Raw genomic sequence first — 72089 nt, 5'->3', positions numbered from 1 at the left:
TTCCTTACAGATGTGTGTACTGGGTTGCCCCCTTTTTCCCTTTTCGACCAACAAAGCGGCTGGATAGCTAGTCTATACTACTTTCCCTCCCTCCTTTCCTCATTGAACCACGTCCTAGATTCATTCTCCACCCCACCACACCCTTCTTTCCTCTTTGAACCAAGACCTAGATTCGACTACAGAATCGAAAAAGATCCACATGCAGCTAGACCAATGACGATTTCAAAGAAACTTATACCTTAGGGTCGTCAGGATGTGGCAAGGCATGCGGCGGGAGGTCGGATCTTCCCACACTACATACGGTTGCAAGGAAAAAGGGGTCGGTGGCCCTCCCGCACAGGCGCTGGGTGAAAGAGAAAAGCGCAGCCGGCAGTGGATTGCCTCCCCGCCGAAGGCGATAGAGTGAACGTTGCACCTCCTCCCCTTCCCGGTGCGACGGGATCCGGACGCCTCCTTCGCCGGCTGTGAGAGGGTGAGAGAGACAGAGGCCACAACGCAATCTTGTTTAGATCTGGTGAAGAGGGTGAGAGACTATGAATATAGCAAACCCTAGCAAAGGAACACTGAGCCTCCAGTGTGTGTGTGTGTGTGTGTGTATGTATATATATATATATGTGTGTAGTGCAGCGAGAGTGTGGAGAGTGCAAACCCTAGCGAACAAGCATTGAGGCTCCAGCTTATATATATATATATATATATATATACTATAGTACGGACTGAGCTCCGGTGCCTTAACTGCACCTGCTTTTGGCTGTATGACAGGTGGGCCAGCCACATTTTGGGCCCACCTGTCATAAACCCAAAGGCAGGTGCACTAAAGTCAATGAAGCTACGTCCATATAGTACTCGTGTATACGACTAATATATAGTGGGGTGGTTTTCTTATTCTCTCCATAAAAAAACATTTTAAATTGTGTAAGTATGAAACGAAACTCTTTATTTAACGTACCAGTGAAGAAAACTACTACTCCCTCTGTTCCTAAATATTTGTCTTTCTAGAGATTTCAACAAATGACTACATACGAATCAAATGAGTGAATCTACACTGTAAAAAAATGTCTATATACATCGATGTGGTAGTCCATTTTAAACCACTTGAAAGACAAATATTTAGGAACAGAGGAAGTACTTCTGATGAACTAACGATCCACGCGTCTTGGTCGCACTTCCTGTCCTTCACGTGCGGTACACTACCCTACCTTAAGTGAACAACCGCACATGCGCCAAATTATCGGAAATGTGTGAGAGTGTGTAGAAATAAAGAATTTTAATTTCAATTATCAGAAAGGTTTGAGAGTATGTAAAGTTTGCCCTCTCTAATAATTATGGTTTGTTGTGTTCGGCCTAAACTTGGTCAAACTTTAAAAAGTTTGACTTCAGTCAAATCTAATATGCGGAGTAAATAAAAATGGAGGGCTACTACGTCCATCCGGGTTTTTAGTCCACGCCATTTTTTAATCAAAGTTAATAACTGGACAAATAAAATTACAGGGGAGCTGGAGACAAAGTTGTGAGAAGGCTTAGAAATCAATACAAAACTTATGCTCTTAGTACCAACGTCGATCCTTCTTCGAGGAAACATTTAGTTCATAGACAATTGTGTGATAAAATTGCACCAACGTGAAAGACGATTGCGTCTCCAACGCAACCAAGGTGAACTGATGAAGGATATCATCTTTGTGGGTAATAAGAAAAGAGCACTGATGGAAGACAGCTTGTTTTTCATTGAAAATCGTTCAGCTTCACCAGCCGATGCAACCATGAGGCGCAACCATGAGCATCGATAGGTCATCATGGTGATGCATCATCCATTTGGCATCAAGTTTGGGTGAGGCACCTATGAAGTTCGACAAATCCTCACTATGGTCTGTTTCTTCTCAGTAATCAAGCTCGAGGAAGGAAGAACCACGTGGAAGAGAACAGTGAGGCGGAACAACAATGGCCATCCAATTTTGTGCAGTTCCACTAAAATTGAGGAAGACATGCCTGGGTATGGAGATACACATCGCTGTTTCCAAAAATATAAAAAATGGTATAGTGTTGTTACTTTGTTTTACAAGATTAACAACGACATCTGAATTGTCAATAAGAATTATGAAAAGTACACCAACAAACAAAGGCATCATGATTATCTTGATGGGAACTAAACCAGGATACCCGAGAAAAAAAAGCATTTCTTCATTTAACCAGTGATAGTATTAGATTAGCAGCAGCAATAGGAGCATATGGACAATGACCGCACAACCACCATGTACTTTTTGTCGAAACAACATGTATACCTCCACCAAGGCATAAATCAAGACAACTTTTCGAGTGGCATTTCCTCTATAATAGTAGGTGATGTTGGACCAGCCGACGAACCCTAGCTACTATACATGGGGAGCTGGGGAGTAGTCACATAGAAGAAAACCCGCATGCAACAACCTGGGGAGCTGGACCAGTACAAGAAGTTATACCTCAGGTGGGCGAGATGTCGCTTAGGCGGGCGGGCACGATCTGCCCACACGACGGCAGCGAACAAGGGCGCGGAGGACCTTCGTCCACGCCAGCGCCAGCTTCGAGAGGACGATGCGCATCGGCTTCCTCCATCGCTGATGGCGACAACGTCAATGTTGCACCTCCTCACCTCCCACGGCGGACGGGATTCGGCCAGATCTGTGACCACCGATGAGGAGAGAGATAGTGTGGACACTGTCATCTTGTTTTGATATGGAGAGGGTGAGAGAGCGAGACTCGAGAGACTCTATCGAACAAGAGGCTATAATGGAGTACAAAAATCTCTCCATAGCAGTGGTTTTAAATATAATACACGCGTTCCCGGAAAAAAGAAACGAAAACTGGCAGACAATTGTTAACGTACCAAGAAAGAAAACTCGATCAAAAACACGCCCCCGCTTCCAGGTCACGAGAGTCATCGCGCACACACACATAGACATAGACATGCATATCCGTGTTTACATAAAATTCCATTTCCATCTCCATATCCAATCATATTTGTCCAACTGGCACATTATTTACGTTGTTAATTATATCGCGGCAATATTAACGTACATCATCTCTCGTTTGCGGGCGTCCGGACCGCTGCCACGGCCGCTCCTGACCAACCCGAACCCTCTTCATCACCCGCGCGTGCTTCTCGCCCGAAACGGTCAATGCCGCATTCATGCCCGGCTAGAGCGGACACGACCTCTCACTGGCGTCGGCATTGAAGCGGCGCACCGGCCGAGAGAGCATCGCCCGCGCTGCTTCCTGGTGCACGTGACTGCTCCGTGTTCAAAGGTCGCAATAGCCGGCCACAACATGCATGTAAAAAGTTCTTGGGAGTCCATGCTACAGCTAGCTGTCCTACCCCAACTCGTCAATCTCTTCTAGTAGTACTAGTACTCCATGGTGCGATCCATCAACAAGCAGGCGGGAAAGTTATCGTATACTCAGTTTGCGGTGAGTGGCATGCCGAGCGACCGTGCGGGGTCGAGCCATGGAGGAGGGTGAGACATGAACGCGACAGACGTGATTTAAACGTTGGTTTTGCTCGATGGCGCGATCCAACGAAACGAAACATTGGTTTCTCTCTGTTTCCATTTTTTCTCCGGAAAAACGGAAACTTTCCACTTCATTTTCATTCCTACTCCAAGGTTGCCCCGTTACAACATTCCATCAAATACAAAGGAAAACTAACACGCATGCTGATGCATCTCAATGATTCACAGATCATAGACAATATTTACTTCACAACTAAAAGTTGTGAGAGCGTGTACGAAAGAAAAACTACTAGTGGGGTCACTACGACTTAAACCCTAAACCCTAAACATGATTTAATTTCCTGACCAGGTAGAACCTGACGAAGGAAAGACGGTTGGCACCCTCGGATCATACGATACTTTTGTGCAGTTCCACTAAAATCGAGCTGAGCATCCCTGATGGCAAAGATATTGAAGAAGTGTGATTAGAATAATAGTACTGGCACTAGTTCATGAGACATAAACTCATCACAAGTAGAAGCCCGTAGAAGTAGAGAAAGATTGACATGGAGATGAGGCTACGTGGGGAGCTGCGGCAGTGGAGCAAGCCGGCTCCAAAAGGAAGATGGAGTACCTGGGACGTTGGGCTGTAGCTAGAAGGGCGGTTGGGACGCGGCATCGGCCCATACCGCGGTGACCCCCGATTGGGATGCACCGACTGTGGATTTTCTCCCTCGCCGATGTCGACCGCGTCTACGCAGAACATTGTTCCCTTCCCCAGCTGCGGGATCAGGCCGGATATGTGACCAGCGGTGTGGCCACCGTCGTTCTATGGTTGTGAAGAGAGCAACCCAAGCAAGCAGGCTTGTAGCTTAGGCTCCTGCTAGTGTATATATAGTCGTTTTCTTTTTCTCTCCATATCAACCATTTTATATTACGTACATGTCATTGAAGAGTGAAATGATGGTTGCTTCTTCCAACTAACTTACCGTGTGATATGACTGCTCCTTTAGTGGCCCCTACACGTACTCCCCCTACGTGTATGGAATAGTCACAAGTACACATTGACGCAAAAATGCGTGCGACGCACTAATGCATGCATGTTCGAGCACACGATGGAACACACACGGTCATGCTTAAGTGCTCAACCTACATGTGTATGCACACACATACTCAGCCAGGGTGAGCTAGTGATCGGATAAACACCGGAAAATGTATATATTGGGCGCAATGAGCGTATTATGAAGTCCACTGACCGTATTTTTACAAATATACAGTGGCAGACAGTGTATTTATCTCATTTGAAATTAAGCCGTATTAACCGGAGAGGAGGCAATATGGACTAGCATTACTTTGCTGTGTCCCGTCAACTTGCCGAACGAGGAGAAGCTTGCAGGACGGGAGAAGCTTGCGCGTGGTGGCTCGTAGGACAAGGAGAAACTTTTGACTAATGCAAGCTCTCCCTCGCTCAGGCGGTGGACGTGCAACAGTTAATTCGGTGTTAGATTGCCATAAGCATACACTATACTAGTACTATTATTGTTCGACTTCCCGAAGAGGCGAACAGCCAAGCGCAAAGTTTACTAGTACTAGTACTACTACTATAGTCTATAGAGGTATGTACTATACTAGTACTAGGAACCGGATGGAGGAGCGTCTGCACTCTTATTATATTTTTAAAATGCGATAAAGCAATCTTCAACACATTTGGTTCTCTTCGAGGGTTCTCGCATGTGATAATGGAAGTTGATTGCATGGAACACTCGCCACAATTCTCGCTTAAGTCTGGCTTATATCCTGTTACAAATAGGAGTGCTCGGTAATATTTCCTCTTTTTTGTTATTCAGCATGTAAACAGGTCAGCAAACCTTGCAGCGCATCTTTGTGCGAACCGTGCTTGCTGAACTTTGAATGTGGCCGAAAGCCGGCTTGATGAAACACCTCGCTTCCTACTTCTTTTTTTGCGGGGTGCCTCACTTCCTAGTGACCAGTGTCTTGGCTGATCGTCCTAAGAAGGCTTATATATGAATAAAGCTCTCTCATTTACCCACAAAAAAGATTAAGCCATATTAACCAAAAAGGAGGGAGTATGGACTAGCACTACTTTTTGGTGTGTCCCATCAACTCGTAGAACAAGGAGAAGCTTGCAGGACAAGGTGAAGCTCACTTACACCTTTTGACTAATGCAACCTACCCTCGCCCAGGCGGTGGACATGCATCAGTTCATTCGGTGTCAGATTGCCAGAGGCATACACTTTAGTACCAAACATGCGGAGTACCATCATTGTTTGACTTCACGAAGAGGCGAAGAGCCAAGCGCAAGGTTTAGTAGTACGAGTAGTACTACTACTAGAACCGCATGGTGGAGCGTCTGTACTCTTATTTTTTATCTCTGATAAAGTTCACATTTATTCCGGAGAAGGGCGGAAAACGGCAGCCCAACATGTAATGATGATATCGATCAACCATGCTCGAATATATCTTGGCCTCCGTGCGAGCCCGTCTGTGTGTTCTCGCTCCTCGTCTCTCTCAAGGAACGGCGGGTTGGCCATTTTGCCGTCAAATGAGATTGGTTTTCTCACACTCCGGTCCCACATGTCAGTGATATGCCAAGAGGAGGTGCGTTGACCGACTGGCCATACGTGTACTTGGTTTTGCACCTTCATACTAATCCTCCCTCTGTCACAGTTTACAGGGTGCGCTTCATTATGATGCATTTCTCTCAATGCATTTCCACCACCAGAGAGACTTTAGACGCATTTGGTTTAATGCTCAATTAATTAGGGAGTGGTAACCGCAATCAAGTCCACAATTTTCTCTCGATGTACTATGGAGTGGAGTAAGTGCATGCATCTGTGTACCCGGGGTGGAAGCACTGCATGCGTGTGTGTACGCATTATTTCCTCTAGTAATAGACGTCGTGCTATAACTACTAATGCTATTTTTAGGGCCGATCACTAGTCACCTTGGTCCCAGAGATTTTTTCTTTTACTGAAGCACGCTTTATAAAAAGTGACAGATGGAGTAGTATGAGCGGATTCAAAGAAGAGTGTATTGATGGTTGCTTCTTCCGAGCAACTTACAGTGGGAAAGGTGGGGCTTATGATTTGACTGCTCATTACTCACTATTAATGCAGCGCAACGACCAGGCTGAGTCTCCCATGCGGCCGTGCACTACCCCCTCGGTTCTTAAATATACTCCGGAGTATTTGTCTTCCTAGAGATTTCAACGAGTGACTACTCAAATATTTGTCTTTTTAGAGATTCAAATGGACTACTACATACGGATGTATATAGACATATTTTAGAGTGTAGATTCACTCATTTTGCTCTGTATGTAGTCACTTGTTGAAATCTCTAGAAAGGCAAATATTTAGGAACAGAGGGAGTACACATACGAAGCAAAATGAGTGAATCTACACTCTAAAATATGCCCATTTTAAATTTGTAAAAAGACAAATATTTAGGAACATAGGAGTATAATTTTGTGCATGGCACATGGACCCAGATGCCGAAGAGGCTTCTGGCAATGCTATGAAGCTTCCAACATTTGTTTACATAATTGACCTACTATACAAATAATTTTCCAGCGGCATGAAATTGTACAATGGTGTGAGCTTTCAGCTTTTGTTTCGTGTGTCTTGCCAACGATCCTCTTTCGGAAACAATAAAAAACTAACTTCCTTGCTAATGCATCTCAATTATTAGCAGATCAAAGCTAATATTTACATCATAACTGAAGACAAAGTTGTGAGAAGGTGTTAAATTAAAATTGATCCATGCTTTCATTGGCAGCAACGTCCCCCCAGCTCCGTCTAAATCAACAAGGCATGTTGGGGAAAAAAGTAGCTGTCTAGAGCATGCAACATTCCGATCATTTTGTGTAGTTCTACTAAAATAGAGCTGAGCGTCCCTGTTCCAAAGATATTAAGTGTGATTACAATAATAGAGGACTGCTGATGAAACAATAAACACACAAATAGAAGCCGATCACCATTGTAGTCTCTCTTAAGACTAACTAGTTGGAGAAGATTAGGCTCGGAGTTGGATGAGGAGGATAGAGAAAAACGAATCTCCCTTTGTGCAGTCGCACTGAAATGTAGAGACGTTGCCCGTGTGACATTTTAGTACAACTGCACAAAACACTCTTAAGAAAAGTGATTTGTGCAGTTCACCAAAAGGTCGCAATAGCAACAAGGTGAAATGGATAGCCCTGTTTGCAAAAAAGAGGTAGAAAGGAAACAATTACTGGCCAATAACAGTTGATGACACATGCGACGACAAAAAAGAAGCATATTCCTTGTCCTAAGGGAAGATAACAACACAGTTGTGTTTGTCTAAAACGGTTTGAGGACGATATTGCAATATGGAAAGTACGCCGGACGAGCTACATTTTGGGCAAAGAACTATGGAAGATCCACATGCAGCGACGTGGGAAGACGGGCAGTGGAGCAAGGCCAGAGGGGATACCTGGAGGTCGTCAGGATGTAACTAGGTGAGCGGCGGCGGGCGGAATCTACCCATACTGCGGCAGCGAGCAGGTGGCGTAGGCCCTAGCGCGCTGGAGCTTGGTCAGAGAGAACGGCGTGTACCGCAGATCGGGACGTGCTGTCGCGGCGCCGTCTAACGGACAAACGATGCACGTCCTCCCTTTCCGCCGGCGGACGGGATGCGGCTGGATCAGTGACCAACAGTGAAAGAGAGAGAGAGAGGCCACCGCAGCCTTGTGTGAGATACTCTGAAGAGAGACAAACCAGGCAGGTAGGCTCCATTGTATATAGTGGAGCGGACTACCTTTTTCTCCATAAAAATCGTTTTATATTATGTGTACGTGCCATTGAGCGATAAAGCTTTATTTAAAAATAACGCGCCAAAGCATCAAGTCGAACTTTGTTTCATGCATGCATGATACACGACTTCCGTAGGTAAACAACTACTACACGCGTTCAAATTAGCACGTGGGCTACCATTTCATACAGAAATGAGCTCCACCATGTACCCGCGCGGGTGTGGCTGGGCACGAAGCCTGAGTACGTGCACGGTGCACCTATTCTCTTCTTGTATATGTACACCACCTACGTGGAGTTGTGTGAGAGAGATACAAACGTAGTGAGATATAGTGTGTGGGTTCGTCAGAGTTTTGGGGGGGGGGTCAATCAAAAAATGTAACATATGCAATGTGTGTGAAATAGAGTCCTAGATATATCATATATATAGAGGGGGCGATCCACGAGAAGAGAGTAGAGGTATCATCGGCTTAAGGTGCCCACAGAATCGAAGGGAGGGATGATGTGTGTGTGTGTGCGCGTGCGCGATCGATAAAGAGTGCCATCGAATTTGTGTGTGCCTACGTCAAAGATATAGAGTGGCTGGCCTATTGGAACGTGAGAGGGGACATGTGCAGTTTGTCTCTGTGGCATGGATACCTACCTACAGTGCTCGACTATCGGTGTGTGGTGGGGGGAGGCCTAATTAACTATAGAGGTACAATGGTTGTTATATGTGTGGAGGAGGAGAGAGGCCTACCTCATGTATTAAGGGAGATCAATCTACCTCATGTATTAAGGGAGATCGATCGGCATCCATGCACATGTGTAGGAGAGGAATAAGGTTGGGAGAGAGACAGAGCTAGAGTGTTGGAGGGGGTGGTATTGGAGTTGCTTCTAACAAATGGTGGGATAGGCTTGCTAGACAACCGGAGGGCACACCTGCAATATCAATAAGAGAGGGGATGGCTGCCTGTCTGTGCACGTGCGTGTGAGAGATGGGTCAGGAGGCATGCATGAATGATGAGGGGGGCGATATGGCTGTGGTAAGTAGACGTAACTACATACGAAGATCAATCGTCCTTTGTCGGAGAAAGGAGAGACATAACTTGTGACGTACGTCGATCGATGGGGGGGATAGTTAAAGTCGACCTAGGTATATGTTGGGAGATCGATAAGTATACATGCATGTGTGTGTTAGAAGCAAACGAGGCACATGGAGAAGGATAGAGAGAGAGGGATGCATCTAGGAGGTGGTGCGAGAGTCATACTATATCGAGGGGGAAGGAGTGTGTGAGTACGAGATCGATGAAAAGAGTGGTGGGAGTGAGGCATGGACGGTGATAAGAGAAGAGGGGAAGCTTGTGCTTGTTCTAGGCACACCTGGCTAGAGAGGCATATCGATCGATGTGTTCCATAAAGAAGGAGCTGGGCCTACACACACCGTGGGTGAACGACCTAAAGTGAAAAGACGAATTTGCGCGATTGAGCTAGAGAATGCTGAGGGAGGGTGAGAGGGATGCGCGCATGTGCATGCACGAGAGAAAGTTAGCGCTAGCTACAAAGATAAGAGGATTGTGTGGGTATAAAAGATGAATAGAGATCATACTTCATTATAAAAAAGCGAATTCGGATATTTGAAGAATTTATCATAGTGTTTTAAACCGACGCATGTGTGAATATATATAACAGTGATACACATGGTGTGGTTATGAACATGTTATACTACATATAATATGTTTTTATCTCTACTCTTATAAAAACGGAGTTGTTGATGATGGTGTGCCTGCCATCCTGCAATATAGGCCGTCCGATTTATATCCGACGGATAGGAAGGAAACTATGGCAATTTTGAGAGAAGATACCCACACCCCTCTCCATATTTGCAAATTAGGCCTCCCCTTGATCATGTCGATATTCTGTGGAACGCATGGGCACCTTGCTAGTACTACGTATAATATATAGAACATTGATCATAATTTGGGCTAATGTGTGGCTTTTGCAGCTGAGGTCTAAATACTTGTCATAATGTAAGGGGCGGGGCACTATACTATGTGTGATAAACACGGTGTATGTATCGAACGTGGTTTAGATTATGAATATATAGTTGGTACATCAAATGTACTATTATTTGGAATCAACATCAAGTGTATTCAAAAAATACAATTCGAGTTCATGTAGTACACATACTTCATATCTATCTCTATAGTAATCATGTGGTGTGTTATTAAGGTAATACACGAATAATGGTTGAAGTTGGCAACAATCATGATTGTAGATTCCTATTGAAATAGAGAAATGAATTGAAATTCAGTTCGAATTGCAGCGGTAGTATAGACATTTGGAATGCACTAAAATGTTGGTATGACTAGGTTACATGCATCATACAACAAGCGAAAAAAATTAATTGGACATAACATGGATTCATACTCCCTCCTCCTTCCATCTATATAGGGCGTAATGTGTTTTTTAAGACCGCCTTTGACTATTGACAAGATTAATAGTACATGACATGCACAATGTGAAAATTATATCACTGAAAGAATCTTTCACAGACGAATTTAACGGTGTGCTTTGTGTAAGTTGCATGTCATATATTATTGCTCTAATATTTGGTCAAAATTAGCATCAAAAAATGCATTAGGCCCTATATAGATGGAAGGAGGGAGTAGCTTTGAATAGCATTTTTATAGTAAAATGGGGCAAGACTCTCTCTTTGTGTGGTGCAAATAGTTTTATTTTTTTCGTTTTCTGTTTGGTTGAGGGAAGTGCGAATTGATTTGGTACGTGCAAGTACAATGTCGGGGGTTGGGTGCGACATATGCCAAAGGATGGCTTATCATGGTGGGGGCGAGTAGAACGTCGCCGGTGCCTGGAAACGGGATGAGGTGAAGACATGCACGCCCGCGAATCTTACCCAGCTTCAGGGCTCTCCGGGGAGATAATACCCCTACTGTTGCTCTGCGGGGTCTCCGCATGATCACTATGGCCAAGTGTCTACACGATCGCTCCTTGAGCTGTTTCCTGGAGGTAGGAGATGGCAAGGCTAGCTCTCTCCCTCCTATATCATCTGGTCTAGAGCTAATGGATTCCAACCCTTTGCATGGGTGCCCTAGGGGGTTTATATAGGCCTACCCCCCAGGGGTACAATGGTAATCCGGCTAGGCGCAGGCCCAGCCGTCAGTGCCTCCGGCCTCCGTCTTCTCCGCCGACTGCTGGGCCCCGCCGACTGCTGGGCCCCGCCGACTGGCTAGGTCGGAGCCGACAGGCCGCGTCCGCCGCGGGCGGGTCTTGCCGGCTGCTAATTACTGTAGCCGTGCTTCTAATGACGCGAGCTTCGTCATGGAGTCGTGGCAACAGCCCCGCCACCTGGCAGGCGATCACTATTGCCACTCTCCATCACATCTGGTTAATGGCGTGTGGGCCCCGAGGGAGGAGCCAGCCGACTCCCGACGGGTCCGACTTGTGGCGCACTGGCCGTCTTCTGGGATCCCGCTGGCCGGTGGGACCCGCCGCCCAAAGGTCGTATAGACAAGCTGTCGTGGGCGCAGGATTCGGTCCACCGGTGCTGATGTCAGGGCCGGCATGGCGACAGTGCCACGCCGCACGGAGATCTCCGCGGGTACGGTGTACTATGACCATGCTTGCCTTTGGAAAGGGGTGGGAGCAGTCTTCACTGTAGCCACTCCCTTGTCCTGTCCCTCTTGATGAGAACATGGGGTTTGCTGGAGTCGTAGGCCGACTCCCCAAGGCCGGCTTCTCTGGAAGTCGTCAGTCAGGAGTCGGCTTATCCTGAAGTCGTCCCTGAGACTCGGCCGCGAGTGGGCAGTCGGTCACCTTGCCGCCGACTTCTTAGAAGGCGGCTCTTCGTCCTGGGGTCTTGAGGGGCGCAGCCTGCCCCGATGTCTTGGAAGGTTCTGGGGCTCGGGTTAGCCTACCCGTGGCCCATTACTCCGACAGTAGTCCCTGAAGCTGGTGAGGCGCCGCGGACGATCGGCTGAGAAGCCTCAGCAGTTTCTCTTTCCGGGTGCTCGACACATGGTTCTTGCTTGATTTCCGCCGGGCCGACTAGAAGGAGTCGGACCCGCCCAACTCTGACTTGCACAGTATTTTGAACGTCATGGCGGGATCCAAGTGGCGTGTGGGCTAAGCTTCTAGGCCGCCGCCCGTTCCGGGCCTATCACGTGGCAACGCGCGGCCGGGCCTGTCTGCCAGCCTACGTGCGTGACGGGACAGACCCGTAGGCAGGGTCCCGCCACTACCGTGCCTCGGCACCCGAGCGGATCCGCTGTGGCCCAGGCGGACGGTTGGGATTCCCGTGGAGTTACTGCATGCAGTAACTTGGTCGTGGAAACGTGGGGGTCGTGGGGCCATGGGCGTAGTAAATCCCACGACCGCCCCCTTGGCTTCGCAGCCCATGAGGCTATAAGTAGGGGGAGGAGGGGGGCGCGGCAGAGCACGTGCGCCCCTCCTTCCCACTACTCCTTGCCCTTCTTCTTCTTCCTCGCCCCGCCGTGCGCCCAAGCTCTGACGAACGCCACGGTGATCAGCTCACGATGAGTTCTTCTTCTGCCGCTGCGCCTCCCTCGGTGCATTCCGGCACCTGGGACGGCTTAGAAGTTCACGACGACCATATCGAGTTCCTTCGCAAGACTCGTCGGCTCCTCGGCGAAGACTACGTGCGGGTGCGTCTTGCACCGAGGGAGGAGATTTCCCCAGCGCCGGAGGAGGGCGAGCGGGTCATCTTCCGCTCGCACTGCCTGCGCGGATTGGGGCTGCCGGCGAGCAGCTTCTTCCGCTCTTTTCTGGAGTTCTACGGCCTCCAGCCGCACCACCTCACGCCCAACACGGTGGTGCTGCTGTCCGCCTTCGTGGCCTTGTGCGAAGGATTCCTCGGAGTCCTCCCCACCCTCGAGCTCTGGAGGGAGTTCTTCTACTGCAAACTCGGCACCCAGGCTGCAGGCGTGCCGGCTCAATGCGGCGCGTTCATTGCCGGGCGGAGATCGGGAGCCGATAACCCCTTCCCCACCATCAAGCTGATAAAGTCAGTGAAGATGTGGCAGCGATCATACTTCTACGTGAAGAGTGTCTTCGTGGGGGGCGATTGGGTCAACCTGCCGGCTTTCGAAGCCGGCCCGCCGGCTGGGAGACTGCCCAACTAGTCGTACCGGGCCAAGTCGCTGACGCTTGCGGGAGCCGGCGCCGTCACACGACTCCGAGTATTGACACAGTCAGAGGGCCTGACTGGTCCGGACCTGCTGGCCGCCTTCGTGGCGCGCCGAGTTCTCCCGCTCCAAGGCCTCCCCCACATGATATGCCAAATGAGCGGGCGCCGTGACCCGAGTCGGATGTGCACCAAGGACATGCCTCATGACGAGGTGGCCTACATGGTGAACTACCTCTCAGATAGCAAGCTGCTGGAGGACTGGCGGTTCGGCAAGGAGCCGTACTCCCGCGCCAACCCCCCCACCTACAGTGAGTTGCCCTTTCTTTCTTTCTTCGAGTTGTCTTCTTTCTTGCCGAGTCTGTCTTCTTTCTTGCCGAGTCTGTCTTGTGCGACCTGACCAGTTGGCTTTCGTCAGAATCCCCTCCTCCATCCACCAGCCGGCACCTCGGGGCCGGCCCGCGAGTTCCTTACCGATCGAGCGGAGAGCGACATCGACGACCCTGATCTGGGGGGGCGGCTTTGGAAGACGACGCCGAGGGAGGAGGCGGCCCGCGGCTCGGGGCCAGTCTAGAGGACTGGCCTGACGATGATGAGGAGGTCGCCCCCCGCCCCTGGCCAGGAGCCGGCCATCCCGGCGCAGGCTCTTCTGCCACGCCGGGTGCTCCAGGCGGCGGGAAGAAGCGCAGGGCCGTGCCGACTTTGTTTGGCAGTCGGCCGAAGAAGCCCAAGAGTTCGGCTGCGGCGACCCGGCAGGACGAGGCGGCTACGAAGGCCATTCGCTTCTGTAAGGAAGTGAAGAAGCCACCACTGGTCTCCGCGTGAGTATTCCGTCTCAATGCTTTATTCTTTCTTTGTGGCTTTGTCTGAGTCTTTTACTTGCTTCCCTTGCTTTAGGGCTCCCCTCACTCTTGAGAGGGTCGTCGCCGCCTCCGTCATGGGGTCAGCGGAGACGTCCGCCACCACTCGGCGGATTGACCCCGCTGCTGACCTCCGGGAGGCGACGGAGAGGAATGCATAGGAGAAGCGCAATGAAGAAGAGGCCGCCCGCCTGGAGAAGGTGGAGACCGATAAGGCGGAGGCCTCCGCCAAGAAGAAACTGGCGGAGGCTGAAGCCGTCGCCGCGACGAAGCGGCGGGCCGAGGAGGCCGCGCGCCGCCAAACGATGGTGTTTGTCACCCCGCTGAACTCTGCGCCACCGCCTACGGAGTTCACGGGGCAGATTGGGGAAGCCGGCCGCGAGAACCCCGTCATGGAGAAGGAAGGAGGTGACTCCTCCACGCCGGACGTGATCGTTCCGCCGCCGCCTCCGCCGCCATCTGGGAGCGTGCAAGGCAAACAGCCAGCGGACCCTCCGGTGCCGCCGACTGAAGACGAGGCCGTGGCGAGGCTACTCCTTCAAGTCGGCTCGCCAACGCGCCGCCGTATTGAGAAGGCGACCTCGGCGCCACGCCCCCTGGAGACCGGCACCGCCAGCTCGGCGATCCCGGATGCCGAATCGACGAGCGCCGCGCCCATTGGGTGGGTGCGGGGAGGCGGCACAGGGCCGCTGAACCAGGCGCTTCTGGACGTCCAGACGAAGCTTCGAGCTGAGGGCGACGCCATCCAGAACTGCACCAAGGCGTACCTGGCATCGCGAGTAGCCGTCCGTGTATGTTTTCTCTTTGGTCCTTGTTTTCTTGTTCCTCTCTGTGGGGGCGCGCCAGTGCACCCACTGGGTGTAGTCCCCAAGTTTCGGGTCGGCTGCTGAGCAGGCGGCTCGGAACTCTAATTGGTGAGCTCCGGGTACTAACTTTTGTCTGAAATATTTGTCGCAGGACTACCACAACCTCCGCGTTACTGCCTTCAACCGTAACGTTGAAGAGCTGGGCAAGCGGACCGCCGACTTGTCGGAGAGCCGGAGTAAGTCCTTTTTCTTCTTTGCGGGGGCGCGCTGGCGCACCCGCGGGCTGTAGTCCCAAAGATTCGGGCCAACTGCTGAGCAGTCGGGCCGGATCTCCCCGGTGACCTTCTTTATTGATGACTTAACACCTTCTTTCTTCCTTCTCTTCAGAAGCCAACGCTGTTCTTCAACAGCAGCTGAGCGAAGCCAACTCCGCGTTGCGCGCCAAGGGGGAGGAGTGCAGCAAGCTCGCCACAGAGCGCGATCTGCTGGCCACTCAATTGGCAGAGCAGAGGGAGCTGCTTGCGAAGACGCAGAAGGAGGCGGAAACCGCCCTCCTGGCCGAGTTCGCGAGCGAGCGCTCCTCCTGGACTGACAAAGAGGCAATGCTGGCCTCCGGCTTCCATGAGATTGAAGACATTGTTGATGGTGAGTCTCTTTTACTTTCTTTCTTCGAGCTGCCGATTATAAATCGTGCCGACTCCTGATTTTTGACTTGTTTCTTTGTTTCTTCTATCTTGGCAGACTTCTTCCCTGGGCACTCGCAGGCTGCCATCCAAGCCATCGAGGCTGACCGTGAAGGTCGGAGGGCGGAAGGTGCAGAGATCGCTGCCGACGCTCCCCGAACCCTTGATGAGCATATCCTGAGCATCGAGGCTCACCTTCGGCCGGCTCACCGGATGCTGCGCCGGCTTCAACGTGTCGGCGCCCAGGCGATTGCCGCCCTGTGGCCGGACATGCAGGCTCCGCGCACCCCCGGTCGGACTGCCGACTGGCTGGAGGTCGCGGCTAGTTGTCTTGAGGCCTGGAAGGGTTCCTCGGCCCGAGCTGGAGCGCGCCGGGCCTTGGAGTTCGTCAAGGCGTGGTATCCGGGGCTGGACTTAGACCGGCTGGCCACACTCCGGTCGGAGGCCCAGCCGGAGCTGGCAGCTGCGGAAGACGCCCTCGTCAAGCGTGTTGTGGCGATCGCCGAGTACACCGACACCAGCGTCTTCGTCCCCGAGCGGTCTGAAGACGGCGAGGAGGTAGCGCTAGAGTGGTTTGTGATGAACCCAGACTACGGTGAGGACTCGGCGGAGGTGATCGGCTCCAGCGTCGAGGAGGAAGGCGAGGCGGGGGACGGAGGCGAGACGGAAGAACCAGAAAACGGAGCGGACGGCCAGCCTCAACTCGACCATGCCTCCAGCAACAAGCCGCGTGCGACTGAGCCGACTGCCGCCGGGGGCGATCGAGCCGAGACTACCCAGCCGGCCGCCCCAACGCCTGGCCCTGCCGTCTCCTCCGAACTTCCGAAACCGTCTGCTGCATCCTAGGCTGCAGCCTTATCTTTATTTTATCTGCTTTAGTAGTCGTTGAAGAAGTTGTTAATTCACACAATTCCACCCGCGGGGTGTATTTTGAACTTCTGCTCGAAGATTCGGCCAAGGGCCTATGCTATGTAAATATTTATCCGAATTCTATCTTTTCTTGCTCATTGCTCTTTTGGCCTTTTCCTTTGCCGCTTTCCCTTAGTTGCCTGTCTTGCCAGTCGGACAGCCGCTCTGTGGACTGCCGTTGGATCAAATGCTTGGCTACTTTGGGAAGGCAAGTACTTAGCCTTTTTTAGAGTTTTTGAGCAAGTTGAATAGAAGGCGGCAAGCCGACTATTCAAGAGTCGGTTTGTGAAAAAAAAGGCTGGAAGCCGTCTTAAGCTATGTTTTATGCTTTGAGTCCTTAGCCATTTTTCATGCGAACGCCCATTCCACCTTACTCCTGCCCACCATACAGTCGCTCTGCGAGCTGCGGCTTCTGACAGGAGATGGCTTAGGCACCACACACTACTTGTCCGGCCGCAGGAAGCATTTCATAGTGCAAGGCAGCAAGTCCCCGGGCCGACCTGTCGAGCCTGGTGCCAAGCGGCGTAACAAAGAGTAATATACTCGTAGGCGTAATTTTTATCATATAGACAAAAGAGGGCAGTCCCCGAGCTCGTCTCGGGGGGCCCGAAGTCTTGGTACTTTAATACAAAAGGTAGCGTGGTACATACTGCATCAACTATAAAATCTTCGGAGGAGATTTGCATTCCATGTACGCTTTGTCTCTTTGCCGGAGTCGTCCCTCTTGCGTGCTCGGGGCTTCTGAGCGTCAATCAGGTAGTAGGAGTTGTTGCCCAACACTTTGCTGATGATGAAAGGGCCTTCCCAAGGTGTAGACAGCTTGTGCTGACCGGCTGTTCGCTGGATCAGCCGGAGCACAAGGTCGCCTTCTTGGAAAGATCTTGGCTTGACCTTCCTGTTGTAGTATCGACGCAGGCTCTGCTGGTAGATGCTAGACCGGCTGAGTGCAACAGCCGGCCCTCTTCCAGCAGATCGACGCCGTCTTGACATGCTTCTTCTGCTTCCTCCTCGGTGTACATGGTGACTCGCGGGGAGTCGAACTCTATGTTCGTTGGGATGACGGCTTCGGCACCGTAGATGATGAAGAAAGGTGTGAAGCCGGTTGACTTGTTTGGAGTCGTGCGCAGACTCTAGAGGACGGCTGGCAACTCATCGAGCCAGCAACCAGCCGAGCGCTCCAGAGGCTCGACCAGCCGGGGCTTGATGCCGGACCGGATGAGGCCGTTTGCTCGCTCCACGTGGCCGTTTGACTATGGGTGGGCGACGGACGCTAGGTCCAGTCGGATGCCATGTGTTGCGCAAAAACGGGCCAAGGCGCCTTTGGCAAAATTTGTGCCGTTGTCGGTGATGATGCTGTGTGGTATGCCGTACCGAATTGTGATATCAGAGATGAAAGTCACGGCAGTCGGACCGTTCAGTTTCTTGATTGGCTTCGCTTCTATCTACTTGGTGAACTTGTGCACTGCGACAAGTAAGTGAGTTAAGCCACCTCATGCCGTCTTGAATGGTCCCACCATGTCTAGACCCCAAACTACGAAAGACCAGGCAATGGGGATGGTCTTGAGTGCAGAAGCCGGCTGGTGCGGCTTGGAGCTGAACTTCTGGCACCCTTTGCATTTTTGGACCAATTCCTTGGCCTCTTTTAAGGCAGTCGGCCAGAAGAAACCATGTCGAAAGGCTTTGGCGACGAGTGCTCTTGAAGCCGCATGGTGTCCGCACTCGCCTTGATGGATGTCTTTGAGAATTGCTTGGCCTTGCTCTGGCTCTGCGCAACGCTGGTAGACACCAGTGACGTTGCGCCTGACCAGCTCTCTGTTGACTATGGTGTAGGCTGCCGCTCGGCGTTGTACTTGCCAAGCTGAGGTCTCATCAGTCGGCAACTCTTTGCTCACCAGGAATTTGAGGATGGGTTGGGCCCATGAGGGTGCTGCTATTTCTTCGACTGCCAGAACTGCGACTTGGACGAGGGTGGTTGGGCTGGGAGGCGGCGGGTTGGAGTCAACAACCGCTTGCTGGGTTAATGAAGTCCCCAGGGCGACTGGCGCGGCTCTTGGGCCGAGTTCTGGAGTCTTCGAGCCCGCCGCCGCAGTCCCCGGGCCGGGTACTGCAGTCCCTGGACCGGCTTCGACTGTGGCGCCTTTGGAGCCATCTGCCAAAATCCCCGCACCGTCTGCCGGGGCTCTGGAGTCGGATCTGACTTCTTCGGGAGGAGCCGACACGAAGATGGTGTCTGATTCTGGTGAAGGCTTGACTGACGGCTTGAGGAGGCATTGAAGGGCGACGCCGGATGGTATTGCTTGGTGGGTAGAGCCGATTCGTGCCAAGGCGTCTACTTGGTCGTTGTCGTTTCTTGGCACATGGAGGAACTCGCACCCCTCGAAATACCCACTGAGTTGCTGCACGAGGAAACGGTAACTCGACATGTTTGCATATTTGGCGCCCCAGTCGCCGGATGACTGTTGGACCACTAAGTCCGAGTCGCCATAACACAGGATCCGGCGAATGCCAAGTTCTTTGGCAAGCCGGAGCCCGTGAATGAGCGCCTCGTACTCGGTGACGTTGTTGGAAGCGGCAAAATGGATTTGCAGTGCGTATTTGAGCTTGTCGCCTTTAGGGGAAGTGAGGACGACGCCGGCTCCCAAGCCGGTGCGCATCTTGGAGCCGTCGAAATGCATCCGCCAATGGGTGGAGTCGGGCGCTGGAGGTAGGTACTGGGTCTCGGCCCAGTCGACGAGGAAGTCGGCCAGCGCTTGTGACTTGATGGCGGTGCGGGGCTGGTAGTGGATGGTGTAGGGAGCCAGCTCTATGGCCCACTTGGCCACTCGGCCAGAAGCGTCTCGGCTTCCGATGATCTCGGCGAGTGGGGCTGTGCAGACCACGGTGATTGGATGCTCTTGAAAGTAAGGCTTCAATTTCTTGGCGGTAAAGTGCATGCCATAGCATATCTTCTGGTAGTGGGGATAGTTTTTCTTGGAGGCCGACAGTACTTTGCTCAGGTAATATACCGGTCTCTGGACAGGTAGTGCCTTGCCTTCCTCCTTCCGCTCCACTACAATGACCGTGCTGACTACCCGGCTGGTGGCGGCGATGTACAGGAGCATAGGTTCCTTAGGAGTCGGAGCCGCCAGAACGGGTGGAGTAGTCAGCATCTTTTTCAACTGGAGAAAAGCTTCGTCCGCCGTGTGGTTCCACTCAAAAAAAGTGGTCTTCTTCATGAGTTGGTATAAGGGGAGAGCTTTCTCGCCCAGCCGACTGATGAATCGGCTGATGGACGCCAAGCAGCCGGTGAACTTTTGCACGTCCAGCAGTCGGTTGGGTACCTCCATCCTCTCGATGGCCTTGATCTTTACAGGGTTGCACTCTATGCCGCGTTCAGAGATTAGGAAGCCAAGGAGTTGGCCGGCTCGTACTCCAAAAACGCACTTCTCGGAGTTGAGCTTGATCTGGAATCAGCGCAGGTTCTCAAAGGTCTCCTTGAGGTCTTCCAACAGTGTTCCATGCTTTTCCGTCTTCACCACCACATCGTCCACGTAGACGTGGGCGTTTCTCCCGAGTTGCTTGAGGAGGCACTTCTGCATGCAACGCTGAAAGGTGGTGCCAGCATTCCTCAAGCCGAACGTCATGGTGAGGTAGCAGAAGGCTCCAAACGGCATGATGAAGGCGGTCTTCAGTCTGTTAGCCGGGTTCAGCTTGATCTGGTGATATCCTGAATATGCATCCAAAAAACTCAACAGCTCGCATCCGGCGGTGGAGTCTATCACCTGATCAATTCTTGGCAGAGCAAATGGGTCCTTGGGGCAGGCCTTGTTGAGGCTCGTGTAGTCAATACACATTCGCCACTGCTTGTTCTTCTTCAGTACCAGGACCGGATTTTCTAGCCACTCTGGAAAGAATACTTCCATAATGAAGCCGGCTGCTAGGAGCCGGGCTATCTCTTCTCCGACAACTCTTCTCTTCTCTTCTGATAGGCGGCGCAGGGGCTGCCTGACCGGCTTTGCATCAGATCGGACATGTAGCTTGTGCTCGGCGAATTCCGTCGGTACACCTGGCATGTCTTTGGGGGACCATGCGAAGATGTACCGATTCTCACAGAGGAAATCGACGAGCTCGCCTTCCTATTTGCTGTCGAGGTTTGCGCCTATGACAGTGTACCTCTCTAGGTGCTCGGGATCCAAGGGTATCTTCTTTGTCTCTTTGGCCGGCTTGAACGAACCCTCAGCCTCTGACTCCTTCGGGTTAGGCGACACTTCTGTCTGCTTGCCGGCCATCGCCACAACCCGTTCAAGGAGCCGCTTCTCGGCTGCGGTCACCAGGGACTCAGCTAGCCGACTGTTCTCGGCCACACAGGCGGATGACTTCTGGTAGTCGCCGGCCACGGTCAGAATTCCCTTGGAACTGGGCATCTTCATTTTGAGGTAGGCGTAATGGGGGACCGCCATGAACTTGGCCAAGGCGGGTCGGCCGAGTAGTGCATGGTATGGGCTCTCAAGGTCCACCACCTCAAACCAAACTGACTCTCGGCGGAAGTGATCTTTGTCTCCAAAGAGGACGTCTATCAGGATCTTGCCGATTGGTGAGCAGGAAAGCCCAGGGACAATGCCGTGGAACACAGTCCGGCTGTTCTTAAGCTATCTTTGCTTGATTCCTAACTTCTCCATGGTGTCCTTGTACAGGATGTTGATGCTGCTGCCTCCGTCTATCAGAACTCGCGAGAAACGAGCAGCTCGTCTATCCGTGGCAAAGGTGGCATCTAAGACCAAAGCATAAGAGCCTGGACTCGGCATCACCTCTGGGTGATCAGCTCTGCTCCAACTGATAGGCTTCTCGGACCAGTGCATGAACTCTGGTGTCTTTGATGCTACTGTATTCACCTCTTGTCGCTGCAGCCGCCTGCTGCGTCGATCATCAGCCATGCCGGTAAACACCACGTAGGCTCCGTGCTCTTCGGGGTATTCGTCTTGTACTGCACCAACTGGCCTGGCAGCCGGCTGTTGGGGCGGAGGCGGAGGCGGCTGCCCAGTAGGCGGGGGAGGTAGGAGGTCATCTCCCTTGGCGATCATGGTGAGCCAGTGGCACTTCTGGGTGGTGTGATTTGACGGCTTTGCGCCGCTATGGAACTTGCAAGGACCATCCAGAGTCTGCTCGTAGGAGAAGGCCGGCAACCAGTTGGGCTTGCCACCTTTCTGTCGCTTGGGTGGAGGCTGCCCATCTGGCAGGTGGGCTTCGACTGTTGCAACCTGCCAGCTGCTGAAGCTGGTTGCGGGGCCTTGTGCTTGTGGTCGCTCTGCTGTTGCCGCCGACTGGCATCTCCTGCCGGAGTTCTTGGAGCTTGAGGGGCCACTTTTCCAGTTGCGCTAACTTGAATCTCCGCCTTCATGGAGGAGTCGGCCGTGGCGTACTTGTCTGCTATGATCAGCAGCTCGTCGAGGGTTGCTGGCTCGTCGCAAAGGAGCTTGTGCTTGAGGAGGGTGCCTTCTCTGCACCCGGCGGTGAAGTACTCGATAGCCTGCACCTCGTGCACGCCCTCACAGGAGTTCCGAAGCTCGGCCCAATGCGTGAGGTAGTCGCGAGTTGACTCGTCGGGACCTTGCATGCACAAGGAGAGCTGACGAGGCTTGGGAGGACGCTTGTAGGTGCTGGTGAAGTTGCGTATGAATGCTTTGGTGAAGTCGACCCAGCTGTTGATGCTGCGGGGCTTCAGGCTGTTCAGCCATGTCCGGACCGTGCCCTGGAGCATGAGCGGAACGTATTTCACGGCGACGCGCTTGTTGCCGTTTGCTATGCTGACAGCCGTGGAGTAGTCGACCAGCCAGTCTTCCGGCTTCACGGAGCCGGTGTACATGGGCATGTCTCTTGGGAGCGTGAACCCTTTGGGAAAGGGCTCGTCTCGAATGCGGGGCCTGAAACAAGGCGGACCCAACTCGTCTTCTTCTTCCAGCGCCAGGGATCGGTGAAGCCGGTCGATCCGGTGGCGGGCGTCATTTTCCCCGACTCCCTCTCGGCGGCCAAGGCGGTCGCCAAGAGTCGGATGATCAACAGGCGGCGGGGAGACTCGCCTTTCCTTGCCAGGAGGAGGAGGCGGACAGTCGTCCCGTCATTCCACTGCTCTCGGGCGGCCGTCTCGGTCACGCTCTATGGTAATGTGAGTCCGACTGTGGCTGACAGTCGGATCCTTGTCCTTTTTTCCTCGGGCGCCGCCAGTCGGCGTCCGAGACGTCGCGCCTTGGTCTCGGCAAAGGTCGTCATTTTGCCGCTGCGGCGCCTCTATGCGGGAGCCAGCCTCGTTCTGCGCGGCAGCCGCGTCGAGGAGCCGCTGGACTCGCTCCATCATCAGGCGGCGCTCTTCGCCGTCGAAATTGTCCAGCTCGTCCGCCGCCGCCTGTGCGGCTCGAATGTTCTTCGTAGGTGTAGCGTACACAGGGCGTCTTGCCCCGAACAGGTCGGCGATGGCTACGCCAAGGCGGCTGGGCCTAGCTGGGGCTAGCGAGCCGCCAACAGCGTGATCCATCTCTCGCTGGTAGGCTTCTGACAAGCGTCTCATGCTAGCCAGCTTCTTCGCACCTTCGACGAGCTGAAGGCGGCGCGCCTCCAACGTCTCTGCGTCAACGTCTTCCAGAATGGGCGTAGTCAGGTCTTGTAGCGCCGCGCCAAGCGGATCATGCGCTCCTCCGCCGGGGAGCTCATCATGACTGATGACGAGTACCTTGGTGACGGTGCTTCCGTCGCTCTCCGCGCGAGGGAGAGGTTCGTTGTAGACCACCACATTAGTGGGGAATGCGTCGAGCGACGCGGTGTCGGAGTCGACCAGCATCGCGTCGGTGGAGCCTACAGACTCCAAGTCCATGGCAGGCTTGCCGGAGACGTGGAGTTGATTGAGGAGGCCCACGAGGAGGCTCTCGGAGCCACTCGTGCCTGTGTTGGATGCAGGTTCGTCGGAGAGGCGAACCTCGCTGACAAGTTCGGCGAGGCAGCTGGCTGTGCAGGCGATCTCAACAACGTGCAACGCGATCTCAACGCCGTGCAGCGCGTCGGCGCAGACTCCGTATGGCGTGCCTAGCTGGCTGCGCTCGCCAGGGAGGAAAAGGGTTCCCGTCCAGAACAGGTCTCCGGACGGCGGTGCACCATGCCCCACGGTGGGCGCCAAATGTCGGAGGTTGGGTGCGACATATGCCAAAGGATGGCTTATCATGGTGGGGACGAGTAGAACGTCGCCGGTGCCTGGAAACGGGATGAGGCGAAGACATGCACGCCGGCGAATCTTACCCGGCTTCAGGGCTCTCCGGGGAGATAATACCCCTACTGCTACTCTACGGGGTCTCCGCATGATCACTATGGCCAAGTGTCTACACGATCGCTCCTTGAGCTCTTTCCTGGAGGTAGGAGAGGGGAAGGCTAGCTCTCTCCCTCCTATATGATCTGGTCTAGAGCTAATGGATTCCAACCCTTTGCATGGGTGCCCTAGGGGGTTTATATAGGCCTACCCCCCAGGGGTACAATGGTAATCCGGCTGGGCGCTGGCCCAGCCATCAGTGCCTCCGGCCTCCGTCTTCTCCGCCGACTGCTGGGGCCCGCCGACTTGTGGGCCCCGCCGACTGGCTAGGTACGGAGCCGACAGGCCGCGTCCGCCGCGGGCGGGTCTTGCCGGCTGCTGATTACTGTAGCCATGCTTCTAATGACGCGAGCTTCGTCATGGAGTCGTGGCAACAGCCCCACCGCCTGGTAGGCGATCACTATTGCCACTCTCCATCACATCTGGTTAATGGCGTGTGGGCCCCGGGGGAGGAGCCGGCCGACTCCCGACGGGTCCGACTTGTGGCGCACTGGCCGTCTTCTGGGATCCTGCTGGCCGGTGGGACCCGCCGCCCAAAGGTCGTATAGACAAGCTGTCGTGGGCGCAGGATTCGGTCCACCGGTGCTAATGTCAGGGCCGGCATGGCGACAGTGCCACGCCGCACGGAGATCTCCGCGGGTACGGTGTACTATGACCATGCTTGCCTTTGGAAAGGGGTGGGAGCAGTCTTCACTGTAGCCACTCCCTTGTCCTGTCCCTCTTGATGAGAACATGGGGTTTGCTGGAGTCGTAGGCCGACTCCCCAAGGCCGGCTTCTCTGGAAGTCGTCAGTCAGGAGTCGGCTTATCCTGAAGTCGTCCCTGAGACTCGGCCGCGAGTGGGCAGTCGGTCACCTTGCCGCCGACTTCTTAGAAGGCGGCTCTTCGTCCTGGGGTCTTGAGGGGCGCAGCCTGCCCCGATGTCTTGGAAGGTTCTGGGGCTCGGGTTAGCCTACCCGTGGCCCATTACTCCGACATACAATATTACACGTTCGGCTTGTCCCTAAAATTCAACCCGCTCCTTGTTATATCCCGAAAATTCAGATATCGTGGTCCCAAAACTGGCGCCTTCACAACCCGCGCCTTGCTATCCCGAAATTATAATGCGCACGAAAACTCCCTCCAACTGCCAAATCCGGACAGGCAAAATCCCCCTTCTAACCCTGAGCCGAAAGGGCCGCTAGTTCAAATCGGTGGGGGGTACTTTTGTAACACACCCTACATTTTGGACAAGCGTGTCCCTAAGTCGTGGTTCACCCCCTCCCATCGCCTCCTTTTTGCCATTCAAAATCCCAGGCCGCCATAACCTCTCCACTCCAGCCATGAAACCCCACCCTCCTCCCTCCGCCACCTCACCGCTGCCCAGCCGGAGCCTCTTCCCCGACGACATCGTCCACCGCAACAGCTCGACGTCCCTCGTCCACCTCCCCGGATGAGGATCCGTCGTCCATCTCATCGTCCCGTCGGTTCAGCCGCCCCATCCTCCACCTCTAAGGAGCTGCTCCCGATGATCGCCTCGTCTATCACGGGTGCTCCATCCCCACAGCGTCGCCTTAACCTGCTCCACCGGACCGGCAGCATCCTCACCGACTCCTCGGACAAAGCCGAGGCCTACTCGGCGCCACCAAAGAGGTTGTACACTCATCACATCGCACCTTCACCTTAACTCGACCTCCCGGCGCCGACGGTGCTCCATCCCGCACCCCCATGGAGCAGCTACGTTGAAGCCGACGCCGCGGGCGACATCTCCACGGTGGCTCTCCCCAGTGCGAGGCCCCTCCGGCGGTGGTGTCCATACCAGCCGGATCTGCTGTTGCTGCTTCGGCTCTCGCTCTCTTGCTTGCTCGCGTTGCTGCTGCTCTGGCTCTCGCTCGATCCCTCGCTCACCCAGCTGCTGCTCCGGCTCTCGCTCGCTCGCTCGCGCTACTACTGCTGCTCTCCCCCTTGCTTGTGCTGTTGCTCTGCTTAGATTTAGCTACACTTAAGTCGACTGAATCGACTTTTGGGTCAGTCGATTTTTAGGGGGTGGGGGGGCTCACCGGAGTTAAGGAAGAACCACTAGCAGCAGGGACGGGGGCTTGCCGGAGAGGTGCCCCACTATCTATCTTAGGGTTCAGGGTGGGGACGGGGGGCCTAGAGGGCTGGCCGGGGCGGGGGCGGACCGGTGATGGGGAGTTGTTTCGGGGCGGCGAGGTGGCGCTGGGGCCGGCAGCGAGGCCGATGGTGGCTGGCGGCTCAGGGGGGTGCAGGTTGAAGATGAACTGCAGGCCCTCCCTAAACTACATGTCAAGTGCCTCTCTGCTACCATTGCGTTCAGTTTCGACAGTAACATTCAGATTCCACAGTAACTTTCAGTTTCGACAGTTAAGTTCAGAGTCAACAGTTTTTACCTCATCTGTTGTAGTCAGGTGGTTTTTGGTTATGTAAATTTTACATCTATTTTACATCATCTATTGGAGATGCTATTAGAATCCCACTTGAGATTGATGATGTCTGTCTTGTGCTGCTTCAGCCTTGACGTCCTATTCACCTCTTGGACTGCAAGTCAGGTCCAAATTAATGTTCAAACTTGAGTTCTAAATTAGTTGTGGGCACATATCGAGGAAGCAATGAATAGTATCTCTGTCTAATATCTGGTTCACCTAGGGTATGCCTATGTTGTTCATCTTGGGTGGGAAACAAATAGTAAAGCAATCATCATCTGTCTTTTTATTAAATTAAAGCAATCATTAGCCTGTATCATTATTTTTGGATCCATCCACTGGTTCTTACCATCACTCTAAATTTCTGCATGCTCTCCTTACATAATCTCACCATATTTTTTTTGTATGCATGTCAAAAATTGTACACAGTCATGCTGAACATGTAGAGAAAAAGAGAAGAGTTTTGCGCGGCAATACAATGTCATGCAGACATCGCTCCATGGTGGGTTCAATGACAAACCCTCCCCACCCCTCTCCAGATTATAATCCAGAGGAAGATATCTGTTCTAAGGCAGATTCAGACGCCGCTGACCACTCCTATTTACCCCCAAGGTGTTTTATCTACCTTGGTATGATGATGTTAGTCATATCAGGCATATGTTGCCTTGAAGTGCCTACTTTTGACATCATATATGCCATCTGCTTAGTTTAGACATGTTCCGTAATGACACCTGTTTAGTTTCTATATCATATATGGGAATTATGCAGTCTCATGTCTTTTAGCCAGCCATAATATATGTGAAATGTGCAATGCCGTCCTGTTTAACCAAGCATCATATATTTGAATGATATCTTGCCCATCCTTTTCTTCATTACATTTCCATTTGTCGACAATGTTTGTATATTAAACTACTCTCCCTGTGAATCAGCCATTTGGGTGGGAGATTGAAAAATCTGGAGTGAAAACAAGGCCTTCAGAGCAGACAGTGCTACTTGTCGAAGCAGATCTCTTGTTGGGTCCCGATAGCTCCTCAGAGATGGATTCAGAGACAGATGACCAGTCCTATTCCCCCACCGAGGTGTATGCTCTAACTTGGCACGGTTATACTGCTCATATTATGCATATGGTGTCTTGCATTTACATAGTTTAGACATCATATACACAATATTCAACACCATGTTCTTAGTTCAGACATCATATTGAATGCCCTTCGTTTAGCATGTAAATCACATATGTGAATTAAATGATGCGATCCTGATTACTTAGATAACATGGAGGTGAATTATGGCATGCGACCTGTTTAGTTATTCATCATATCTTTGAATTATGTTATGCTATGCTATCTAGTTTAGATAGACATCATATATGTGAAATTATGTCATGCTATCGGTTTTAGTTAAACAGTATACATGTCAACTATTTCATGCCCTCTTTTTTCCACACTATCTATTGCATCTGTCTCTTATACAATGTTTCCTGTTTATCAGCCATTTGAATTGGAGCGGGTGATGCCAGTATCTAGCGGACTAAAAACACGATCTTCAAATAAAACAGTGCTACCTCTTGGTGGAGATAGCACCCCGGTTATACATGCACGAGAACCAGCCCTACCACACATAACCCAAACTCTCGCAGATTGTACCCCTACTGCGATGGACAGAGAACCAGCTTCACCCAATCTAACCCCAACCCCAGCAGATAGTAACCCAGTTCCTGTTGACACAACACCATCTCCACCACAGAGCTCCCAAACAAAAGAAGTTAGTAAGGCAGCTCTAGTGCCCAAAGGGCCAGTACTACCACGGTGAACCCCAACTCCACCAGTTAGTACGCCTATTCCTGTGGAGGAAGCACAACCAGCTAGTCGAAGTTTAGCATCTATCGCATTTGATGTTGTTAAATCGTATGTGTGTATCTTCCCATCTTGGAAATATTATACTAAAGATGAAGGAAAATGCCAGTTGCAGGTGTTTTTCTAGGAGTTATGTGTAAGTAATGTTATTCAGGGTAATTACTTTGCTTTGTCCCATACATCCTACCTCCATTATGGTTATAATACAACAAATTTTCCCATTTTTCTCTGTAGAGAAGGACCGATTTGGAAACTCAAGATGAGGTAACCTGTGCTAATACCTCTGCTATGTTCAAGAATGCTTGGTGGCAGTATCGGAATTACCTGAAGAAAACGTACTTCACCGGCAAAGAAGCTCATCAAATTCCCTTACGTTCTCCTGAGACACATTTACTGGACGATGACTGGGAATGCCTTGTTCTGTACTGGTCCCGAACCAAGAATGTGGTAAGGTCTATGAGCTCATTTTCTATTTTTAAGTACTATATTCTTGCGTCTTACTGTACTCTATTCATGTAGAACAAGTGCCTAAACCTGAAGAACAACTATTCTAATTTAAGATTCCATTGCTATCATAGTTCAAAAAAGCGCTAGGCATTAATTGTGCATCTTGCCACCGCCTTGCGCTTTACTGACCAAAGCACATGCTTATGCGCAGTTATGCACAGATTAAGCATAGTTATGCGCAATGTGTTTTGCCAATGCCTAGAGCCTAGGTGCGCTTAAGCGCTCACTTAGGCGCGCCTTTTTAACTATGATTGCTATCGTGCATACTTCTTTGCTCTTGTATCACTGTATTTACTCATACAAACTTATTTTTAAATTGAAGGATCCAATTGAAACTCCAATGGCACAGCAGGTATGTTCACGCTGTTTCTTTAACAGGTTTGCTCTTATCAATAGCTCTGTTGATTTCTATTTTAATTGTGTATACAGTTGACTTCTCATATCATGCACATTACTAGCATCATAACAGAGCTAATAGTGTTGTTGTACATGTAGACCCGTGGTACCCATCTGAAATCTTGTTGTGCCGTGTAGTTTCCCACGCTTTGTATTCTTTCACTTTTGCTTTGTCTTGAACTGATATGATTTGAACCGTGTCTCTATTTTGATTTGGCAAGACAATGCAGTGACCATAGGACATAGATATATGTTTGTTTGATTCTTTTATTATGTACTAGTACTTGGCAATAGAAGACTTGGTAGTTTAATCCTGTCCACCTTACTAATGAACTGGTTCACCGAAATGAGTTTCATATACTAGTACATGCTAAACCTGTTATGTGCCTGCTTGTTTCTTCTTTTAGAATGCTGACAGAATATTGGGGAAGAGTGCCTTATTAAGCAATGGTAGAGGAAGTAATGCAGATAAGGTTCAGGATAGTGACACATCCTTGTTGGTCTCCAACAAAGCTGATAAAACAGCTAAGGAAGACTATCTCAAAGACAGTGAGACAACCCTAAAGTCCTGTTGTAACACCCCGGATGTAACTTTCCCAATTTGTACTCCAACTCTTGCCGTTTCCGACATTAAGTTATTTTATTTTTCTCGGGTTCGGTTCTTTGTCTCCGTGTGTTGTTATCGTTGTCATGCATCTCATATCATGTCATCATGTGCATTGCATTTGCATACGTGTTCCTCTCATGCATTCGAGCATTTTCCCCGTTGTCCGTTTTGCATTCCGGCGCTTCGTTCTCCTCCGGTGGTCATTTCTAGCTTTCTTTCGTGTGTGGGGATTAAACATTTCCGGATTGGACCGAGACTTGTCAAGCGGCCTTGGTTTACTACCGGTAGACCGCCTGTCAAGTTTCGTACCATTTGGACTTCGTTTGATACTCCAACGGTTAACCGAGGGACCGAAAAGGCCTCGTGTGTGTTGCAGCCCAACACCCCTCCAATTTGGCCCAAAACCCACCTAAGCCTTCTCCATCATCTAGAGCGTTCGATCACGATCGCGTCGCCGAAAACCGCACCTCATTTGGACTCTCCTAGCTCCCTCTACCTCTATTTATAGACCCCTCTCGAAATTCGGGGATCCCCCTCTCCGAAATCCTAAATTTTCCACTTCGCGCGCCGCCGGACAAACCTGCCACCGACGGACACGTCCGGATCCTCCCATCCGCCGCCGCGTGTCGCCCCCTCACTCGCCATCGCCGCCTCCCTCCGCCGCCGGCCCGGGAAGCCCGGATCGGGCCCCCGCGGCCCAAGTCGGTGCGCCGCCCCGCGGCTTCGTCTCTCCCATGGCCGAGCCGCCACCTCGCCGGCCGGCGCCGCCCGGCCGCCCCTGCCGCCGCCTCGCCCGACGCCTCGGCGCCGTGTCCGAGCTCCGCGCCCGCCGCCTCCACCGCCTCGCCCGCCGTCCGCCGCCTCGGCCATCACCGCCGCCCGGCCGTCTCCCCCTCCTCCGGTGACCTCCTCCGCCGTCCTCGTCCCCGCCGGTGAACAGTGCACCGCCGCCTCGGGTTGCGTGCCATGAAACCCTAGATCCGGAGGTTGATTTTTCTTCTAAGTCCCTAAGAATTCCAGATCCAAGTGCTCCTGTTCATAGCCTCGTAACTTTGCATCCGTAGCTCCGATTCATGCATATAGCATATCAAAATGTTCATCTCAGAGAGTACATCATTTCATTCCATTGCATCATTTTCATTTGAGTTCATCTTGATGCCCGAAATGCTGTTAGAAGAGGGCTACTTGAGATAATTGTCAGATCTGCTACTTCATTTAGCTTTTTGTCATTTTTGCCATGATTAATGTGTGCATGATATGCCCTGATGCTCTACATATGTTTTGTTAAGGGTTTTGTCATCTTTCCAGAGGTGCAATCCATGTATTTTTGTGATGTGTGTGGTGACTAGCACAAGCTTGCAAAGTGGTGCACTTGGTAATTCTGTTTTCAGGGACTTAGCATTTCCACCAAGTCCTTGGGCCGCTTACCTCATGTTGTCATATGTTCATGTTGTTTCCTAGTGATCCGTGCCTCTTTTGAGGATGATCAGTAAGGATGTTTTGTTAATCTTGTAGTGCTATATCCATCCATGTATTTTTTTGCAATTATGGAGCACCCTAGCTTGAGTCAATCGAGCTCTACTTTTGCTACTTTGTGAATCTGGGCAGATTGTCAGCTTGTTTGCAATTTTGCCGATGATGTTGTGGTTGATCCGTGCATGCTATGCTATTGTTCTTGCCATGTCTAGCTTGAATTTTGTGTGTTCTTGATGGATGTATGCTTAGCTTGTCATTACTTGCACCGTAGTGAGTGCATCGAGCTCGTAAACATGCCTACTTGATATCTGTTTTCAGCATGCTCCGGTTTTCACTCAGTTTGTGATCTGATTATGTTTTTGCTATGTTCACATGCTTGCAATTGTATTTTCTGATCCCTTTTGGCTCAAGGTCACTAAGGGACTTTTGTTAAGCTCTTTGAGTAGCTCCATGCCATGCTTTACTTTGCCATGTTCAGATCCTGTAGCATGTAGTTTGTGGCTCCGAAGAGTGCTACCAGATCTGAAATTCCAGACAAGTGATAATTTCACTAAGTCTGAGATCTGTTTGCCATATGCATTTTTGCCATGCTTGTTTGAACCTGTTAATGGATGAATTGGCTGTAGCTCAGTGCTAGACTTTTGTTAAGCATCTTGCATGCATCCCTGCCATGTATTTTTTTGTCTTTTTTGGGTGCAGTAGCATGTTCATCTCGTTGCATTTAGATGGCTACTTGCTGTAAATCGCAGACCGGTGTCATTTTTGAATCGCTTGCCATTTCTAAACCGTAACCCCGATTCCGGCGTTCTTTATATCGTTTTCAAGCGATTTCATCTCATCTTTCCAGTGGCACACTTGGATTTCCAAGTTGAAGCCAGGTTCTTGCATTTCCTGTCACATCTTGCATTTTGCATCCCGCATCGCATCCCGCATAGCATATCATCATTGCATCATATTGTTTGATCCTTGCACGTGGTTGATTGTCTTCTTGTTGCTTGTTTGTCTTATTTGGGTAGAGCCGAGAGATGAGTTCGCTAACGAGGAGCCCGTTGAGTTTGCTTTCGATGATCCAGTCAACTCTGACAACTGTGCAGGCAAGATGATCATACCCTCGAAATCACTACTATCTTTGCTATGCTAGTTTGCTCGCTCTGTTGCTATGCCAATGCTACGATGCCTACCACTTGCTTTCAAGCCTCCCAAATTTCCATGTCAAACCTCTAACCCACCATGTCCTAGCAAACCGTTGATTGGCTATGTTACCGCTTTGCTCAGCCCCTCTTATAGCGTTGCTAGTTGAAAGTGAAGATCGGAGGCCGTTCCTTGTTGGAACATCTATTATCTTGTTGGGATATCATTATATTGCTATGTTATCTTAATGCATCTATATACTTGGTAAAGGGTGGAAGGCTCGGCCTCTCGCCCAGTGTTTTGTTCCACTCTTGTCGCCCTAGTTTCCGTCATATCGGTGTTATGTTCCCGGATTTTGTGTTCCTTACGCGGTTGGGTTATAATGGGAACCCCTTGATATTTCGCCTTGATTAAAGCTTTTCCAGCAATGCCCAACATTGGTTTTACCATTTGCCACCTAGCCTCTTTTCCCTTGGGTTTCCGGAGCCCGAGGGTCATCTTATTTCAACCACCACCACCACCCCCCGGGCCAGTGCTCCTCTGAGTGTTGGCCCGACCGAGTAGACTGTGGGGCCACCTCGAGGAAACTTGAGGGTTGGTTTTACTTGTAGGATGTCTCATCTGAGTGTGCCCTGAGAACGAGATATGTGCAGCTCCTATCGGGATTTGTCGGCACATTCGGGCGGTGTTGCTGGTCTTGTTTTAACCTGTCAAAGTGTCTTAAAGAACCGAGATACCGAGTCTGATCGGAACATCTTGGGAGGAGGTCTATTCCTTCGTTGACCGTGAGAGCTTGTCATGGGCTAAGTTGGGACTCCCTTACAGGGATTTGAACTTTCGAAAGCAGTGCCCGCGGTTATGGGCAGATGGGAATTTGTTAATGTCCGGTTGTAGATAACTTGAACCTTAACTTAATTAAAATGAATCAACTGAGTGTGTTACCGTGATGGCCTCTTCTCGGCGGAGTCCGGGAAGTGGACACGGTGTTGGAGTAATGTTTGCGCAGGTTGCTCTCTAGTTTCTCGCTCGCGCTTTGCCTCCTCTTCTCGCTCTCTTTTGCGAATAAGTTAGCCACCATATTTTGCTAGTTGATTGCTGCAGTTCCAAATATTTACCTTGCCTTACCTATTAAGCTTAAATAGTCTTGATCGCGAGGGTGCGAGATTGCTGAGTCCCTATGGCTCACAGATTACTATTACACCAGATGCAGGGCCCGATGATACCGCTCCAGCAGACGCGTATGAGCTCAAGTGGGAGTTCGACGAAGACTCTCAACGTTACTATGTTTCCTTTCCTGATGATCAGTAGTGGTGCCTAGTTGGGGGTGATTGGGACCGTGTCGCATGTTGGGTTCTCTTTCATTTTGGCGCCGTAGTCAGGCCATGAGAGTTTGGATGATGTAATGTTATTTTTGTACTTGATTGACGTGGCGAGTGTAAGCCAACTATGTTATCTCCCCTTTTATTATCATATTACATGGGATGTTGTGAAGATTGCCTAACTTGCGACATATGCCTTCAATGCGATTATGTCTCTAAGTCGTGCCTCGACACGTGGGAGCTATAGTCGCATCGAGGGTGTTACAAGTTGGTATCAGAGCCTTCCCCGACCTTAGGAGCCCCATTGCTTGATCGTTTTTAGCGGCCGAGTTGTGTCTAGAAAAATGTTTTGAGTCAATTAGGAATTATATAACGGAGAGTTTAGGAATTCTTTTTACTTCCCAGTCTCCTCATCACTCTGGTAAGGCATCCTGACGTAGAGTTTTGACTCTTCTCTTCTCAAATTTCACTAAAAAAAATTTTAGGATCACGCGGGTATCTTGGAATCGTTCCGATGGTTTTATGATGAGAACATTGTCTTGGTGCCTCCTGTCAGGGGTTTTGTGGAAGTGTCCCGGGGAGTTGAGCTCTGAGGTGTTGTCATCATAATTTTATCGTTGCAGTTCTGGAATACCTGAGTTTAGTACGCCGACATCGAAAATCTCTTTTATGCAGTTCGTTGGTGAGATAACCTCGACGCCACCCAGTACTGGGGCGGGAGTTCGGGAGTATCGCCATAACTTGTATAACGGATGCTTTTCGAAGGTTGAGGTAGATGGTTTCCGAAGGTTTCTTGGTTATGTGTTGAAGGATGGATACAATTGGATGTAGGATTTGCTAGTTTTGGGTGAGATATTATGCTTCCCCTGTATCCCCAACACCTGATTGCATAACCAGAAAGGTTCGGGAGTTTCATAGGTGGGAATTCTAGTAGCTCTAGTTCTTCTTCCACGGATATTGGTTTGAGATTGGGATTTCTTACTGATTATTTGTTCTTGATCCGTACCTTGTTCATTTATTTCTCTACCTTAATTCTAAGTGGCTTCTCAATTTAGGGATATGTGACCATTTCAAGAGGAATGCATTCGTTCATTTTGTTCGGATGTGAAGACTATATGTTGCAATTTTCATTCCGTTGGATTCAGCTTCAATATTTGTCTATCAAGGTGCTAATGGATGTCAACCTCTTCAGGATGGCTCCTCCAACGCGCACGACTCTGAATCCTAATCCGCCACCACCTCCACCTCCTCCGGAGGCATGGCAAGCTGTGATGGCCGCAACTAATGCAAACACACAGTTGAACATGCAAATTCTCCAAGAGCGCAATCAAGGCAACCAAGGGAACCAAGGCAACAATCAGAATCACTTTGCTTCACTCAACCAGTTCCTTGCTAACGGGCCAAAGACTTTCAGCAATTGTGTTGAGGCAACCGATGCTGACGATTGGCTTGTGGATCTGTGCAAGCATTTCGAGTGCAGTAATGTCAGGCCTGAGGACTTTGTTAAGTTCGCTTCCTTCCAACTCAAAGATCAAGCTGCAAAATGGTTCCAGCAGTACAAGGACTCCAGAGGTGGACGTGTTATCACTTGGGATGAATTCCGTCAAGATTTCCGAGCTCATCATATTCCCCAGAGCGTGGTTGAAAGCAAGCATGAGGAATTCCGCAACCTGAAGCAAGGCTTTTTGTCTGTCTATGACTACAACAAGTTGTTTCAGAAGCTCGCCCGCTTTGCCAAGCAGGACGTACCTGATGAGAAGAGCATGATATACCAGTTCAGGGGTGGTCTCAGAGAAGAAATTCAGCTAGCTCTTGTCCTCTTTGAGCCCTTGAGGTACGATGAGTTCTACAACATGGCACTGAAGCAAGAGGCTGCTCAGTTGAGGTGTGATGCTTCCAAGAAGCGAGTCAGAGATGTTACTCCTTCTTCCTCTACTCAAGTGGCCAAGCAGCAGAAGTATTGGCTTCCTCCTCCTCCGTTCCGTCAGCCGTATCAGCAGAAGAGCAAAGGTGGCAGTGGATCTTCCCATCGACCCAACCCTGGCTTTCAGAACAAGACTTCGTCTCAAGCTCCAAGATCGAGTGCTCCGTACCACCATCCACTTTCAGAGGTCACGTGCAACAAGTGCCAACAGAAGGGTCACTATGCCAACAAGTGTTTCAACCAGAGGCGTCTTCCTCCTCCTGTGAGATCGGCAAGTACAGCTATGGTCAAGCATAACCCCAAGCATGCCAAGGTCAACTTGATGAATGCAGCTCAGGCAGAGGATTCATCAGATGTGATCATGGGTAACCTTCCTATTAACGATGTTCCTGCAAAAGTTCTTTTTGACACTGGTGCATCGCATTCCTTTTTGTCATGCCCTTTTGCATCGAAGCACAATGTTGAGACTGAGATCATGCCCAAAGTCATGCAAGTTGTTTCTCCCGGCAAGCTTTTGACTTCTAGTTTGGTTGCTCCCGATATCTCTATCACATTGGGTGATTACAAGTTTCTCTCTTCTCCGGTGGTTCTTGGTAACTCGGATATTGATCTTATTCTCGGAATGGATTGGCTTTCTAAGCACAAGGCTCAGCTTGATTATGCAGCCAGGCAGATTCAATTGACTCATTCGTCTGAGGATGTAATTGTCTTTGCCGCTCGTGATGATACTATCCGTCTGTTTTCTCTCAATGAGAAGGGTGAACTGGATGCTATCTCGCAAATTCCAGTCGTTTGCGAATATCAAGACGTCTTTCCAGAAGAGCTTCCAGGAATGCCTCCGCACCGGCCAGTTGAATTCGTTATTGATCTTGAGCCTGGCACGAAACCTGTGTGCAAACGTCCTTACAAGCTCGGACCTGAAGAGTTGAAGGAGCTGAAGAAGCAACTCGATATTCAAGAGAAAAAGGGTCTCATCCGGCCTAGTTCTTCTCCGTGGGGTTGTGGTGTTCTTTTTGTGAAGAAGGATGGAACGGGCCGACTTTGTGTTGATTACCGTCCAGTGAACAAGAAGACCATCAAGAACAAATACCCACTTCCCAACATCAATGAGCTATTCGAACAACTCAAAGGTGCCCAAGTATTCTCCAAGCTTGATCTCTGTATGGGTTATCATCGGATTCGAATCCGTGAGCAAGATATTCCCAAGATGGCTTTCAGGACAAGCTATGGTTCATATGAATACACTGTCATGTCTTTTGGTCTTGTCAACGCTCCTCCGACGTTCTCTCTCATGATGAACTTCATCTTCAACGCCTACACCAATGACTTCGTTTTGGTCTATCTCGACGACATTCTGGTTTTCTCCAAGAACAAGGAAGATCATGCCAAGCACTTGCGTTTGGTTCTTGATAAGCTCAGAGAACATCAGTTCTACGCCAAGTTCTCCAAGTGTGAATTTTGGCTCGATGAGGTTCTTTATCTTGGTCATATCATCTCTGCCAAGGGTATTGCCGTGAATCCTGAGAAGGTGTCTGCAATTGTGAATTGGGAACCTCCTCAGAACATGAAGCAACTCCGTAGCTTTCTCGGTCTCGCAAGCTATTGTCAAAGATTCGTTGAAAACTTTTCTAAGATCACGAAGCCTCTCTCTAATCTTCTCCAGAAGCACGTCAAGTACGTTTGGTCTCCGGAGTGTGACATTGCTTTCAACACTTTGAAAGAGAAATTGATCACTGCTCCAGTTCTGACTCCGCCTGATGAATCCAGGCCGTACGAGGTCTTTTGTGATGCCTCTCTCCAAGGTCTTGGCGCAGTGTTGATGCAAGAGAAGAAAGTTGTTGCTTATACTTCTCGCCAGTTGAAGCCTAATGATAAGAACTACCCCACTCATGATCTCGAGTTGGCGGCAGTTGTGCATGCTCTTTTGACTTGGAGACATCTTCTATTGGGAAGAAAAGTGGACATTTTCACTGATCACAAGAGTCTCAAGTACATCTTCACTCAGCCTAATCTCAACCTCAGGCAAACTAGATGGATCGAAATGATTCAAGAGTATAATCCGAGTATCGAGTATACTCCAGGCAAGGCCAATGTGATTGCTGACGCTTTGAGCAGAAAAGCTTATCGTAACAGTCTGATTCTCAAACCTTATCAACCCAAGCTTTGTGAAGCTTTCCGCAAACTTAATTTGCAAATTGTTCCTCAAGGTTTCCTCGCCAACCTTCAAGTCTCTCCTACCTTAGAAGACCAGATTCGCCAAGCCCAGCTTCTTGATGCTATGGTGAAAAAGGTGAAGATTGGGATTGCCAAGAGTCAACCCAAGTACAAGTGCTACCGCCTTGACGACAAGGACACTCTTTTCTTCGAGGATCGTATTGTTGTACCCAAAGGTGATCTCCGTAAAGTGATCTTGAACGAGGCTCACAATTCTCTCCTCTCCATCCACCCTGGGAGCACGAAGATGTATCAGGACCTCAAGCAAGCTTATTGGTGGACTCAAATGAAGCGCGAGATTGCTCAGTTCGTGAATGAATGTGATGTCTGCAGAAGAGTGAAGGCAGAACACCAAAGGCCAGCGGGTCTCCTCCAACCTCTTGCCATTCCAGAATGGAAGTTTGACCACATTGAAATGGACTTCGTGACTGGGTTTCCAAAGTCCAAGCGTGGCAATGATGCTATATTCGTTGTCATCGACAAACTCACCAAAGTGGCTCACTTTCTGCCTATCAAAGAGTCGATCACTGCAGCTCAATTGGCAGAACTCTATACCTCTCGTATTGTCTCTCTGCACGGTATTTCACAAGTGATCTCTTCATACCATGGTAGCATCTTTACCTCCAAGATTTGGGGATTCTTTTCAGAAGGCCATGGGCACCAACATCCACTTCAGCACAACTTTCCATCCTCAAACTAGCGGTCAAGTCGAGCGTGTCAACCAAATTCTTGAAGATATGCTCAGGGCGTGTGTGATCTCCTTCGGCATGAAGTGGGAGGATTGTCTTCCTTATGCTGAATTCTCCTACAACAACAGTTTCCAAGAAAGTTCGGGCAAGGCCCCATTTGAAATTCTATATGGCAGGAAGTGCCGTACCCCTCTCAACTGGTCTGAAACCGATGAACGTCAGCTTTTGGGTAATGACTTAATCACAGAGGCAGAGGAAATGTGCAAAGTCATTCATGATAACCTCAAAGCAGCCCAATCCCGTCAGAAGAGCTACTATGACAGTAAGCACCGTGATTTGGCTTAGATCGGAGATCATGTTTACCTCCGCATCTCTCCTATGAAAGGTACTCGTCGCTTCGGTATCAAAGGGAAGCTTGCCCCCAGATACGTGGGACCTTTCAAGATTGTCAGCAAGAGAGGCGACCTCGCCTATCAACTCGAGCTTCCTTCAAACTTTGCAAATGTTCATGACGAGTTTCATGTCTCTCAGCTTCGAAAGTGCTTCAAGACTCCTGACCGCACCATCAACTTCGAGGACATTGAGCTCCAAGAAGATCTCTCTTATCGTGAGCACCCAGTTCCTATTCTTGAAGAGACTGAACGCAAGACTCGCAACAAGTCAATCAAATTTCTCAAAGTCAAGTGGTCACACCATTCCGACCGTGAAGCTACCTGGGAACGCGAGGATCACCTCTGTTCTGAGTACCCGGCGTTCTTTCAGTCCTAGATCTCGGGATGAGATCCTTTCGTAGTGGTGGAGTGTTGTAACACCCCGGATGTAACTTTCCCAATTTGTACTCCAACTCTTGCCGTTTCCAGCGTTAAGTTATTTTATTTTTCTCGGGTTCGGGTCTTTTTCTCCGTGTGTTGTTATCGTTGTCATGCATCTCATATCATGTCATCATGTGCATTGCATTTGCATACGTGTTCGTCTCATGCATTCAAGCATTTTCCCCGTTGTCCGTTTTGCATTCCGGCGCTTCGTTCTCCTCCGGTGGTCATTTCTAGCTTTCTTTCGTGTGTGGGGATTAAACATTTCCGGATTGGACCGAGACTTGTCAAGCGGCCTTGGTTTACTACCGGTAGACCGCCTGTCAAGTTTCGTACCATTTGGACTTCGTTTGATAGTCCAACGGTTAACCGAGGGACCAAAAAGGCCTCGTTTGTGTTGCAGCCCAACACCCCTCCAATTTGGCCCAAAACCCACCTAAGCCTTCTCCATCATCTAGAGCGTTCGATCACGATCGCGTGGCCGAAAACCGGACCTCATTTGGACTCTCCTAGCTCCCTCTACCTCTATTTATAGACCCCTCTCGAAATTCGCGGATCCCCCTCTCCGAAACCCTAAATTTTCCACCTCGCGCGCCGCCGGACAAACCTGCCACCGACGGACACGTCCGGATCCTCCCCGCCGCCGCCACGTGTCGCCCCCTCACTCGCCATCGCCGCCTCCCTCCGCCGCCGGCCCGGGAAGCCCGGATCGGGCCCCCGCGGCCCAAGCCGGTGCGCCGCCCCACGGCTTCGTCTCTCCCGTGGCCGAGCCGCCACCTCGCCGGCCGGCGCTGCCCGGCCGCCCCTGCCGCCGCCTCGCCCGACACCTCGGCGCCGTGTCCGAGCTCCGCGCCTGCCGCCTCGCCCGCCGTCCGCCGCCTCGGCCACCACCGCCGCCCGGCCGTCTCCCCCTCCTCCGGTGACCTCCTCCGCCGTCCTCGTCCCCGCCGGTGAACAGTGCGCCGCCGCCTCGGGTTGCGTGCCGTGAAACCCTAGATCCGGAGGTTGATTTTTCTTCTAAGTCCCTAAGAATTCCAGATCCAAGTGCTCCTGTTCATAGCCTCGTAACTTTGCATCCGTAGCTCCGATTCATGCATATAGCATATCAAAATGTTCATCTCAGAGAGTACATCATTTCATTCCATTGCATCATTTTCATTTGAGTTCATCTTGATGCCCGAAATGCTGTTAGAAGAGGGCTACTTGAGATAATTGTCAGATCTGCTACTTCATTTAGCTTTTTGTCATTTTTGCCATGATTAATGTGTGCATGATATGCCCTGATGCTCTACATATGTTTTGTTAAGGGTTTTGTCATCTTTCCAGAGGTGCAATCCATGTATTTTTGTGATGTGTGTGGTGACTAGCACAAGCTTGCAAAGTGGTGCACTTGGTAATTCTGTTTTCAGGGACTTAGCATTTCCACCAAGTCCTTGGGCCGCTTACCTCATGTTGTCATATGTTCATGTTGTTTCCTAGTGATCCGTGCCTCTTTTGAGGATGATCAGTAAGGATGTTTTGTTAATCTTGTAGTGCTATATCCATCCATGTATTTTTTTGCAATTATGGAGCACCCTAGCTTGAGTCAATCGAGCTCTACTTTTGCTACTTTGTGAATCTGGGCAGATTGTCAGCTTGTTTGCAATTTTGCCGATGATGTTGTGGTTGATCCGTGCATGCTATGCTATTGTTCTTGCCATGTCTAGCTTGAATTTTGTGTGTTCTTGATGGATGTATGCTTAGCTTGTCATTACTTGCACCGTAGTGAGTGCATCGAGCTCGTAAACATGCCTACTTGATATCTGTTTTCAGCATGCTCCGGTTTTCACTCAGTTTGTGATCTGATTATGTTTTTGCTATGTTCACATGCTTGCAATTGTATTTTCTGATCCCTTTTGGCTCAAGGTCACTAAGGGACTTTTGTTAAGCTCTTTGAGTAGCTCCATGCCATGCTTTACTTTGCCATGTTCAGATCCTGTAGCATGTAGTTTGTGGCTCCGAAGAGTGCTACCAGATCTGAAATTCCAGACAAGTGATAATTTCACTAAGTCTGAGATCTGTTTGCCATATGCATTTTTGCCATGCTTGTTTGAACCTGTTAATGGATGAATTGGCTGTAGCTCAGTGCTAGACTTTTGTTAAGCATCTTGCATGCATCCCTGCCATGTATTTTTTTGTCTTTTTTGGGTGCAGTAGCATGTTCATCTCGTTGCATTTAGATGGCTACTTGCTGTAAATCGCAGACCGGTGTCATTTTTGAATCGCTTGCCATTTCTAAACCGTAACCCCGATTCCGGCGTTCTTTATATCGTTTTCAAGCGATTTCATCTCATCTTTCCAGTGGCACACTTGGATTTCCAAGTTGAAGCCAGGTTCTTGCATTTCCTGTCACATCTTGCATTTTGCATCCCGCATCGCATCCCGCATAGCATATCATCATTGCATCATATTGTTTGATCCTTGCACGTGGTTGATTGTCTTCTTGTTGCTTGTTTGTCTTATTTGGGTAGAGCCGAGAGATGAGTTCGCTAACGAGGAGCCCGTTGAGTTTGCTTTCGATGATCCAGTCAACTCTGACAACTGTGCAGGCAAGATGATCATACCCTCGAAATCACTACTATCTTTGCTATGCTAGTTTGCTCGCTCTGTTGCTATGCCAATGCTACGATGCCTACCACTTGCTTTGAAGCCTCCAAAATTGCCATGTCAAACCTCTAACCCACCATGTCCTAGCAAACCGTTGATTGGCTATGTTACCGCTTTGCTCAGCCCCTCTTATAGCGTTGCTAGTTGCAGGTGAAGATGGCCGTTCCTTGTTGGAACATCTATTTACTTGTTGGGATATCATTATATTGCTATGTTATCTTAATGCATCTATATACTTGGTAAAGGTTGGAAGGCTCGGCCTCTCGCCTAGTGTTTTGTTCCACTCTTGTCGCCCTAGTTTCCGTCATATCGGTGTTATGTTCCCGGATTTTGCGTTCCTTACGCGGTTGGGTTATAATGGGAACCCCTTGATATTTCGCCTTGATTAAAGCTTTTCCAGCAATGCCCAACATTGGTTTTACCATTTGCCACCTAGCCTCTTTTCCCTTGGGTTTCCGGAGCCCGAGGGTCATCTTATTTCAACCCCCCCCCCCGGGGGCCAGTGCTCCTCTGAGTGTTGGTCTGACCGAGTAGACTGCGGGGCCACCTCGAGGCAACTTGAGGGTTGGTTTTACTCGTAGGATGTCTCATCTGAGTGTGCCCTGAGAACAAGATATGTGCAGCTCCTATCGGGATTTGTCGGCACATTCGGGCGGTGTTGCTGGTCTTGTTTTAACCTGTCGAAGTGTCTTGAAGAACCGAGATACCGAGTTTGATCGGAACGTCTTGGGAGGAGGTCTATTCCTTCGTTGACCGTGAGAGCTTGTCATGGGCTAAGTTGGGACTCCCCTGCAGGGATTTGAACTTCGAAAGCCGTGCCCGTGGTTATGGGCAGATGGGAATTTGTTAATGTCCGGTTGTAGATAACTTGAACCTTAACTTAATTAAAATGAATCAACTGAGTGTGTTACCATGATGGCCTCTTCTCGGCGGAGTCCGGGAAGTGGACACGGTGTTGGAGTAATGTTTGTGCAGGTTGCTCTCTAGTTTCTCGCTCGCGCTTTGCCTCCTCTTCTCGCTCTCTTTTGCGAATAAGTTAGCCACCATATTTTGCTAGTCGCTTGCTGCAGTTCCACATATTTACCTTGCCTTGCCTATTAAGCTTAAATAGTCTTGATCGCGAGGGTGCGAGATTGTTGAGTCCCTGTGGCTCACAGATTACTATTACACCAGATGCAGGGCCCGATGATACCGCTCCAGCAGACGCGTATGAGCTCAAGTGGGAGTTCGACGAAGACTCTCAACGTTACTATGTTTCCTTTCCTGATGATCAGTAGTGGTGCCCAGTTGGGGGTGATTGGGACCGTGTCGCATGTTGGGTTCTCTTTTATTTTGGCGCCGTAGTCGGGCCATGAGAGTTTGGATGATGTAATGTTATTTTTGTACTTGATTGACGTGGCGAGTGTAAGCCAACTATGTTATCTCCCCTTTTATTATCATATTACATGGGATGTTGTGAAGATTGCCTAACTTGCGACATATGCCTTCAATGCGATTATGTCTCTAAGTCGTGCCTCGACACGTGGGAGCTATAGTAGCATCGAGGGTGTTACACCTGTCTTGGCTTAGTGTTCGTGTTACTGGCCACTACCACTTGTACAAGCTATTCAAACTCACTGTCTGAATCAGTTCGGTTTCTTGAGTCTCAACTACAAGCTGAAAGACATCGATCAGTTGTGCTGCGACAAGAAGCGGAAGGACTACGGAAGTCCCTGGAGCATTTAGATGCATACTTTCTGGTGCAACAGCAAGCGTTGGAGGATTTTAGCGCCAAACATGACAAAGATATTAAGCTTGCTATGCTTATTTCCAGCATGGTGGATACCCAGGATAACATTTCTTGAGCTCTTCTGAAGTTGTTTCAGTTATGTCTTGTTTTGCTGCCGCATTTATTTGCACTGGTGGCCACTTTTGACGGCCAGTGTATGTAATATGCTGCTTTGTTCCCTATATTTGCACTGGTGGTGAACTTTGATGCCCAGTGGATGTAATATGTGTAATAGCGGTAATAGGCTAGTGTGAATTGCTTGCTTATTTATTTCCTTATTGTCTTGTTTACTTGTTTGCTTGTAGTCAATGCATTTCTTTTTATATGTTTTTCTAGTGGCCACAATAACCTATTTTCGGAAACTAGGCCAAAATAATCATGGCAACACACAGACTGTTGTAACCATGGGCCTCCTGCGGGCCGTATGATCCATGGGCCTTCTACGGGCCGTAGGATCCATTGGCCTTCTATACGGGCCGTAGGATCCATGGGCCTTCTACGGGCCGTACGATCCATGGGCCTTCTACGGGCCATACGATCCATGGGCCTTTTACAGGCCGTAGGATCCATGGGCCTTCTACGGGGCGTATCATCATTTCACCAATCATGGGTCGTACTATTCATGGACCATAACGGGCCGTTAATAGGCTGTATTTGATAACTCTATGAAAACAGCCCAACGGGTTTATTTGACATGAAAACGGCCTGACGTATTAACGGGCCACAAACAGGCCGACTGTGACCACGGGCTGAATTTGGCCCACAGGCAGAAAATGACAGTAACGGGCCGTAAGTAAGCGAATGCTGGAAATGAGCCCAAGAATAAATGGGCCCTGAAAAGGCCGAAAGATAACCTGGGCTGGAAACGGCCCAATGGAATAATGGGGCGTTAATGGGTATGAAGTGATACACTGTTCATTACGGGCGGGCCAGTTTCACCACGGGCCGTTAATGTGCCAAGAGTTACAAAGGGCCTCATATGGGCCGAAAGACGTCATGGGCCATACATGGGCCGTAAGTTAAAACGGGCTGGAATCATATTGGACAGCCCAGATGAAGGTACTGGGCCTAATTCGGAGAGGTCGTAACGGGCCCTGGGTTAGCGGGCTGTAAATGGGCTATATGCGACCAGACCGTTAACAGGCTTTCTGTGGGCCGGCCCGCCACCTTTTGACCAAGTCAAACGGGCTGGCCTTTTCACAGGAATGGGCCTCTCTTGGGTCGTGCCGCGTGTTGACGTATCATTGGCGCCTTGGGTCCAATGAGTGGATGACATCTGTCCCAACGGTGAGCCGACACATGTTTCCTCCAGCCAATGATGATTTTACATGTGGAAAATCCCCATTGGTCGGGGCTGTTAACGGGTTATCGGATCCAAAACCGGACCCGATAGCTTAACGGCGTCCCGTTACGGTGGATGCCACGTGTCGGTCACCCTTGACAAAAACACTACTGTGACGCGCGATTTATCGTCATGGAAGTGGACACTTCCGTGATGATAATTTTGGTAATGTCATGGAACACTTCTATGACAGCACAGGTATGACTATCTTGATTTTGTCATAAAATCGTCATGGATGTACATGCATGACAAAAAATGTGACCTACTGTACAAACATGTATCATCACGGAAGTGTATTTATTTTGTAGTGGTTACTTACTCTGCCTTGTTATCTCCCCTGGAAACCCAATGCATGGAGCACAACTACGCATTGATTAGTCAAGGAATCAAAGCCGGCTCGCATGCGAGTTAATACGTGGCCCTGCATGGTAGCTAAAACAACATCTCTTAATTGTTGTGATTAATTGTTGCGTTTAGAGAGAAAAATCAGGTTTCTCCTTCTCCTCCTATATGCTTGCACCTTGGTCCCGCTGCACTAGCTAATGGCTATAAGAGACCATCATGTCATCATAGCCATCATTTATATGCACTCATACAATAATGTGGGCTATAAGGTTGGCTATTGCATTAGTAATTTTTCCATCTTCTCTCTATCTCTTTCTTCACATTTATTACATTTACCTAGGAATGTGCATATAGCTAGGCTCTTGCATGAGAGCCCACTCCCCTTACTTTTTCACATCTCTCTCCTCCACATAGAAAAAAATGCCACATAAGCGGGTTATAAGCCCACTATTGTACTTTCTCTAACATGACTTATACACCTAGACGGAGGGAGTAGTACGAGATATGGTGGCACACTGACTTAGGCCGAATGCAAGTGCCCAAAATTATTGGAAGAGAGCAAAGTGTACATACAAAATAATTAAAATTGAATTTCTTAGTTTTTTTGAAACGGAGGCAAAAGATCTTCCTCATCCATTAAATAAGAGGAGAATAGTGTTTGACAGTTTGCAAGAGACCGTACAAATAAACGCCATCGCAATTACTCTCAATACGCCCTAGTTTCTTAGCACCCGTTGTAACCCTTAGTACATATTGTGCCACAGTGACTTAGGACGAATACAAGTGCCAAAAATATTTAAAATTGGAGGATGGTGCAGCCCACCTTTCCGATATTTTGATCGTGTGTGGTTCATTTGTTGCTTCGGAGGGTCGTGTACCACACGTGAATGATAGTAAGTGCGACCGGGAGGCGTGGAGCGTTAATTTCGAATTGACTAGTATTTTTCTTCACTAGTACTCCAACTATATACGTTGCAGCCTCAGCGCTTGTTTTCTAGGGTTTGCTCTCTTCACAATAAAGAGTTCTGTTTCCTGCACAATTTAAAACGATTTTTATGGAGAGAAAAAGAAAACCACTCCAACTATATATGTTGCAGCCTCAGCGCTTGTTTTCTAGGGTTTGCTCTCTTCACACTCTCTCTCCACTATATATATACACGCCGGAGCCTTGGCACTTGTAGTTCCTCTCTACACACACTCTCACCCTATCCAGATCTAAACAAGACTGTGTTGGCCTCTCCTCTCTTTCTCTCCCCTCACTACTAGTCAAAGAGCCAGCATGATCCCATCCGTTGGGGAAGGCAAGGAGGCTTAACGCTATCGCCGTCAGCGAGGGAGGAAATCTACTGCCAGCATCGTTGTTCTCTTTCACCCAGCGGAGGAGCTGGAGGGCCTCCGACCCCTTCTTCCTCGCCGTCGTACATAGTGTGGGCAGATCGGCCTCCTGCCGCCCATCGAGCCACACCCCGAGAACCTTAAGGTATAATTTTCTTAATCCACAGGCATTGCTCTAGCTGCATGTGGAATTTTTTTGCTTTGGCGCTCGAATCTAGGTGTTGGATCAAACATGAAAGTAGTGGGGAAAGTTGTATAGCATGAATCTAGGACGTGGTTCAAAGAGGAAAGGAATGGGGAAAGTAGTACAGACTGGCTATCCAACACCTATGTTTGTCGAAAAGGAAAAACAATGACAAACGCAGTACACACATCTGTAAGGAACTGATCTTTCTGTGGGTGGGGGACAAGACTAGATTTGCTACCCTCACATAGGGAAAGGTGTCTAAAGATAACAAAAATGGGACCAACACAAATATGTTCCTTGGTTGTTTTTTGCAACAGACTCTGCTTCACCCCTTTATACATCGGTAGATGCACATGGTGCTTGTGCATCCACTATCCCATACAACTCTTTAGCTGTTGTTAATCTAATAATGCCATTGGAAAATTGAAGCAATGCCACAGTTAAAAGAAAATTACATGTTTAATGAATTTTATTGTTAATGTAATCTCTCTGTTAATATGAATCAATTCCACTGTTTGAGAATTGGTACTGTCATGTGGGCTTCTGTGTAAATAGGGTAATCTACTTCTTTTTGTGGGCTTCTGTGTCATCCATCGTTATTGACTAGTAATTGTTTCCTTTGCACCTCTATGTAAACAGGGTTATGTACTTCACCTCGTTGCCATTGCGACCTTTTGTTGCACTTCACAAAACACTTTTGCTTTAAGAGTGTTTTGCGCAGTTCAACCAAAATGTCACACCGACAACATTGCTTGATTGCTTGATCTTAGCGGAACTACAAAAGAGGAGATCTGACTTCCTATCTGTGTTAGCAAATTTGTTTTAGATCTTCTTCTTGTGAGTTGTTTGAACTCCGCATCATGTGAGGTCAGTAATGGCCTTCTTCCACATGATTGTGCAGTGTGCTTTCATATATAGTGCTACTTATATAGTAATGTTGCTTGATTTTAGTGAAATCCACAAAAGGAGACCAGACTTCCAATCTGTATGTGCACCATAATATCCCATTGAGGTAATATAATGATATTTCACAACAGTTGGCCTGTATTTTTCTACTGTCATTAAAAAAGTAATGTTGTTATTTAGTTCTATACTTGTGATCCCTAATTGTCATGCCAAATCTTACATTGAAGGCGAAGCTTGTCTTTTATTCAACCAAATGATGAAGGGGAATAACAAGCGGATGAGGAACAAAAATCAACTCCCGGTGTTGTAATGAAGCACTGGAACTATGATGACACAAGTAATGATATAGTGCTGCATCTTAATTTATTGCTATGGCTAGAACGAGCAATTGTTTTGCCACTGTGATTTGATGCCACTCTTAATGTAATATGTAACTATCTCTACTTGTGCAAACGGGGATCTTGTTTGAAGATAACATATATTTTAGTGGAACTGCACAAGAAGATGTTGGAAACATTAAACTAATAGAGGAGTTTATAGTAAGCATGGAAACCATAGTAGATAATAATGGATGGTTCCAGAGAAGTGCTTCATCTGCATGCTCTACACAATAAGCCTCCTGACAAAGGTTGGTACCGTCCCACGGATTTCATCCATATGATTGAGCTTTGTCATCTCTATTGGTGTTGTGCTACTGTTTAGCTACTCTCATGAGAAAGTGGTCATGTTTCGCATGTTAATCTAAGGCTGCTAATAAATTGATGCACCGGTTTGCCACCGTTATAGCCATTGATAAAATTAAGTAATAATACAGTTCAAGTTGAGCTGTTGTGTTTGGTATCATATCATTTCCTATGAGGATAAAGAGGATGCATCTCTTTGTGACTATACATTTCATTAGTTACTCACTTTGTTAATGTAATGGTTGTTTTAAATATTTCCTTTCCTTTTTTGAGCAAACAGGGATGCTAGCATTTAGTTCTTATCTTGTCTTTGCACAGCAAGATCATCCTCCCCTAAAGAAGAATATGGAGTACGTGAAGTGCCTAGTTTTGATTATGCTAGAATGAAGAAGCTCAATCTATCTTCTCATCAGAAGGAGGAGTTGAAGGATGGTTACATTACTCCCCACAAGACCAAACTAACTTCAGCTCAGAAGGACTCATAGATTTCTATCTTTTTTGCTGTGATGGGCAAGTACTATGTTGTTCTAGCATTCTTTCTGGTGAGTTCCATTTTTTAAAATGTGTGCTCTGCATGGACCATGTAGGTGCTTATTTAAACTGTAAATTCATAATTGGTTTGCTTTACTAATCACTTTTTTGTATTTATGCCGGGGCGGCGGCCCTGGTGGTGAGTCCGCGTGGTTCTTGGGCAGAGCCCGGGGCTTGGTGCTGCCCGGTTTCCACGGCCGTGCAGGCGGCGTGGTAGCCGGGGTATGGCGTTCGGTGGTGGTGAATGGTGGTCGGGGTGAAAACCTGCTCTATCTTCGGAAGGACCGGCGGCGGCGAAACTTGTTCCCTTCCTGAAGGCGTTGTCGCGGCTCTCATTGCCCGTCATGTTGCTCTAGAGGAAACTCTGATCCTCAGATCGGGCGGTGCCGGCACTCCGGTGGCGTACCCTTCCTGAAGGCGCCGCCTTGGAGCCCACGGTTCGTCATATGTGGCTTTACCTCTTCACGTAGTGCTAGGGATGGTGTTGGTGCGCTCGGCGTCTATGTATCCTGCCTTGGGTGTGTGTGTGCGTTTGTGGTGGGGGTGTGTGTTTTACTAGGTACTGTTGATTTTTGCTTTATATAAAAAGCGGGGCGAAAGCCTTTTTTTGGTATTTATGCAAACATGGGTGCTTAGCTTGATTTCAATGAAACTGGACAAAATGTTATGATGGTTCGTGCCCATTATACTTCATCATGCACAATACATCGAATGTTCTCGAATCATTCATTTCCACCTCCGGCCACAAAATTAGCTACAAGAAAGGAGGTGCCGATATGTTCAAGGTGTTGCAACATATAAAGGCGAAAGCATACAAGCTACGTGCGAATTTGGTTGATTTTGGTGTTATTGCACAAAAAAACAGTTGGTTTATTTAGCGCGAGGTGCCATGTCAATGTCTGAACTAATGGAAAACCCCGCCCATTCCACAATAGAAGGCATTTGATATTTTGGAATGGGAAAACCTTGTCAAAGTTTGCTCATTGATGTACGCAAAAAGACACGCAATTGATATTTTGGAATGGGACAACCTTATCCAATTTTGCTCATTGATGTTAGCAAGAAGACATGTGTTTGATATTTTCGAATGGGACGCCCTTTGTTTTCAGCAGCATCGATCAATTTTTCTTTACTCTTTAGCTGTGAAGTAAATACTGGCTCTAACATGAGAATCACGGAGATGCATAATCATCAATTGTTTTGAATATTCTCTATGAATTGCTAGGCATGTGAGTTTGATTGCAATGTACAGGCATGCTAAAAAGCTGCTCAAACTTTTTGTACGTGTGAAATTGCTACAAACGAGATGATCACCGTCTGTCCTAGGAATAATTCTATTGCGTTGTAGCGACCAGACCTCAAACAGTCTGATCTCTGTGCTCCGGTGTCACCCCTGGATCAGTAATGCTGACACCACATAGTACTCAGAGGATTTATAGCAGAGTAGCAATCACACACTTATTACATCGAATGTCTCAAAAGAGAACTTATTACAATAAATATGGCTTAAGGCCATCTAATAACGATAACAGCGGAAGGCTTGGAAGATAAGTGAGTCCATCAACTCCAACGGCATCACTGAGTATAGAACCACGACCTAAAAACTCCTTAATCGTCGTCTCAAAAGTCCGCAACATTAACGTTGCAGCCCGAAAACGGGTCAGCACATGGAATATGCTAGCAAGGTAACACATAGAGAGTAATGGAATGAAACAGCTATACTATATGCATATTTGGCTGGTGGAAAGCTCTATGGTTGCAGTTTTGCGTAAAGCCAATTTTTCCCTACTTCAAAGGAATAAAATTTTAATTACTATCAAGGTGGTTGTTAAACATTGAGAATGGTTGACAGCATTCTCAATCCCAATTAAGCATCATCATTAAACATAACCCAACAAAATTAATTTAGAGTAACATGTTGAGATTCACATGATAATCCAAGTACTAGATACTCGAGATGTCCATAATCGGGGACACGGCTAACCATGATTAGTTTGTTACACTCTGCAGAGGTTTGCGCACTTTTCCCCACAAGACTCGATCGCCTCCGTTTGTTTTCTCGCACTACATGGTGTTTGAGAAGACGGATGACTAAGACATAGTCTTTCAGAAGCACTAGCACCTTACGATCGGGTAGACCATACCACCTACATCCCCTACATCTGCTAGTCTACCACTGTAAGAGTTCGCACAACTTAGTCAACTATGCTAGAGCCCATAATAGGTTGTGGCTGCACACGGAAGTTTCTAGTATGAATAGTCTCATGATCCCTTTGAGCCTGGGTGGCGGTCCAAAAGAAAACAGGCAAGTCCTGGAATACCCAGGTGCCTCAATCCACCCAGATGTGTGTTTAAGTTGCCACCTTAGATAAACCATTAATTATCAATCTCACATCTGTCATGGATATCACTCACCCAATCCACGTCTACTAGCATAGCATGGCATAATAAGCAAACGTAGAAGTAACTCCCAAAGGTTTGATAATAAACAGGTAATAGGTACTACCTCATCTACTTCCCATCCCACAATTTAATTAGATCCTAATCATGCAATGTGTGAGGATTGATCTAATGCAATAAAACTGGGTAGTAGAAAAGGTATGATCAAAGTGTTACTTTCCTTGCTGATGATCTGGGAAACCTAGCGATTCGAAGTAACAGGCGGCGCACTCCGGATACTCTATCGCAGACAAACAAACAAGCATACAATAAGTACTCAACTAATGCACAGGTAAAACTCAAATAAGAGATCTAACCAGAAGGTTCAACTTAAGAACTCCGGTTGGCAAAAAGAATCAAATCGAACGAAGCAACGAAAGTCAAACGGCGGAAGAAAACAACTTCGTTCTAGTAATCTGGATCTAGGGCAAATTTTACAGTAGCAAAATCTTGTTTAAGTTGGTTAAACGGATAGAGGGTTTCGAGACGAAACTCTAGGCACTTGAATCGCCTGATTCCGATAAACGAGCGAAAAGTTAAACTAAAACGAAAATTGGATCAGGAATCGCGATCAGAAAAATCGCGGATTTAATCCGAGAAAAAGAAAAACGACGAACGCTCACTAAAATAAATAAACCGGAAAAACCGATCTATTTAAAAAAACTGAATCTATTAAACCGACGAGAACCGATTGGTTTTTCTTTTCTTTCTTTTTTTAAAACCGAAGGCACGAAAAACGAGGCGCGGCGGCGAACCTCGGCGGCGGCGGCGGCGCCCGGCGACGGCAGCGCGGGGCGGCGCAACGGCGGGCAGCGGCGGCGGCGGCGCCGGCGGGCGGCGGCGGCGGGACCGGGCGGAGGCTAGGGTTGGGGCTGGGGCGGCTAGGGTTGGGGCTGGGGCGGCTAGGGTTCCCCGGGGCTGGGCCTCGGCTTATAAAGCCTAGTCGGGCCAGAGTCCTAGTCGGACACGGCCCGTTAGGTCGGTTCGTTTTTTTTAAATTTATTTCCGCTCGGAAAAAAAATAAAAAGAAATACTAAACGGACTCCAAAAATCCCGAAATAAATTTTCCCAGGCTTCTAAAATCAAGCCCGACAAAGTGAAAATTTATTTGGGGCCTAAATGCAATTTTTAAAAACGCACATTTTTCCTAAATTCAAATAAAACAACGAAAAACTCCAAAATAAAATCTTGTTTGATTTTATTATTAAATCCTCAATATTTCTCTATTTTGGGAAAGTCATTTTATTCCCTCTCTCATATTTTTGTAATAGAAATAATTGATGATAAAATAAATAAAACCAAATGATCCTATTCTCAAAATTTGAGAAAACTCAAATATGAAAATAACGAAATCCCCAACTCTCTCCATGGGTCCTTGAGTTGCGTAGAATTTTCTAGGATCAACCAAAATGCAAAAATAAAATATGATATGCAATGATGATCTAATGTATAACATTCCAAATTGAAAATTTGGGATGTTACAAACCTACCCCCCTTAAGATGAATCTCGCCCTCGAGATTCGGGTTGGCTAGAAAATAGGTGAGGGTGGTCTTTGAGCAAATCTTCCTCTCGCTCCCAGGTGGCTTCATCCTCCGTGTGGTGGCTCCACTGAACTTTGCAAAACTTGATAACCTTGCTGCGAGTAACTCGGCTGGCAAACTCGAGGATCTTAACTAGTTTCTCCTCGTAGGTCAAATCGTTATCCAACTGAATAGTTTCGAAAGGCACTGTATCTCTCAACGGTACGTCAGCCATCTCCGCGTGACACTTCTTTAACTGAGAAACGTGGAACACATCATGTACTCCTGACAATCCTTCGGACAATTCCAACTTGTATGCCACTTCTCCCATACGTTCCAAAACTCGATATGGTCCTACAAATCATGGCACTAACTTCCCTTTAACTCCAAAACGCTTTGTTCCCCGAAGTGGAGATACTCGAAGATAAGCTCTATCTCTGACTTCGTAAACTGTCTCCTTGCGTTTAGAATCTGCATAACTCTTATGTCTGGACTAGGCTATCTTGAGCCTATCACGAATCAATTTCACCTTCTGTTCAGACTCTTTAATCAAGTAAGGTCCAAATAACTGGCGGTCTCCGACTTCGTCCCACGACAACGGTGTCCTGCACCTCCTTCCGTACAAAGCTTCGAAAGGGGCCATCTTCCAACTAGTTTGGTAACTATTGTTGTAAGAGAACTCTGCATGTGGCAAATTATCGTCCCAACTAGATCCATAATCTAGCGCACAAGCTCTCAGCATATCCCCCAAAATCGGATTTACTCTCTCGGTCTGTCCAACTGTCTGTGGATGAAAAGCTGTACTGAATTCTAGCCTGGTACCCAAAGTTTCGTGCAACTGCTTCCAGAACTTTGAGGTAAACTGGGTTCCTCTATCTGATATGATGCTCCTCGGAACTCCATGCAGACATACTATTCTGGTCATGTATATCTTTGCCAACTTAGCACTGGTGTAAGTGGTCTTTACTGGGATGAAATGAGCTACTTTCGTCAATCGATCAACTACAACCCAAATTGAGTCATAGCCTGAACGAGTCCTGGGCAATCCCGTGATAAAATCCATGCCTAACTTATCCCACTTCCATTTGGGTATCGGCAATGGTTGTAACAATCCTGCTGGCTTCTGATGCTCTGCCTTTACTCTTTGGCATACATCACAAACTGCTACATACTCCGCAATATCCTTCTTCATTCCTGTCCACCAGAAAATATCCTTCAAATCCAAATACATCTTGGTATTTCCTGGGTGAATTGAATAAGGTGAATTGTGTGCCTCTTGCAAAATCAACTTCCTGATCTCCGGGTTATTGGGCACGTAAACACGGTCTTCAAACCATAGGGTATCGTGCTCATCCTCACGAAATCCTTTAGCTTTTCCTTTGCTCAGTTTCTCCTTTATAGCGGCAATCTCTTTGTCAGTTTTCTGAGCTTCTCTGATTCTATCCATCAAAGTTGACTGAATCTCTAGTGCTGCTACATAGCCTCTCGGAACTATTTCCACACATAGTTCATGAAGATTTTCTGCTAACTCCTTGGGTATCCCTCCATTATTAACGTATTGACATGGCTCTTACGGCTTAACGCGTAAGCTACTACATTAGCCTTTCCGGGGTGATAGTGCAATTTCATATCATAATCTTTGATAAGCTCCAACCATCTCCTTTGTCTGAGATTCAACTCCTTCTGTGTGAAAATGTACTTCAAACTCTTATGATCCGTGTACACCTCACAATGGTTTCCAATGAGGAAATGTCTCCATGTCTTCAATGCATGCACTACGGCTGCTAACTCCAAATCATGCGTGGCATAATTCCACTCATGGGGCTTCAGTTGTCTTGAGGCATATGAAACAACTCTCCCTTCCTGCATAAGCACTGCTCCAAGTCCTCGACGTGAAGCGTCACAATACACCTCATAATCTTTGCTCTGGTCTGGCAAAATCAACACTGGTGAGGTAACCAAGCGTTTCTTCAACTCCTGAAAACTAGCCTCACACTCCTCCGTCCATATGAACTTGGTATCTTTCTTCAACAACTCCGTCATAGGCTTCGCAATCTTTGAGAAATTCTCAATAAACCTCCGGTAGTATCCTGCGAGTCCAAGAAAACTCCAGATCTCTCCAACTGTTGTTGGGGCTTCCCACTTGGTCACGGTTTCAACTTTAGCGGGATCTACTGCTATACCTTCTCCGGATATAACGTGTCCGACGAATCCTACTTCCTTCAACCAAAACTCACATTTGCTGAACTTGGCATATAATTGGTGTTCTCTGAGCTTTCCAAGTACCAAACGCAAACTCTCCTTATGCTCCTCTTCATTCTTCGAATATACCAGGATATCATCAATGAACACTACGACGAACTTATCCAAAAACTCCATAAACACTTTGTTCATCATGTTCATAAAATAGGCAGGCGCGTTAGTCAGACCAAATGACATAACGGTATACTCATACAGCCCATACTTGGTGGTAAAAGCTGTCTTCAGAATATCCTGTTCTCGAATCTTCAACTGGTGGTATCCTGATCGCAAATCGATCTTGGAAAATACTTTAGCTCCTTGCAATTGATCAAACAGATCGTTGATCATTGGTAGTGGGTACTTGTTCTTGATCGTTACTTCATTCAATCCTTGATAATCAACAATCATCCTTAACGATCCATCCTTCTTCTCCACTAGAAGTACTGGCGATCCCCAAGGCGATGAACTTGGGCGAATATATCCCTTATCCAGTAACTCCTTAATCTGCTTCTTAATTTCCACCAAATCCTTTGCTGGCATCCTATATGGTCTCTTTGATATTGGCCCAGTGCCTAGCAATAGCTCAATCAAAAACTCAATATCTCTATCTGGTGGCATGCCTGGCAACTCTTTTGGAAATACATCAGGGAAATCCCTTACCACTGGTACTTCCTCCTGCACAACTCCTGTTAGGCAATTTACTTGGGTCCTCTTTGGCACATGCCGGGATACATACTTGATCCTTCTCCCTTCTGGTGTGGTAAGCAAAATTGACTTACTAGCACACTCAATATTCCCTTCATACTTTGATAACCAATCCATGCCTAATATCACATCCAATCCTTGAGATTCCAATACTACTAGGTCTGAGGGAAAAACATAGTTACCAATCCTTAATGGTAACCGATCACACCATAGACTAGCCACATACTCTTCTCCTGGCGAGGTTACTAACATGGGTGACCTAAGGGCTTGGGTTGGTAGGTTATACTTATCCACAAATCCCCTTGAGATGTATGAATGTGATGCACCAGTATCAAAAAGAACGAGTGCAGTAAATGACTTAACCAAAAACTTACCTATTACTGCATCGGGCTGAGCTTCAACCTCCTCCACGCTAACGTGGTTCACCTGTCCCCTGTTGAAAGGGTTCGGCTTCTTCCCAGAACTTCCATTGCCATTTTGGCCTTCAGGACATTCATTGGCATAATGTCCTGGCTTCGAACACTTATAGCAAGTGACTTGGCTCAAGTCCTTCTTGGCTGGGGTTGATGGGTTGGTGCGGTTCTGGCCGTTGCTTCCTCCATTGCCATTACCATTCTTAATGCCATTGTGATTGTGCGAGCTACCTCCCCCATGGGTATGCTGAAAATGTCCTCCCGGTCTAGGGGTAAAACGTGGCTTCTGCTGAGCTCCTGAATTGTACTTTCCTTGTCCATACTTCCTCTTGCGATTCTCAATTTGCTGCTGCTTCCCTTCAATCATAAGAGCACGATCTACCAACTCCTGGTAGTTGTTGAAGGTGGCTACCATCAACTGCATGCTCAACTCATCATTCAGTCCTTCCAAAAACTTCTCTTGTTTAGCTGCATCCGTAGCAACGTCATCTGGGGCATAACGTGCTAGCTTACTAAATTCCTCCACATACTGGCCAACTGTCCGTCCTCCTTGGCGCAAGTTGCGAAACTCACGCTTCTTCATGGCCATAGCTCCTGCTGAAACATGGGCAGTACAGAAAGCCTGCTGAAACTGGTCCCATGTGACAGTGTCGACTGGGAAGGTGGCTGTGAAATTCTCCCACCATGATGCTGCGGGTCCTTCTAACTGATGTGCGGCAAACTTCACCTTCTCCGCATCTGTGCATCCTGCTGTGGTCAACTCCCTAGCTGTCTTGCAGAGCCAATCATCTGCTACTATCGGCTCGGTGCTACTGGAAAACACCGGCGGATTCAGCCTAAGAAAACGGGCTAAGTGGTCAACAGGTGGTGGTGGTGGTGGGTTGTTGTTGTTGTTCCCCTGATTTTGATTCTGGACTAGCAACTGCATCAATGTGTTCTGTTGCTGGATCAACTGGGTGAGCTCCGGTGGAAAGGCAAATCTGGGGTCACGTCTCGGAGGCATTGAGGGTTTAGAAAAGATGAGATATAAGCATAGAGAGGGTCTAAAGAGAAAACACTACCCATATGCACATGAGGCAAAAGCAAACAATTCACTTCAATCAATCAACCAAAGGCATACAATCGATCTAACTATCGCAAAAGTGCTCGGACTACTATATTTACATGGTGGACTACTACTACTGGTGAGGTGGTCTATTAGAAATATTCTACGGTTGTTGACTCCATAATATCTGCTCCAGCTTCATCAACATAGTCATCATCGCTACTATCTGCTTCTGAGTCGGTGTCGTCGATGATGATGTAGTCTTCCGGGCTAATCTCCTTGGGTTCTTCGTCTTCCTCTACTGGCGTCGGGCCTCCCATAAATATTCCAATCTTCTTTGTTAGGTCGGCATTCTTATCCACCAATAATTCAATTTCCTCTTCATAATCCTCATGTGTAGCCTTGAGTTCTTCCTCCAGTTCCTTGATTCTGGTCTTAGCCTTCTTCAGATCTATTATGTCGGCGCACATCTGGTTCTCCTGTCATCGAATGTGCTGGTTTAACTCTTGGATAAAAGCTGCAATTGATCTATCATTCCTGGTGCTGATCATCTCCCAGTGTTCATCTCGGCGCCCACAAATCTGGTAGATAGTATCCCTGAGATCCTTGCAGTAGACTTCTCCAATGCGTCCCATGGTGATGTGAGCTGCCATGCTCTTTCCTAGACTCCAAGTTGGTGCATCAAAAGAAAATTCTATGGGCTCAGTGACTGGCATGAACGTCCTTCCTGAAACTTGAACTTGAATCATCCAGCGCTCTTCTTCAGGTAAAGTGGCGTTGTAGGTTCCCGTGAAGCTTGGTACTCCTATGTTCAGGTATCTAGTGACTTCCTTCAAGTGGCGTCCAAAGGGTGCATCTTCATCCGGTTGCGTAAACTTGTTCCTTGCATCCGCCATCCTAAAGAATAGAAAAGATGAGAGGTCAGAAGAGAAGAGAGTGAGTAGTGATCTAGGTCTTTAGCTTAGTGGTCGTGTCCTATAGTCAGCGTGTGCTCTGATACCATCTCTGTAGCGACCAGACCTCAAACAGTCTGATCTCTGTGCTCCGGTGCCATCCCTGGATCAGTAATGCTGACACCACACAGTACTCGGAGGATTTATAGCATAGTAGCAATCACACAGTTATTACATCGAATGTCTCAAAAGAGAACTTATTACAATAAATATGGCTTAAGGCCATCTAATAACGATAACAGCGGAAGGCTTGGAAGATAAGTGAGTCCATCAACTCCAACGGCATCACTAAGTATAGAACCACGACCTAAAAACTCCTTAATCGTCGTCTGAAAAGTCTGCAACATTGACGTTGCAGCCCGAAAACGGGTCAGCACATGGAATATGCTGGCAAGGTAACACATAGAGAGTAATGGAATGAAACAGCTATACTATATGCATATTTGGCTGGTGGAAAGCTCTATGGTTGCAGTTTTGCGTAAAGCCAATTTTTCCCTACTTCAAAGGAATAAAATTTTAATTACTATCAAGGTGGTTGTTAAACATTGAGAATGGTTGACAGCATTCTCAATCCCAATTAAGCATCATCATTAAACATAACCCAACAAAATTAATTTAGAGTAACATGTTGAGATTCACATGATAATCCAAGTACTAGATACTCAAGATGTCCATAACCGGGGACACGGCTAACCATGATTAGTTTGTTACACTCTGCAGAGGTTTGCGCACTTTTCCCCACAAGAGTCGATCGCCTCCGTTTGTTTTCTCGCACTACATGGTGTTTGAGAAGACGGATGACCGAGACATAGTCTTTCAGAAGCGCTAGCACCTTACGATCAGGTAGACCGTACCACCTACATCCTCTACATCTGCTAGTCTACCACTGTAAGAGTTCGCACAACTTAGTCAACTATGCTAGAGCCCATAATAGCTTGTGGCTGCACACAGAAGTTTCTAGTATGAATAGTCTCATGATCCCTTTGAGCCTGGGTGGCGGTCCAAAAGAAAACAGGCAAGTCCTGGAATACCCAGGTGCCTCAATCCACCCAGATGTGTGTTTAAGTTGCCACCTTAGATAAACCATTAATTATCAATCTCACATCTGTCATGGATATCACTCACCCAATCCACGTCTACTAGCATAGCATGGCATAATAAGCAAATGTAGAATTAACTCCCAAAGGTTTGATAATAAACAGGTAATAGGTAATACCTCATCTACTTCCCATCCACAATTTAATTAGATCCTAATCATGCAATATGTGAGGATTGATATAATGCAATAAAACTGGGTAGTAGAAAAGGTATGATCAAAGTTTTACTTGCCTTGCTGATGATCCGGGAAACCTAGCGATTCGAAGTAACAGGCGGCGCACTCCGGATACTCTATCGCAGACAAACAAACAAGCATACAATAAGTACTCAACTAATGCACAGGTAAAACTCAAATAAGAGATCTAACCAGAAGGTTCAACTTAAGAACTCCGGTTGGCAAAAAGAATCAAATCGAACGAAGCAACGAAAGTCAAACGGCGGAAGAAAACAACTTCGTTCTAGTAATCTGGATCTAGGGCAAATTTTACAGTAGCAAAATCTTATTTAAGTTGGTTAAACGGATAGAGGGTTTCGAGACGAAACTCTAGGCACTTGAATCGCCTGATTCCGATAAACGAGCGAAAAGTTAAACTAAAACGAAAATCAGATCAGGAATCGCGATCAGAAAAATCGCGGATTTAATCCGAGAAAAAGAAAAACGACGAACGCTCGCTAAAATAAATAAACCGGAAAAACCGATCTATTTAAAAAACCGAATCTATTAAACCGACGAAAACCGATCGGTTTTTCATTTTTTTAAACCGAAGGCATGAAAAACGAGGCCCGGCGGCGAACCTCGGCGGCGGCGGCAGCATCCGGCGACGGCGGCGCGGGGCGGCGCGGCGGCGGGCAGCGGCGGCGCGGGCGGGCGGCGACGGCGGCGGCGGGACCGGGCGGCGGCTAGGGTTGGGGCTGGGGCGGCTAGGGTTGGGGGCTGGGGCGGCTAGGGTTCCCCGGGGCTGGGCCTCGGCTTATAAAGCCTAGTTGGGCCAGAGTCCTAGTCGGCACGGCCCGTTAGGTCGGTTCGTGTTTTTAATTTATTTCCGCTCGGAAAAAATAAAAAGAAATACTAAACGGACTCCAAAAATCCCGAAATAAATTTTCCCGGGCTTCTAAAATCAAGCTCGACAAAGTGAACATTTATTTGGGGCCTAAATGCAATTTTTAAAAACGCACATTTTTCCTAAATTCAAATAAAACACCGAAAAACTCCGAAATAAAATCTTGTTTGATTTTATTATTAAATTCTCAATATTTCTCTATTTTGGGAAAGTCATTTTATTCCCTCTCTCATATTTTTGTAATAGAAATAATTGATGATAAAATAAATAAAACCAAATGATCCTATTCTCAAAATTTGAGAAAACTCAAATATGAAAATAACGAAATCCCCAACTCTCTCCATGGGTCCTTGAGTTGCGTAGAATTTTCTAGGATCAACCAAAATGCAAAAATAAAATATGATATGCAATGATGATCTAATGTATAACATTCCAAATTGAAAATTTGGGATGTTACATGCGTATTGTTTTGCATGTTCATCTAGTGCCAGTGATACAAGAATTTGAACTAATCGAACTAAATTTGTTCATACACAGTCGAATTTCATGTAAACATGTCGGATTTCATTAAATTTCATACATTCTTCAACTAAAAAGGGGTGCACTGGAGATATAATTAATTAACCTAACCTATGATCTCTGACGTCCATTTACCATGTCTGGCTGAGCCGAATAGAGGCTTATTCTCCAGCACAGCTCTGTGACTCCACGCTGCCGCCAAGAAGCTAATCGGCCATCGGTGTTCAACCCGTCAAGCTTGGCTTCAACCAAAGGGTACCAGTGGTGGCCTTACTTGGACCTGAGCGGCGGCGACCTGCCGTGTTCTACTATTCCTCATTTTCTATGTGGCGCGGCCTCGTTGGCAACGGGGTGGGGCCTCAATGGAGCCGGCGATGTACTCTGTCTTGTTGCCGGCGGGGTGGGACCTCGGCGGAGCGGGGGAAATCCTCCATGAGGGAGTTATGGACTAAGGGGTCCTCGGGACGTCGGCCCATTGAATACGGGCCGGATTAGTGAAACTGTATAGCGACGAGAGGTCTATGAAGACGTGGGGTGCCCTCCAAGTCAAGGATAGGCAGGATCTCTTTATTCCTTATTGTAATCTATCTCTGGTAACCCTAACCCGACTGGTGTTTATATAAATGAAACACCCACAATGCGGCTATATCTCCCACATGTCGGGGCACGACTTAGAGGCATAGCCGCATGGTAGGTTTGTCGCAAGAGGGGTAATCTTCACACAATCCCATGTATTGAATAGAAAGGGATAAAGAGTTGGCTTACAATTGCCACTTCACACAAATACAAGTTAAACATACATCATCCAGAATACAAACAAGGTCCGACTACGGAACCAAAATAAAAGAAGACAACCCCAAATGCTAGATCCCCGATCGTCCCAACTGGGCTCCACTACTGATCAACTTGAAATGAAACAACACAACGAACACAATCTTCATCTAGCTCCCTCTTGAGCTCAGTTGCGTCACCTGCACTGGTATCATCGGCACCTGCAACTGTTTGGAAGTATCTGTGAGCCACGAGGACTCAGCAATCTCACACCCACGAGATCAAGACTATTTAAGCTTATGGGTAGGAAAGGGTATTAAGATGGAGCTGCAGCAAGCACTAGCATATATGGTGGCTAACTTACGCAAATAAGAGCGAGAAGAGAAGCAACGCAACGGTCTGAACTAGAAGGGATCAAGAAGTGATCAAGAAGTGATCCTAAAACTACTTATGCTCAAGCATAACACAAGAACCGTGTTCACTTCCTGGACTCTGCCGGAAAGAGACCATCACGGCAACACACGCGGTTGATGCATTTTAATTAAGTTAAGTGTCAAGTTCTCTACAACCGGATATTAACAAATTCCCATCTGCTCATAACCGCGGGCACGGCTTTCGAAAGTTCAAAACCCTGCAGGGTGTCCCAACTTAGCCCATCACAAGCTCTCACGGTCAACGAAGGATATTCCTTCTCCCAGGAAGACCCGATCAGACTCGGAATCCCGGTTACAAGACATGTCGACAATGGTAAAACAAGACCAGCAAAGCCGCCCGATGTGCTGACATCCTGATAGGAGCTGCACATATCTCATTCTCAGGGCAACACCGGATTGTCCAAATTTCTGATAGGCCAGCCCAGAGTTGCCCCAAGTGGCCACCGGCGGCTGACAGGTTCAGACCAACACTTAGACAAGCACTGGCCTGGGGGGTAAAATAAAGATGACCCTTGAGTCTGCAGAACCCAAGGGAAGGTGATAGGTTGTTAGGCAAATGTAAAACCAAGGTTGGGCCTTGCTGGAGGAGTTTTATTCAAAGCGAACTATCAAGGGGTTCCCATAACACCCAACCACGTAAGGAACGCAAAATCAAGGAACATAACACCGGTATGAAGGAAACTAGGGCGGCAAGAGTGGAACAAAACATCAGGCATAAGGCTAAGCCTTCCACCCTTTACCATGTATATAGATGCATTATTTAAATCAGAGATATTGTGATATCCCAACATATCCATGTTCCAACATGGGACAAACTTCATCTTCACCTACAACTAGCAATGCTATAAGAGGGGCTGAGCAAAGTGGTAACATTGCCAAACAACGGTTTGCTAGGAAAGGTGGGTTAGAGGCTTGACATGGCAATATGGGAGGCATCATAAAGCAAGTGGTAGGTATCACAGCATAGCAATAGAGCGAACAACTATCAAGCAAAGATAGAAGTGATTTCGAGGGTATGGTCATCTTGCCTGAGATCCCGCAAGGAAGAAGAACGAGTCCATGAAGAAGACAAACGGACGTAGTCGAACGGATCCTCACAAACACGATGTTATCGGAACTAACCCGAAGAAGCATCACTGAAAAGAAGCAAACAACATGCTAAACAACCATCACATAAACATGTCATGATGCACAACCAAGTATGATGCATGTCCGGTTTAATGAAACATGGCATGACAAAGTGCAACAAACAACACTACAAATTAAGTGGAGCTCAATATGCAACGAGTTGCATATTGACGAAACACCACATCAATTATTTAGTTCTCTCCCGTTTATGTACCCAACAATTTTAAATGTTGTTAAACATGGCAAGAGGTGAAACATGAGTAAAATACACAGTTAGGCATTTTAAATGAGGCCGGAAACATCAAACAACAATTCCGGTAAATCCTCATGTGCATTTAGCAATATAATGCAAACACCAATTTTAACCATTTTAAATGTTATTATCATGATGCGAATGACATGTGCAAGTTTTATGCAGTATTTATGAAAATGTTGACATGAGAAGATATGAGGCATTTGTCATCGTGGCGGAAACGAAAGGGGTGCCATGGCAACGAATCTGAAAATGATGCCATGACAACATTCCGACGATCCGGTAGCTCACAGGGATACCGGTGCAAAAGGAAGTGGGTGTAAGTGTGCCATGCAAGAATGGTGGGTGGTCCCGAATACCGGGCTCCCGCGAGTCAGCGACAAGGAAACAAGGGACAATGCGAACATGGTGCAAACACGAGTATCTCATACATCACACATGCATTCGTACACGGGCGGTCGTCTCGGGGTTATACCTTCCACTGGTGCATTCTCGGAGTGGTTCGGGTTCGTAGAGGAAGTAGTTGTTCTCGCGACGGTAGTAGAGGTAGTGGTACATGTTTGTTTTCGGAGAGGTACTTGACGAATCCAAAGTTTCCAGGGGTGACGGTAGTAGAACTTGGCGAATCCGAGTTCTTCGGAGGTCGTCATCGAACTTGGTCAAATACATGATGTGGGTAGACGTTCACTCGACGGCCTTCGGCAACGGTAGTAGTCTTACAACATTTTCGTAGATGTTCGGGGTCATCGTGGAGGTGCTTGGCATAACATAGGTCTCCGGAGTCGTCGGGTACACGTTCACGAAGTAGTCGTACATGTCGATGGTAGTTGTACACACGACGTTGGGGTACTTGTCGGTCCGGTCTTGACGGAGTATATGTACACGTTGTCGGGGTACTTGTCGCATCACCGGGTGTAGTCGTACACGTACGGAGCGGAACTTGGCGTGTCCATGTACTTGGCAGTCTCCGACTTCACGAAGCTATAACAGAACGACGATGGTAAGTGCAGTGTGATCCCCGGGTCTACCGAGGTTTGGGAAGAGCCAACCGAAGCAGTACCACGTCCAGGTTTTGGCGGTCAACGAAGAAGGCGGGTCAGCATCGGTCTAGCGGGCAACAAGGGAAGGAGCAGGGGCTCGCTGGACCTTGGCGCCGGTTGCAGCCCACGTCGAAGCAGAGAGGAGACGAACGACGTTGTGGGGTCGGACCAGAGGACGTGGTCGCGGGGGGACTGGTCCATGTCACCCTGACCTTCGGTGCACAACAGGGCGGCGATGAGGAGTCTCTCCGGCGAGATGTGGGCGGCCAATTCTCGAGGAGAGGCCGAGGAGAGGCCGCGGGCGGCTGGATTCGGCCGGAGGCGACGTCCTACAACGTGGGGATGAGGTAGTGGTGGCGGGAGCTTCGAACTCGGCTGGCTGCAGCCATGGAGGACGGCGATGCTGAGGCGGGGCGACGCGTGCACAGAGGCATGTAGTGGCGCGACGAGGAGGCGCAGAGAGGTGGGGAATAAGAAGGGGCTTCGCCGGGGGAAGGCTCGGCCGTCGTCACGGCGCTGTGAGGAAAGGGAGGCGGGGCGCGGGGCTCGCGTGTGCTGGGGGAACTCCCCTCCCTGGCGATGCGTGTGGGACCGCGGGGATAGGGCGCGATGCGGGTGTGGGTGGCGCTGGGCAGAAGGAAAGAGAGGAGGAGATGGTATCGGGGAAAAGGAGGGAGATGGCGGCGGCGTGGGAGGACGAGAGGAAGAGGGTGAGGGGATCGGGCCAAGGGAGATGGTTAGGTTAGGAATAGGTGGGCCTAAAGGGCCGGCCTAGTAGAGACGAGGGGCTTAGGTGGGCCGACACGGATGATTGAGAGTCCCAGAAGGCCGGCGGTGCAAGCTCTCTCTCTCTCCCTTATCTTTTTCCATAGCAGAAAAATAAAAGCAAAGAAAGGAAGGAGAGAAAAGAAAGGGTTAGAGGAAGGGCTTGGGCACGCGGACTATATTCCCGGACTCGCAAAAATGTGTACGATCCAGGACAATGGAGTGGGCATTTTTCAAAGTTTAAATTCAAACTCATTTGATTTAAATTCAAATGGTTCGAGTAGGAAGTGAGGGTTAGGAAGGTCCAAAAATGTTCGGATTTTGGTAGAGCTCTGGAAAGTGAAGAAAGAATTTAGGGCAAAGTTTGGAGACGAGGAATTTAGTAAGAAAAGCATGGAATATTTTGCAAGTGTGTTGTGGTAAATTCCAAAGGATGGAATATTTAGTATAGCCCCCTAATATTGGGAGGATATGTTATAAAGAGAATCACCATGTGAATATCCCTTGATTTAAATGAATCGAAGATACATACAATTTAATTGGATGAGTTTTAAGAAGAGGTGCAAGAAGACAATGATCCAATGCACATGATGCAAAAAAAAGAAAGAAACGAACCAAACAAATCACATGACGAATCTCGGAAACCATGGAAGGCATCTGATGCTCCGATCTTGGGGCGTTACAACACTCCACCACTACAAGAGGATCTCGTCCCGAGATCTAGGATGGCACCGGAGGGAAAACGGAAGAAGAAGAGAAGAGGTAAAAGTAAGTTTCTTCTTTGACAAACGAATGAAACCAAAAAACCTTGAGAGGTTGAGCAAATTGAAATAAAGAATGCAACGAAGATGAACAAAGTTAAAACACTCCGATATAAAAGAGGAACAAGGAACCTTACTAGAACCTTGTAGGTTGAAAGACATAAGAAAAGGGTTGCAATGGACAAGAAGTACATGCAAGCACTCCGGTTGAAACGAGATGTACAAGGAACGATAAAGATCAATTACGACAACACTCCAGTTAGAAATGGAAGGCAAAAATATGAACTTGGCAAAATGAAACCACTTGGATGAGAGTCCGGTTAGAAGAGGAATGATAGACACAACACTCCGGTTAAAACAAGATAGAGAAGGAATAAGAATGATATAATTTGGACAGCACTCCGACTGTAAATGGAAGGACTTGAACATGAATTTGACAAGATGAGAGGATACTTGACGAAATCAACAACACACTGCCTCCGGAACTATTGAAAGAATGGCACAAGGGGTAAGAAAGGTTTCAAACAGCACTCTGGTTGAGAAGGGAGGCAAAACTTGATAGGATGAAAAGGACTTGAGCAGAGGACACAACACTTCAGATAAATGGATAAGCACGAAAAGAACACGATCCTCACAACTTGAGATGATGAGAGAAGAGAGAAACATCACAATGCCTCCGGAAGAAGAAAGAATATAGATCATTGAAATGAAAGGATGGAGAAGAAAAGGCCAACTGATGCCATAAGTGAGCTTGGAGATCACCCTTCCAAGAAAGTTATAACGGAGTTGTTGGAAAACCAACAACGAAAATGATAAGCTTGATGTGGGCTTATAGAAAACATCTCAAAATTATGAGGTGACAACTTGCCACTCACAGAAAAGATTTGATTGTGAGCTAGAAAAAGATAGAAATCTTCTTCCACCGAGCTGATAAGAAAACTTGGTTCATAGGTATACATTACCAAGAGCAACATTCCCAATGGATGACTTTAGGTGAAATATGGCACAAGATAATCTCCATAATGGTATCTTGAAGAACAATTGAAGAATGAAAAGAATCCTTGACGAACCACCATGTAGAAACTCTCAAAGAACTCCGGTAATAAAAGAATGATCAAACGAAAGGGAAAATTGAAAAGAACTCCGGGAGAAGCCTTGCAATGATTAGATGAAGCTTTGAAATGATATAACCAAGAAAACTTGGAACTCCGGAAAAGAAAGATGAGCTATTGAAACCAAGAATTTTTTATGAACCTCCGGAATAAGGAATTGAATTTACTTGATGAAACAAGAATAAGAATTACATTATGCTTATCCTTCACCAATTTAAATTGATGACAAGCAACGGATTTGGCATACTACTCATTCTCATTGGAAAGGATTGCGGAAAGATATAACGCAAACTTGAGAAGGTCTTCGACGAACCACCGGTAGGATTGAAACAACGAATAAATTGATATGAAAACAAAGGAAGAGAAATCTTGAACGAACCACCGTAAGAATTGAAAATGAACGAAGAAAATATAAAGAAAACACCAGGAAGAATTAGAGAACGAAGATACTTGAGAGAATTTATATATAAGTGAACGAAGAGATACCGAGCTGATTAGAGAATATTTAAATGATGCACCGGAAGAATTCAAGAATGAGAGCTGAAAGCTGGAATGAATAATTCTGAGAAGATGGGCTCCGGAGAATCAAACTGAAAAGACTCTTGAATTGCTCCGGATGGATGAAAAGAATTCTCAAAATTGAAAACAATTATGAGAGGATGGCATGAAGCTAGAACCATGATCTTGAGAGAACGAGTAAGATTTGGAGGAAAAACTCTTCTTCGGTCTTCAAATGTTGAGAATGACGATGAGAAATACCACCATGAATCATTGAGATACTCCGGGATGAATATTAGAAAGGTTGAACCGACGATGAAAAGAATTTGAAAGATCTTGGAGAAAGACATTTGACTGATGACAAATTATTCTTACGTCAAACTTAGAAATGAATTTGAGAATAGCTCCGGGAAAATTAGAAGAGTCAGGTAAGATCCTAGGAAAAGACCTGTGGATTAGGGACCACTCAAAAGAAACACCATTGAACGATTACTTGAAAAGAGAGATTGCACCGGTTGAGTTAAATAGCTTGAATAAGGCAAGACCTCGAAATAGCTTGAACGGATGCAGAGTGGAAACACGAATCCTCGAGATATCTTCAGCACTCCGGAACAATTGAATAGCAAGCGGGGAATGATTAAGAGGTGCACCGGCATGAGAAAGCATTTGCAACAAGGAAAAGATATGGTTGGCAAAGCTTGAATTGAATTCACCGGAGAAGAAAGAGAACAAATAATGATGAACTTGAGGCTCCGTTAGTATCTTCCTGAGAATCACCGGATATGAACATTGACTGAAAGAATGGAGAGGCTTCACATCCATAAGATGGATACTTGATTAAGAAATCTTAGTCCTTGAATAAAAAACGGTGGGAGGGCGGGAAAACAAAGGCAACTTGGGGACGGATGAAATGAGCAACATTGGGAAAAAACTGAGAGGTGATCTTGCGAATGTTGAAATGGTCGGATCCCCTTGAAGAGAAACACACTGGTTCCGAAGAAATTGAGATGGCAAACTCAAAGATCAAGAAGGGTTAGTATTCCGGTAGAAATATGAGAACACCACTTGGGGAAGGTATGGAACCAACACTTGACATTGAAGCAACTCGAATACCACAACTCAAAACAAAGCAAAGGTTTGGCTTGCAAAATAAGCCGGAAACAAACATATGATAGATCCCATATCGTATCATGTGTCTGTTGGAAAGATATCCTACGAGATACTTGAATTCCCACTTATAAACTCCCGAAACTTTTTGGTTATGCAATCAGGTGTTGGGGATACAGGGGAAGCATAATATCTCACCCAAAACTAACAAATCCTACATCCAGTTGTATCCATCCTTCAACTCATAACCAATAAACCTTCGGAAATCACTTACCTCAACCTTCAAAAAGCATCCGTTATACGAGTTATGGCAATACTCCCGAACTCCCTCCCCAGTACTGGGTGGCGTCGAGGTTATCTCACCAACAACTGCATAAAAGAGATTTTCGATGTCGGTGAACTCAGGTATTCCAGAACTGCAACGATAAAATTGTGACGACAACACCTCAGAGCTCAACTCCCCGGGACACTGCCACAACCCCTAAATGTCAGGAGGCACCAAGAACAATGTTCTCTTCACAAAACCATCGGAACGATTCCAAGATACCCGCGTGATACTAAAAAATTTAGTGAAATTTGAGGAGAGAAGAGTCAAAACTTCTATGTCAGGAGGCCTCACCAGAGCGACGAAGGGACTGAGGAGTAAAAAGAATCCTACTCTCCGATATATATAATCCTCAGACTCAAACCATTTTCTTCTAGACTCAACAACGTCAGCGATTCGATGAAGCAGGGGGCTCCTAAGTCGGGGAAGGCTCTGATTACCAACTTGAAACACCCACAATGCGGCTATATCTCCCACGTGTCGGGGCACGACTTAGAGGCATAGCCGCATGGTAGGTTTGTCGCAAAAGGGGTAATCTTCACACAATCCCATGTACTGAATAGAAAGGGATAAAGAGTTGGCTTACAATCACCACTTCACACAAATACAAGTTAAACATACATCATCCATAATACAAACAAGGTCCGACTACGGAACCGAAATAAAAGAAGACAACCCCAAATGCTAGATCCCCGATCGTCACAACTGGGCTCCACCACTGATCAACTAGAAACGAAACAACACAATGAACACTATCTTCATCTAGCTCCCTCTTGAGCTCAGTTGCGTCACCTGCACTGGTATCATCGGCACCTGCAACTGTTTGGCAGTATCTATGAGCCACGAGGACTCAGTAATCTCACACCCGCGAGATCAAGACTATTTAAGCTTATGGGTAGGAAAGGGTAGTGAGGTGGAACTGCGGCAAGCACTAGCATATATGGTGGCTAACTTACGCAAATAAGAGCGATAAGAGAAGCAACGCAATGGTCGTGAACTAGAAATGATCAAGAAGTGATCCTGAAACTACTTACGCTCAAGCATAACACAAGAACCGTGTTCACTTCCCGGACTCCGCCGGAAAGAGATCATCACGGCTACACACGCGGTTGATGCATTTTAATTGAGGTAAGTGTCAAGTTCTCTACAACCGGATATTAACAAATTCCCATCTGCCCATAACCACGGGCATGGCTTTCGAAAGTTCAAAACCCTGCAGGGGTGTCCCAACTTAGCCCATCACAAGCTCTCACGGTCAACGAAGGATATTCCTTCTCCCAGGAAGACCCTATCAGACTCGGAATCCAAGTTACAAGACATTTCGACAATGGTAAAACAAGACCACCAAAGCCGCCCGATGTGCCGACATCCTGATAGGAGCTGCACATATCTCATTCTCAGGGCAACACCGGATTGTCCAAACTTCCGGTAGGCCAGCCCAGAGTTGCCCCTGGTGGCCACCGGCGGCTGACAGGTTCGGACCAACACTTAGACAAGCATTGGCCCGGGGGGTAAAATAAAGATGACCCTTGAGTCTACAGAACCCAAAGGAAGGTGATAGGTTGTTAGGCAAATGTAAAACCAAGGTTGGGCCTTGCTGGAGGAGTTCTATTCAAAGCGAACTGTCGAGGGGTTCCCATGACACCCAACCGCGTAAGGAACGCAAAATCAAGGAACATAACATCGGTATGATGGAAATTAGGGCGGCAAGAGTGGAACAAAACAACAGGCATAAGGCCGATCCTTCCACCCTTTACCAAGTATATAGATGCATTAATTAAATAAGAGATATTGCGATATCTCAACATATCCATGTTCCAACATGGGACAAACGTCATCTTCACCTGCAACTAGCATTGTTATAAGAGGGGCTGAGCAAAGCGGTAACATAGCCAAACAACGGTTTTCTAAGAAAGGTGGGTTAGAAGCTTGACATGGCAATATGGGAGGCATGATAAAGCAAGTGGTAGGGATCGCAGCATAGCAATAGAGCAAACAACTAGCAGGCAAAGATAGAAGTGATTTCGAGGGTATGGTCATCTTGCCTGAGATCCCGCAAGGAAGAAGAACGAGTCCATGAAGAAGACAAACGGACGTAGTCGAACGGATCCTCACAAACGCGACATTATCGGAACTAACCCGAAGAAGCATCACCAGAAAGAAGCAAACAACATGGTAAACAACCATCACATAAACATGTCATGATGCACAACCAAGTATGATGCATGTCCCGTTTAATGAAGCATGGCATGGCAAAGTGCAACAAACAACACTACAAATTAAGTGGAGCTCAATATGCAACGAGTTGCATATTGACGAAACACCACATCAATTATTTAGTTCTCTCCCGTTTATGTACCCAACAATTTTAAATGTTGTTAAACATGGCAAGAGGTGAAACATGAGTAAAATACACAGTTAGGCATTTTAAATGAGGCCGGAAACATCAAACAACAATTCCGGTAAATCCTCATGTGCATTTAGCAATATAATGCAAACAACAAATTTAACCATTTTAAATGTTATTATCATGATGTGAATGACATGTGCAAGTTTTATGCATTATTTATGAAAATGTTGACATGATAAGATATGAGGCATTTGTCATCGTGGCGGAAACGAAAAGGATGCCACGGCAACATTCCGACGATCCGGTAGCTCACATGGATACCAGTGCAAAAGGAAGTGGGTGTGAGTGCGCCATGCAAGAATGTTGGGGTGGTCCCGGATACCGGGTTCCCATGAGTCAGCGACAAGGAAACGAGGGACAATTCGAACATGGTGCAAACACGAGCATCTCATACATCACACATGCATTCGTACACGGG

The sequence above is a fragment of the Triticum urartu genome, chromosome 2A (genome assembly GCF_056163025.1).
Source record: "Triticum urartu cultivar PI428250 chromosome 2A, HENAU_Tu73, whole genome shotgun sequence".
Classification (NCBI taxonomy): Eukaryota; Viridiplantae; Streptophyta; class Magnoliopsida; order Poales; family Poaceae; genus Triticum; species Triticum urartu.
The sequence above is the reverse complement of the archived record's forward strand: the minus strand, read 5'-3'. Positions refer to the sequence as shown.